General features: G+C 34.3%; 5 protein-coding genes across 5 annotated transcripts; 4 read left to right on the top strand and 1 right to left on the bottom strand.

Moving 5' to 3' along the window:
- Nucleotides 1–4028: 4028 nt before the first annotated feature.
- Nucleotides 4029–40725, top strand: LOC134270923 (zinc finger protein 330 homolog). Its single transcript, XM_062753175.1, has 10 exons — nt 4029–4186; nt 36728–36747; nt 37080–37150; nt 37447–37526; nt 37669–37795; nt 38162–38266; nt 38609–38655; nt 38804–38921; nt 39951–40082; nt 40567–40725. Exons 1-10 carry the CDS (start codon nt 4073–4075, stop codon nt 40692–40694), a joined length of 942 nt encoding a protein of 313 aa, XP_062609159.1. The 5' UTR covers nt 4029–4072; the 3' UTR covers nt 40695–40725.
- On the top strand, nt 6240–21799 carry LOC134270920 (uncharacterized). The gene is made up of 11 exons (XM_062753173.1): nt 6240–6797; nt 10090–10190; nt 10434–10674; nt 12023–12177; nt 12598–12686; nt 13216–13296; nt 13674–13754; nt 14415–15377; nt 15942–16163; nt 16778–16926; nt 17788–21799. The coding sequence occupies exons 2-11, from the start codon at nt 10163–10165 to the stop codon at nt 19154–19156; spliced, it is 3378 nt and encodes a 1125-aa protein (XP_062609157.1). The 5' UTR covers nt 6240–6797; nt 10090–10162; the 3' UTR covers nt 19157–21799.
- Nucleotides 40726–45702: 4977 nt separating the features above from the next.
- On the top strand, nt 45703–46788 carry LOC134270915 (nanos homolog 1-like). Its single transcript, XM_062753168.1, has one exon. It carries the CDS (start codon nt 46064–46066, stop codon nt 46502–46504), a length of 441 nt encoding a protein of 146 aa, XP_062609152.1. The 5' UTR covers nt 45703–46063; the 3' UTR covers nt 46505–46788.
- A 3112-nt stretch (nt 46789–49900) lies between these two features.
- On the bottom strand, nt 49901–59301 carry LOC134270921 (E3 ubiquitin-protein ligase RNF14-like). Its single transcript, XM_062753174.1, has 9 exons — nt 59147–59301; nt 57143–57328; nt 56742–56878; nt 56198–56647; nt 55590–55818; nt 55202–55374; nt 53977–54505; nt 52158–53767; nt 49901–50088 (listed from the first exon to the last, which is right to left on the bottom strand). The coding sequence occupies exons 2-7, from the start codon at nt 57312–57314 to the stop codon at nt 54320–54322; spliced, it is 1347 nt and encodes a 448-aa protein (XP_062609158.1). The 5' UTR covers nt 57315–57328; nt 59147–59301; the 3' UTR covers nt 49901–50088; nt 52158–53767; nt 53977–54319.
- A 221-nt stretch (nt 59302–59522) lies between these two features.
- On the top strand, nt 59523–63248 carry LOC134270919 (protein unc-50 homolog). The gene is made up of 8 exons (XM_062753172.1): nt 59523–59667; nt 59967–60181; nt 60669–60694; nt 61083–61148; nt 61471–61591; nt 61777–61916; nt 62087–62185; nt 62662–63248. Exons 2-8 carry the CDS (start codon nt 59973–59975, stop codon nt 62796–62798), a joined length of 798 nt encoding a protein of 265 aa, XP_062609156.1. The 5' UTR covers nt 59523–59667; nt 59967–59972; the 3' UTR covers nt 62799–63248.
- The last annotated feature ends 8841 nt before the right edge of the window (nt 63249–72089 follow it).

Below are 72089 nucleotides of genomic sequence, written 5' to 3'. Positions count from 1 at the left end.
TTCGTATTATAGAATATCAATAGATATTTTTAAATGTTTAACAAAAAGCACAATAATAATAAAATTAAAATCTTATAAATAATGGGGGTACAGTGTATAAGTGTTTCATCCAATCCTGATTGACATACTCCGACATGATTAAAGTGCGGCGAAGTTATATGTAGGCATAGTCTAAAACAAAGACAGCGTTGTGAATCAACAATTTTACTTTCTATTTTTAAACAGCCTAAACGGGATTTGTTGTATTTATTTTGAAATGACGTGTATATTTATACGTTTTCTATGGAAAATTTTCAAAAATTTGATGAAATATTTATTTCTTAAAAGCACAGAATCTTACAACATTTTGGTCTAGTCTCTAGGATAAAGCGCGTTTTACAATGTGCCATGCGTTTTCCCGCCACATGTCAACACCAAAAAAGAAGAAATATAGTGGTGGATCTAGAGGGAGATTTGGGGGGGGGGTGTTAATATCCTCTTAGAGAGAGCGAAGAGCCCGACATATTTCATATTTGTTAATTGCGTTTTTATTAAAATAAAACTAAAGCTTAGTTTAAATTTTAGTTCTGTACTTTTATGTGAAAACTACTTAAACATTAACTTCCACCAGAGCGGTTCGTTTACAATTTAAGTACCGACGCAGAGGTCTATGGACAGTTTGCTTATACATATATAATATTGTACATGCATTATGCATGGAAGAAATCAGCAATGTCGTATGCAAGTGTTTCATGTCACGAGGATATTTTAATAGAAAAATATAAGAAATTTTAAAAACAGGTCACGCAAATTTCATTTTCTAATTACCGGTACTAAATATCAAACGTATATGGAACAATTAATTGGTTTGTGGCCGATTTTTGACGCTTGCGTCAATATATGTTTCTTGTAATATTTTTGTTTCAAAATTCAAATCATGGCTCTACACTTTAAGGAGGCCTCCACGCGGCTATAGAGCTGGGAAAATAAGGAAACTATGAATATTTTCAGTTATTACTAATTTAAAAGGTCTTTATTTATTAATTTGTCATGAATTATCAAAATTCATATTTTCCTTATGTGTGTACGTGCTATCGTCCTTAAAATGAAATTCTGTAAAGCATAACTGTACAATTGAGAATAGTAAAGGTTCAATGTATATACACATGCCCTGCCAGAGGGGGGTTGGTCAGACTAGCTGGGAACCCAGGTGTTTAAACAAAAGGTGTTTATTATCAAGTTGACCAAGTGTCAACAGCTGTGTATATAGTGCATGTACACACACAGGGGTGCCTGTCTATCCCAGTACAAAACAACAGAGCTAGCTGGGGTGTGAATAATATTCTCACAATAATGTTACAATGCCAACTGTACAAGGATTCACATATGCAACATGCACATTTTTATTATTTTTTATCAGACTTTTTTATTTTATAGACCTGGATTCTAATAATTTCATTGTAATGGATACATGTTGCTTTCACATATCAATGAGTATATTTTTTTTCTATTACTTGCATAAAAAACAAAACAAAACAAAACAAAAAACAAAACCAAAAATAACCCCCCCTCCAAAAAAAAAAAAACAAAAAAAAACATTAAAACAAAAAATTAGTAACTGGAAAATAATCATGAATGAATTTAAAAATTAATTATTAAACATAGAAGAAAACATTTCAAAACAAACACCTTAATTAAAAATTGAATAAATTAACAAATTCATTCATTAGTTAATTTAATCTAATTACATGTTATAAATGATTGGAATTCAGAAAAATTACTTTATTCCTTGATTAATGGACTAGTTAAATTCATAAAAAAAAATTCAATTAAAAATTTCACTGTAATGTCTTTCATTATAATAATTACATTAACAGATTCATTCATTAATTAATTTAATTTAATTACATATTATAAATGATTGGAATTTATAAAAATGACTTTATTTCTTGATTAATGGACTAGTTAAATTCTTTTTAAAAAATTCAATTAAACATTGCACTGTAATGTCTTTCAACATGATAAATATTTCATACTTCTTTTATATTCTTAATGTTTCCTTACAAATAATTTTTTTTAAAAATAATATTCATACATAATATAATATTCATATTAATCAAGATTACAGTAATTATTTCCACGGATTACTCGAAACGACAGCGATCGCGAATTTAGATCGGGCGTGGTGTGCAGGAATTCTGGATGTTTCGGGACCGCGACGTTTCGGGACCCCGACGTTTCGGGACCTGACAACACGTTTCGGGACTTGGGTTAACACGTTTCGAGACTTGAGCTAACACGTTTCGGGACTTCTAAATATTTTGTTAAGGAAATGAAATAAAACTTGTTTACTTGTGTTTTTAAGTTTATACATGTATAATTTCTTAATTTGATACACAATTTATAATTTAAAAAGCACAGAATGGAGTTTTTATTAGTTTTAAAGTTTGCATACGGCATGGAGCAGGCCTGCCGATAAAATCAAACGCCCGCGGTGTTGTCTCTTTAATTTCTTATTTCATTATTTGATATATTACCTTTATAAAATAGATGGTTAACAATTGACCAAAATTTAATTCAAAAAATATTTTTTTAAATATAATGTATTTGATTTATTTATAGTGTTTGATACGAGAGTTTGTAGAATACAGTCGTAACTGCTGTGTAAAGACAACGGACGTGTTTTTCTTTTTAAGATTTCTTTCTCTCGTTATTTAATAATATTTTAGGTATTTAATTTCATATTTGTTTACAGAATTTACAAAGGCTCAAGCTAGCACACGAGCAGTAAAAACTTTACGTTTTACGGGTAGTTGTTTTAAATCAGAATCTGAAATGTTCCATATTCAACTTTTTAAACATCAATTTATAGAATTTATAATTATCATTTTAAAAAAATTAATCCCTCGAAAGTCCAAATTCAAATATATTATTCATAGAAATGGATTGAACAGCAGGCATAACTGCCTATGATCGTTGACAATGTTTTGGAAACACTTTTTGAAAAAAAAAATATTTGAAACCGTTCGGGAAAAAATAGACAAAATCAAGTTCAAAACATATTGAAAACTTTATCATTGTTTATATTTTGATGATGGGAAAATCATTGCTATTTTATAAATATTGTTTGATTCTAAATTATTTCATTTACCAATAAAGAAAACGATATTTTTTTCCATATTTTTAGAATTTTATTTTCAAATAATTTCAAAAGAAACCATACAATCTTTTAAGTTGCCAATTACCGGCGGTGTTTTTATACAAGTACGTAACACCAACACCTGACCTAAGTTGTTGTTTTAACAATTTGCTGACATATTTTTTAAAGATATAAAACGGTAGCTGGAAATCACTTGAATATTTTTGAAATATATATCATCAACCTGAGAAGCTTAAAGTATGCCCCACCCCCTTACCACACACTCAAGAAAAAATAACTAATAAAAAAATTTGATAGGATTTTTAGAAATAAAAATGAATTTTGTAAAGATTTATTCTTATTCGTCTGTTATGGAAAAAAACACATCAAAGTATATCTTTATGACACTTTTTATTATAAATATTAAAATTCGGATTAAGCTTGAAATAGTACGTATATGTGTACTTAGAATAATAATTTTTTTTATGCTTTTTACCATAATAAAATAATTTGTTGAGATCCCGAAAAAAATTAACACAAGTCCCGAATCGTCTTTACCCAAGTCCCGAACCGTCTTGTCGCTAGTCCCGAAACGTCGTATTTGTCAGGTCCCGAAACGTCGTGGTCCCGAAACATCTTGCACCCGTGTGCAGTATATCAAGAAAAGAAGAAACCCAAAGATTCTGAGGTAAAATTGGCTATAAAAATTTACGGATGTCAATATCATTCAATTAAACATCACCGTAGGACTTATAGTACCCTATTACATTCAATTTTATGGGGTTTCCACCACTTTATTGGGGTTTCACCTCTCCTGTATGGGTATTCTCCAAAAATCGGGGGGTTTCGGGTTTTTCCAGTTACCGATTCAAATAATTTCAAACGGAAGTTGCTAGCAAGAAGGGCAGTGAACTCTTGTAGAGAACTGTCACTCTCAGGAAAGTATTTGTCAAAATGCCGAAGAAAAAGACAGGACAGCGAAAGAAGGCAGAGAAACAAAAAGAGAGACAGAAAGAGATGAGGAACGCAGAAAAATCTTTAGCACAGATGCCCTGCAATTTCCTCATGGTAAGTCACATGTGAAGAAACTTGAATAAGCATGTGTTTATTTCGAATTTCCTCGGAAAATTTGACAGTTCCTTTCAATGTAACAAAGCAGCAGATAAAAATTAATCGATGATTATGAAACATTCCAAAATTATAGAGTATCATCATCAAGTGTTGTGGTTAGTCTACATCAGGTTATAGTGTTGAGACGTGTTTCTTACCAGAGTGCTTTCCAGCAGGTCTGCTATATTCTCATTGATTTGAATATATATATATAATAAGTTATTCTGAATAGCTTGATATAGCGTTTCTGAAACAGAGACAATTTTTTTGCCTCTGCTGGGGATTGAACCCAGGGCTCTGGCTTGCTAGTCCAGTGCTCTACCAGTTGAGATAAGGGGTCATATATGGCAAGAAATTGGTACTGCGTTTTTAGGTGATACTTTTGTACCCTAGGGTACACCTCTATTTATCCTTTACTAATAAGGTTACAATTAGGGTACAGTACAAAACCATTGGAAAATGAAAGTAGAAAATTTCTGAAGGACTGTCAATGTATCCGGGTTACAATGGGTACAGTGGTTACTTATTAACATGATTAACAGTAATACACCTTTTTTACTTTTATCCTAAAACTATTTGATTTTTGAATTTAAACAGGGTACAGAGGGAACTATGCCTACAAAATCACAACAATTGACATATTTTCATAACTTAAAATGTTTAATTCATATTAGCATGATCATGACCTATGGCTTCAAAGGTCTACATTACAAAAAACAACCACACTCATGTAAGTATTTAAGCGGGTAAAAGTCAGCTTCTTACCTTTATTTATGATTATAATAGTCCTGATTCTTGAAGTTAATTAGCTACACTGATAATTATATTCCAGACTTGAGCATTGCATGACACACCTGATACTGTATATACCTATCGCAAATGATTTACCTGTACCCCCCACTCTGTCTGACAAACACAAACTCTACTAACAGTACCTGATGGTGTGTACTACACACAAACTGATCAAATCATTGTGATCATGTAGGATTGGGTGATCATTTACTTCCATTTCAGGCCAGACTAATTTAAATTACCCTATACACTGTATTTATCTTATCCAATTCAATTTTGATTAGTAAATTAAAGTTTTATAGTAATTTCTAAACAAGTTGATCTAAACTTTATTGATATATTTGTAAATAGTACTAGTACTTTGAACAGATCATTTAGTAACCTTTTTTAACAAAAGTATATAGGTCCCTGCTATCATGGGCTGGTAGATTTGAGATTTTTACCAGCACAGAGATTTTTTTTTTTTAAGCCCCTCCCATCACCATGAATATAATATATGTCACTTGTTCTGATAAAAATCTGCATTGCAAAACTCAGATGCTTTAAAATTTGTATTAAGAATTTTTATCCAATTAATTATATTATTTCCAAAACTAACATAGTTCAATACTTTATAAATAAAAGACCATGAACAATGAAATTGAATCAAAAGCTTTAAATTTTCAAAATCGATTAAAACCAATAATCCTGGTATATTTTTAGCTTCTGTATATGCCATTTAATCATAAATAAATCTGGTGTTTTCACCAAGATATCTTCCTTTTAGGAATTCAGTTTGAGTGTTATTCTGTAATTTAGTAGAGTTATGGTTTCAAATTTTCAAAAATTGTCTTGGTTTATTCCCATTGGGTATACATGAATTAAATTATTCCTAGTCTTTGTGAAATAGGAATTTCTTTTTTTTTTTTTTGACGATATACAATTTATAGCTCGCATAATGTACGTAGACTTTAAGATCACTCCAGATAAATTAACAAAAATTCAGTTGTGAAACCATCACTTCCAGGAGATTTATCATTCTTCATATTTTTTACAACTTGTAAAACTTCATTTTCTTCAATATCTTTTTCTTAATCAAAGAGGTGATTTTATCTAATTTTGGAATTTCATTTGAGTTAAGAGGCCGTGTCAGTAACCATTGAGTATTGTATATAAAGTGAGTGGAATGTGAAAAAAAATATTTTGCTTTAATATTTGGACGCATGGAAGTATAGATGAATGTCTTTTCAAACATGAGTTATGTGGGTCACATCTTCCTTGTTACCATAGCAACAGCGATTTTAATGCTTGAAAAGTGTGAAATTTGATTATTGATAACCCTGTCAAAATTAATTACAGAATTAAACTATGTTTTTCTCAATTTCAATATATAAGGCAGATTTAATTTTTTCCATATTTATTTTAAAGCATTGGGCCCTACTTTGCTTTGTTTTTACCAAATGCTGTAAAATCACCATAATTTTCATAAATATTTTACGCAAAAACGCAACCAAACTCTATCACGATCATACATACAATAAAAACTACGGGTTTTGAAGTTATAAATCCAATCATAAAAAATGGTAGTTGGATAGTCTACAGCAAATAATTTGATTTACAATGTATCACAAATATGAACGCGCGTAAGCAGATTATCTCCCCTTTGTGGAACTCTCCTGCTGATGAAGAACAGAAAGTTGGAGTTGCAGCAGACGTCGGAGAGAAAAAAAAACACCATGTACTGATCATGTAGCTCTTGTGCGGTTACAGGGGGCATGACTGCATCAAGCGATTGAAGGTGACTGAAAATTATTATTTAATGTCCGAAATATCTGACGTTTTCATGGCTTTTTAACTATTTTTGTATTATTTGTGCAAGAAAACCGTCAAAATTGGCGCCTTTCCGAAAACTCGGTATTCCAACCAGAGGCGGCATTCTCGCCGATTTCGGGTTGTTTTTCGATATTTGCAAAGCGAATGAAATTTCAAACTCACAATTTATCAATAGTGCAATGCATCTAGTACTCACCAACATCTTTTTAATATAAAATAAAAAAATACGATGGACCGTCGAGATTTCATTTCGTGAATTTTAACACATTTAAAAAAAGTTCAAGTCCTGAATCAAAATGACGAGTGATGTTTTTTTTCATCGACATTACCGAGTACAACACGCATTGTGTCATTGAAAAAATAAGACAACAGCATTTATTGCAGTTTAACGCGGTTCGGATCCCAGGTATGGAAAATCAACTCTGACTGGAGACGGCGAAATTTCCAGTTCTCGTAATGGCGCAGGTCCTGACGTTTTCCTTGCTCAGAAAATATCTGAAAACCCGGAAGACGCTAGATATTTCAGACTAAATTATTGAGAACATATCCCAGGTCCAGTACAATCAGTACATTTTGCTACGTAGGTAGAATTACCTACGTAGCTTTATTTACCTACCTCAGGTAGCTTTATTTAGCTATTTCAATGTAACTTTTCTTTTATGGAAAAGAGGCAAAAAATCGCAGTTAAATGACTATTGATATTTATACTAGGTTGTCTTTAAAAAACAATCCAAAGCAGAGATAGTTTAAACATTGCTGCGTTTGGTCAATTTAGAGCAAAACATGTAATTCCATTGTTTGCGGTGAGGCATGACTGAGTATGATTACTTTACATTGTGCTGAATAATTACCAACCTATTATCATGTTAACCAGAACTGGACTTCTTTGTCATTTCATTCAAGAGTAACTGTCATACATAGTCTCAAAACTTTCAGAACTTTGATTGCAATTGCGCAGAAAAAGACATTTCTTCATATTTCATGAATTGTTCTTACATGAGTTCAGAGTTGAAAATGATCACGGCATCAACATGATAGTTTTTGCACATGCTGAGAAAAATGCTTTTTTATAGAAATAAATTCATTTGGTAGCTAAATCAAGCTATCTGAGGTAGGTAAATAAAGCTACCTAGGTAATTCTACCTACGTAGCTAAATGTACTGATTGTACTGGACCTGATATTCATCAATCACTAATAAGGTCAAATTGGTAGATTTTCACTCCTGTATGTCTGCTTATAACTGTTCATTTAACAAGTACGATGTAATATTTGAAACAATATTTCATATTATTATTATTTAGTCTATTTATATACCCACCTTTATAATCTATACAAGCACAAACAGTTCATAACACTACATGAAATCCAGTCAAAGCATCCCCTAATAAAACCGTCCTGGTCAAAGCGTCCCCAGATTTTGGTCAAAATAGGCCCTGAATTTGGTCAAAGCGCCTCTTATAGAATTTTACGGTAAAATGATGTTACAAAACAATGAAACATCCCCCCAAACTGCCCCCAAATATTGGTCAAAGCATTCCCTGATTTTAATCAACGTGCCCCGGCCCTAAGAAATTATATAAGGGGGCACTTTGACCAAAATTAGGGGACGCTTTGACCAAACCCAGGGGACCCTTTGACCATTTCTTGGGGACAGTAAAGATTGGTTTAATTAAAGATATATTTTCTAAAAAAAAAAATGTTAGGGGCACTTTGACCAAAATCAGGGGGCACTTTGATTAAAATCAGGGGACGCCTTGACCATTATTTAATGGGTGTTATTTTTCCTGTAAAAATATTTTAGGGGGCGCTTTGACTAAAATTAGAAGACGCTTTGACCAGGACGTTTTTATTAGGGAGCACTTTGACTGGCACCCACACTACATCATGTACATATTCCCTGGATTTGAGGCCGTATTCACCAGAGGGTCATTGCACATGCAGCGGCATTGTGACGTCACAATCAACATATCATACAATGTTGTAAACAATGCTTGCAACAGCCACAGCAAGCTAGATATCTGAGCAGAAAACATATTATACAAACCTATTGCAGGATTATTTTTAAACATTTGGACCTCTTACACAGAGAAACACCGGAAAAAACAAGGGGGTGACAAACTGTAAGCTTGACTTTTTTTTTCAACGATAGAAGTTCGCTAATGGAAATGCCAAATGGTGTCGTCATTCAGCCTTCAATGTCTTATTTATTCAAATTTGGACTATATAATAAAACAATTATGGACTCTTTTGGTGTTGAATATGGTTTGTTACGCAGGCCTTATGTGCTCAAAGCATGAAAATGACTTAAGTATGGTATGTTATTCACCAGAAATATACTCATATTGACTTGGCTTTGCCTCAGTCAATATGAATATTTTTCTGGTGAATAACAAAACATATTCAACACCAAAAAAGTCCATAATCGTATAATAATAAATATTCATAGTCATACCCGCTATTCCTCATTACCTGTACAGTATAGCATTCCTTTCCATGATAACAGCAGTCTGTTAGGCCATCCTTAAAAAATTGTTTTTTTGCGGTAACGCGACCGACTCACCAAAATCCACCCTACTGGAATTTTTTTATGGGTTCAAAAAAATTTTTCTTTTTTTTTTACATATCCATGTTCTAATTTTATCCTATTGACATTTTTATTAGTCCCCATTGCACCAGTAGATGCCATTAAAAAAAAAACAAACTGATTTCTTCTGATATTTGAACAATAAAAGATTTGATTCATTAAGAATGCCTTAATTTTCTTATTTGATTAGTGACTCAAAGTGAAATCTAAGACAAAGTTAATACCTCTATATAACCGAAATTTAATTCTGACTTTTTGTCTCAAAAAAAAAAAAAATAAGCCTACCTACCTACCCACACCTAAAATGATGAGGCGCGTTACCGCAAAAAAGAATATTTTTAAGGATGGCCTTATTCCATATCCAGTACACCAATATATGATTAAGATAAATAGCATTGTTCTCCCTCCAACCTCTACTCAGTTCTCAAAAGTTAATATACGTATTTTAATGATTTTTTTTTTTATAGTTTTTATATAAATTTCAAAAAAATATTATTTGTTTGAAAAAACAAAGAGAGATAACTCTAAATTTTGGTAAAACTGTTTTTCACTAGAGAAATCAACGAAAAATATTTTTAAAACATCTTCCCCCAATGGCATGTTCAAATCCATTAATACAACATAAACCTTGATATTTGATCTTTGCCTTGAAATTCTGAATTTTATGTTTAGGTAATTCTTCACTTCAACTAATGCTTCACCATGGGCTTTATCATCTTTAGTGGTTTTTTGTCACACATTCGTCATGGGTGATGAGAGGAAGACATCTACAGGTACATTTTTAGGTCAAAGGTCAAGCCTCAAATTACAATTTGACCTTGTCAAAAATCACATTTAACAAAAACTATTCTTTGTTCTATCAGAAATTTTTAAATCAAAACCCTTCATAACTTTAAATATCGGTGATTTTGTTCATTAAATTTACTTAAAATTTTTTTCAAAGGATTTTCAATTCAAATTTTATAAAATTGAAGTTGATCACTTGATCTTTAACATAGTTGTGTTTTTTCTTGTAGGTGCGATCCAGTTTGTATGCAGTTTTAGTCAATCAACCTCTGGATGTGGACTGATTGGTTACAAGAAAACTTGGCCCCAAACAATACTACCCCTGACCTGCTGTCAAAATTCTGTAGATTCACATCTGCAGAATTTTGCAATCAACCACAAAAGTATACAGAATGAATACGATTTAATAAAGACTCGGGCAGGCCATTTTGAAGACAAGGATGAAACACTTACCATCTGCCCCAAACACAGGTATTACACTATACATTTGTATACATTACATGAACTGTAAATCACTTTTTATTCGCGAGAACTTTATTTTCGCGTAATTACGCGAGACAGTGTGCTCGCGAAAATTTAATTCTCACGTTTAATAGTATTCCTTAAGATTATATAGAGCAATAACCACAATTCGTGAAAATTTTGTCTCCCTAATCAAGAGTCAATGACTATCTCGAGAAAATAAGGTATCGCCAAAATTAAGTGATCTACAGTATTATTTATGTAATTTCTAGTAAATATACAAGCTTATTGATTGTTTAATATATATTTCCATTTCTAATTTTTTTTTCTCTGAGATAACTCTTTGAAAGTTGACGGAGTTTATTTCTTGATAATTCTGCCGAAATGTAAATTAGGCAGGTCGATAGGTCAGGAGTTAAGGAGGCCTAATACGAATGCAAATCTTGTGCACATCTGTCTCTGTGTCTGACGCTAAGGAGGCCAAAAATGCATGTAAATCTTGTGCGGCTGCCTTTGTGCTGAATCTGACCTACTTTTTGTGGATGAGTGAAAATGTTAGTTTTTGATGCATGTTTCATTTCCAATTAACTATAGCCCTATGATGAGCAAACTTGGATGATACATCTTAGGATGCACACTAATGAACTCGTTTTGGATGCTGAATTCGACATACATTTTTCAGATATTAGACCCGGTAAAAGTTATGGTTGCAGGTCTATTTCCAAAGAACTATATGGCTTATATAACATTGTATAAACCAAACATGCACAAATGTTGCATCAAGAGATGAAAACCGTCAAATTTGCTTCAGATGCTGGATTTTGATTACAATTTCATGAAGAAGAACTAGATTAAATTTTTTATGTAGGTATATTTCAAAATATCAGATCAAAATTGCTTAAATATTTTAATTTTTGAAATGTACAATTTTTGTTGGTTAATTGTGTGACTTTGCCTTACTTAGAGACAATATTCGTTGAGGTGAGCACTGTAATCCCTGATTACCTATATGTTTTCACAATGAAATGGAAATATAAGGAATCACTGTCTAGTTTTGATAGTATGCCAGGGACATCAACAATAGTGGGAAACATGGGATAATTTTAGCATAACGGGGCTTTGCCCATTATGCAAATTATTCCATGTTTCCCACTTTTGTTGATGCCCTGGCATACTCTCAAAACTAGACAGTGATTCCTTAAATATTATATTCTCAAACACTTGTTTATTTTATTTTACTTTGATATGTTGCCCTACATCAACATTATAATGATTTTTGCCTTTATAAAATGTCATGTACACATGTGCATTCCAGATTGATTGTGTTATTTATTTTTAAACTGTTCTTGAATTATAGATACATTCTTGGGGTTGGATGGAGATCAAGCAAGATGTGTTCCTTAGGATGGAAATGTGCAAAAAAGAGCCGGAGCAATTCAAAAGGAACCATTACAAAAGAACAATCATTCTTTCTCAAGAAAAATTATGATGTCCTTATACAAATTGGTTCAGGTTTGTTGATTTTTTTTTCTTTTCAGTGTAACTACACTATAACACATTTTTATCATACCTGCTGTTAGCCAGCAGAAGCATGTATGAATCACTTTGTCTCGATGCTTTCAAGAACATGTGTTTAGCAGGGGCATTTGTATATTGAACACTTAGTTTGGTAATCTGTAAACCTTGTCTATCTGTTCCTTTGTCTGACAGTCAAGAACATGCACGTGCAAATATGTTGTATTGTGTATCTTGAAGCAAATTATCAGTTTGTATATGCCTGTTTGGGTAAAATATTATTTTCTATTATGTCTTTTGTTTCAAAATAACTGAATGTATTTATTTGACTGTGCTAATGCAGAAAAAAAGGGAGGCTGTGCTTCATAAATTTTTGTACCTGCATTCAAAATTTTTGCATTTTCATAATTGTTGCAGGAGTATGCACCAACTGCAGGAAAGAACTGCTACAGAAAATGGCAACAGATTCTGCAGAAATGGAACAAGAGGAAAGTACAAAATGTCATGTAAGTGGTGACGACAAAGAGTGTAATATTTACATGAAACCAGGATAATGCAATTTTATTTTTTCTCCAAAACAATTGCACTTGTGTTTTCTGCAAAGCATTGCAAACACTAAGTGATAATATTTAAAGGTGTCTGTCTGTCATACTTTAGATATCACAGCCTACAACTTATGAAAAAAGTGTAATAGGATACATATTGTTAGTGACAAGACCTTTCTGTAGTTAAAAAATGGAGTTATGTTCTTTTTTAAAAGATAACATTGGCCATATTAAACTTTTACATGGGAAGTGATACAGGGAGTTGAGATTTCATGTGTTGATTTCTTGTGATGATATCTCTTCCTGGTCAAGGAAAACATTAGATTCAATAGTAATGCAGGTGACACATGTACCTTGAACACTGTAATTATTTCATGTCAGCAAAGTTGAGAATACATGTAAGTTATATGGAGTATACCCTTTGTCCAGTTTAATGTCTTATATCTCAGCCACTATATATGCTATAGGGTAAAGTGTAAAATATTTTCAGGAGAATCCTGATGATGATGAGTTGCAGCTACCAAATGACCATGAATTACAACCAGCTCCAATGCATTTACAACAAATAGAGGTTTGTGTTGAAATTTTTACATGTATTGAATTATGCCCAAAAGCAGGGGAATGTTTTTGTTTGTCCTGTCTGTCTATCTGTTGTCAACTTTAACCTTTGTCATTACTTTGAACTGTGAGATAGAGTTTTAATATTTGGTATGCATATTCCACAAATGAAGCACTTTCAATGAAACCAAGGTCAGTGACATTTTGGCTTTGACCTTTATGCTAAAAAGCCTAAAACTAGTTTTTCTAAATGGGAACATACTGTTTCACAAACTTATCCTCCTTTAAACTACTTTTAAAATCACTGATTTATTATAAAGTTCATCCACTATATAATTATATGCTATAGGGTCAAGTAAGTTTGTAAACTTAGTTGTAAAATATTTTCAGGAGAATCATGATGATGATGAGTTGCAATTACGAAATGACCGTGAAGTACAACTAGCTCCAATACATATTGAACAATCAGAGGTTTGTACTGAATTTTGTTTTTACATGTTATGAGTTGTTTAAAATTACTTTGAGCATTAGCTTGTTAATAAGAGCCTCAAAGATGTGGGAGCCCTATAGTAATAACTTTGTTTATCCATTTCTTTGTCAAGAGATAACTCAAAGCTATTTGTCCTGGAAACCTCAAACTTGAAAAGATTTGGATGCGATCATCAAAAGTTATTTGACCTACGAACTTTTATTTTATGCACAGACAAGAGGCCTAAAATCGGCCTATATTGCTGACCTAAGCTGTAGTAAAAGGTTGTGAAATACCGAGATATCATGGGGTGCATTTATGTCATGTATGCAGCTTTCTTCTGAGCCAAGTGGGATAATACATATCAGACAAGAAAATTTTATTGAAGTCTGCTGTGACCTTGGCATCAAAGTCTGACCTTGGGTAAGGGTCAAGGCTCATGACCTTATTGATAGAAGCATTGTATGCCAAGTATGAAGCTGTTCTATGAGGCATATAGAAATGCAGACCTGAAAACTCCATCAAATTTTACCTTGACCTTGACATTGAAGTGGTGACTTTGGCTCAGGGCTGTGAAACACTGTCATAGCATGAGTAACAGTTGTGCCAGTTGTTTTAAATTAAGTTGTTTGTTGGATTTATTTTGTATCTTTATTTTGTAGGTGGAATCAACTATAGAAGACAACTTTTCCCAACCAACATCTTTTGGAAGTCAGTTATCATCTGAATGGCAGGATTCCCAAGAGCATGACGACAGTCCTCTCCGTAAAAGAAAGGCCTTGAATACTTTTCTTGATGCCATAGGTGTTAGTCCAATCAAAAAAACACTAACTGTCAATTTCGAATCTGCATCAAAAAGGACACAGAATGATTATCTTAAAAAATCAAAAGATATTCTTCACAACATCATTTCTATTATTGCCCCGAACCAAGAGGATCTGTTAGAAAAGGCTATTTATTCAAGCAATCCAGACAGTGAAGACACAAACATTATTGAATCTATTTCAGAAGCTTATTCTAGCATGACCAGCTGGGGAACTCAGAGACAACTTCTTTCTTTATTGGTGGAGGACCACAGTTACAATGAGATTAAGGAGCATATACCATCTCTGTCAAAATACAAGTATACTGCAGCTCGTAAGCATGCTGCCATCAACGGCATAGGCATGCCAGTAGAGAAAAGATTACAGACAAGAGAAAAAGCTACCAAGGAGCAGATAGAACATTTCCTAGAATTCATAATGTCGCCAGCAATAATGACTGATTCACCATTTGGCACTTGTTCATATAAAATCTCTTCAGGAATCACTTTGAATGTTCCCAAAATAATTCTGAACAGTGTACGGACTAGAACTGTATCATTATATTTGAAGTTCTGTGAGGAAGAAGAGTTTCGAAATGTTCTTTCTGAAAGGTCATATATGAGGATCTTGGAAGCAGTTGAACCAGGTATCAGGAAGTCAATGAAAGGACTTGATAATTTTGCTGCTGATGGGAGCCAGGCTTTTGATGACCTCAAAAACGTTGTCAAAGTATTGGGTCAGCTTGGAAAAGGACATGAATGGTCAGAGAAGATGACTGGCCTGCTTAATGAAGGAAAGCAGTACTTAAAAGCTCACTACAAGGTACTACTAATTTTTCAGATGAAATTGTTGATTTACTGTAGATTCTTTTAATTTTGGGACTACCAATATTCCAACATTCACCTAAACCTTCGGGGTAGGGCGGGTCCACAATGGACAATCAAAATTTTTACATAGGAAAATATTTGAAAAATCTTTAAAAATCTTCTTGAGAACAGCAAAACCATCATTGGTCATGTGGAAGTATCCTTAGATAGTGTAGATATAAGTTTGTTTAAATGGTGACCCAAAGGGGTAGGGTGGGGCCACAATGGACGATCAAAGTTTTACATGGGAATGTATAGAAAAAAATCTTGATTGGTTTTGTATATGTGGTAGCATCCTCAGATAGTTAAGATAAAGATTTGTTAAAATTATGACCCCCAAGATTGGGTGGGACAACAAAAATATATAATAACTTACTGGGAAAAAACCCCACAGCTAGTCAAAAAATATGTAAGCACCCTTTGTGTAGATTCAAGTTTGCATAGATTCAAATTTGAAGTTCAAATTATCACTCACATACTTAGAAGATGAAATTAAACAATTTCCTGTTGTTACTTTCAGTTGCATATCAGTGAAAACTCTGAAATACCTGACCACTGCTGTACTTATGCCCTGTCATCAGAAGACATTGCTTATTCAAAGGAATGTGACCATTCACATTGGAAACTTTGTGATGAATGCAATAGCATCACCAATCTGTTGGATGAGTTACAGGGAGCAATTAGTTGCCAAGACTTCACTGATTATGACCAGAAAGATGACATTGAATATACAGCTGCAGAGGTATTTAACCTAATGTATAAAATCAATATTTGACTTGTACCGATATTAGGTACCTAATTGTCAAGTGACCAAGTTAGGGATAAAATCTGGGTAGTAGCTTTTATTCTGTTCCTGGTCATGTTATGACGAAGTACTGATTTTACCCCACCAATGACCATTTTGACATTTACCATCTTTTAAAAATCTGTCATTGCTTCATTATTGTTGCCTGAAGTTTACCTGCTGTGATGTCAAAAAAAAACCAATGGGAATAAAGTGATGTCACAATATCCCCTCAATTCATTTGAAGATAACAGCATATAAAGTTGAAGGTGACCAGATATAAGATACACACTGCTTTCACGTGCCTATTATGAACCAATCACTGACCAAGTTGTCACTGCAAACTAGTCAGAGGTGGGGTAAAACTTGCGAGGTGTTTTTTACTGCTGAGTTTCATGAAAGGTATTAGATATTCCTGGAAAATTTTCACATCGATCCAGAATCAAACATCTAAAAACATCCATTTATTGCCTCTCTTAACTGAATTTCAGATAACCTAATTTATATAAGGGAGATGTATATTACATGTAACATTATCAAAAACTTAATGGGATACACTTATCTACTTGCAGAGTGTGAAGTTGATTAAAGAGTGGAAAATGCACATACTTCGCACTGTAAACCAAGACAGAGCAAGAACGAATATTTTGGAAAATATGAAGTCGGATGAAGCACTTCTAGAAAGAGATTGGGCTATGAAGTTCCTTCCCCTACAATACAGGTATTACTTTCTCTGTGTTTTTCAATACTTTTAGGCTGATTGCATAATCAGCATACCTTCACATAATCTTTCTATTGTAATTTGTAGGTCACTATCCCCTCACAGCAAGGTTGCAGGGTAGAGGGGGTAATGGGTGGGGGGGGGGGGTATTGTAATGCAAGCTTTCATGGGTACCAGTACTTGGATTTGTCTCTCAGTGTATAGGTTTGCATTAAAATACATTGTAAGCAAGATATAAGTTACAATTTTGATCCAATAGATTTCAGACTTCATATGAACACTGTCTTTGCCTCCGAAGCTGAGCTGAGCCCGTCATCACTATATCTCCCTAACACTTTTGAATATTTGAAACTTCTTTATGGTCCCAACAAAAGACTTCTACTTCCACATGATTAGATGAATCCTCAGAAATGAGTTTGTACATTAAAATGATATTTTTCCCTCATAGACCAGGTTTTGTGTGAAAAATCTTCTCTATTCACAACTAACACACTTCAAACATGTATCCATGTTTATTCAATTCGTTGTCAAATAAGTGAAGCTCAAAAATTATTTTTAATCTAGAACATGTAGAATTAAGGCAGTGCTTTGTTTTATCCCCCTCCCACACAAACAAGTTCTGGGGTGGGGGTGTTACATTAAAACTACCATGTCTATCTGTCTGACATCTGTTTCTCCAGACCGAATCTCTGTAGTTGTAAAATGAAATTGCATCATCACCTAAGGGTGGGGGTTCCCAAGGGCAACTTAATGGTCTCTTGTTACAATATTTTGAGAAATTTATGAAAATTTTGAGAAACTTACAGTGTCTTTGACTGTAATGTAAATACATTGTAACTTAGTATTGCTCATTTATTTCAGAGAATCCCAAGCAAAATGGTTTGCTAAAAGAGGGCTGTCATGGCATATCAGTGTTCTCTCATGGAAAGAGGAAACCTTAAGATCAGCTACCTTTGTTCATGTTTTTGATATTGCAAATCAGGATGCAATAACATCAGCTGCCATTCTGCAAGATACTCTGGGTCGAATAAAGAATCTTAATGCAGCAATACAGAATGTTTATGTACGGTCTGACAATGCTGGCTGTTACCATTCACTTTATGGCATTGGAGTTGTTCCTTGCATTAATCATATGAACAGAAATTATATTAACATAAAACGAATGGATTTCTGTGACCCACAAGGTGGTAAATCAATTTGTGATCGAAAAGCTGCTCATATAAAATGGTACATAAAAAGATTTGTGAATGAAGGAAATAATGTCTTGAATGCTAGTGACTTCAAGGATGCTATTGAAAACAAGATGAACAATGTACAGGTTATTGTGTCTTTGCCACCAATTTCCAAACCACCAAAAATGTTGCTGAAATTACAAAACATCAGTCAGCTTTTTGATTTCAGTTATGACAACAGAAATTTGACTGCTTGGAAGCAGTATGAGATCGGAAAAGGCAAAACAATAAATTATGACACTGCGGGAATTAATTTAAATTGGGCAATCCCTGAAATTACTCCCAAGTCTGTATCCGAGGTCATGCTGACACCTCCACCCATGGAAACACGGACAAACGTTGATTCTTCATCATGTCCAGAACAAGGTGCTACAGCATCTTCATGTACAGATGTCAGCAACCAAGAAATGGTGGAATCGCCCTGTGCAGATGACTGCAGCAATGTATTCACTTGTCCAGAGGATGGATGCATATCTACATTTTTAAGATATGGTCATTTGTGTAACCACTTAGATACAGGAAAGCACACTTTCTCTGTGGAGAGAATGGACTTAAAGGATCGCTCAAGATTTTCATATGCTACCCTAATTGAAAATAGACTTACAGGAGCAAATTTGAATGGATCAGAAGATGCTTCAGGAGTTAGCACTTTAGAGAGTGGATGGGCTATTAAAAAAAAGAGAGAAGTCAAAAGATTTACTGAAATGCAAAAATCCTTTATGACCAAGAAATTCATCCAAGGTGAATCAACAGGATTCAAATGTGAACCTGAAGAAGTAGCACGAGAGATGAGAAGTGTGAAAAATGACAATGGTGAACGAATTTTCCACTTTGGAGATTTCCTCTCAGCAGCTCAAATTGCAAGTTTTTTTAGTAGACTTTCGCTAAAGAAAAGGCAGATGTCTAACACTGACTATGAAGAAAATGATTTGACAGCTGAAGGGAACATTAACAATTTGAATCAGATTTCTGATATGGCTCTTAAAGCAATGAACTAAAATACGTTTTCTAACTAAAATAAAGATTTTTATGCAGCACAATGAATATGGCCGGGGCATATAGTGTTTGTCATGTCCGTCTTCCGTCCTTCTGTCACACTTTGCATTTAGCTCTGTTCAAAGCTAAGTTTCAGAGAAAGTACCTAAGGTATAATTTTCATCAAATTTCATTTGCTGATAGATATTGTTGAGAGCTATGCAACTGCATCAACATTTTTTGACTTTGACCTTTCCTTTGACCTCACATTTCTTAAATGAGTGTGTAGCTCAGTTTTAAACTTACCATTCAAAAAATAAGGTTATCAAACTTCACAAGTTGATACTAACTTTCACAGATGATGTACCTAGGGATAAACACTACCAGACTTGCTTCGGATCTTGCTGGATCTGACCTACATTTTCCAGATGAGTGACCAGGTTCAAGTTTTTGAAGCAGGTCCATTCCAAGGAACTATAAGCCCTACTTGAACAAACTTGCATGGATGATGCATCTAGGGATGGACACTACCAGGCTTGCTGAGAATGCTAGATCTGACCTACATTTTTATTACCTAGTAACTATTAGCCCTACCTGAACCAAACTTGCATGGATGATGCATCTAGAGATGGAAACTACCAGACTTGCTTGGATGCTGGATCTGACCTATTTCTTCATTCCCAAGTAACTATAAGCCTGCCTGAACCAAACTTGCATGGATGATGCATCTAGAGATAGCCCTACCAGACTTGTTTCAGATGCTGGATCTGACCTATATTTTCATTCCCAAGGAACAATAAGCTCTGCCTGAACCAAACTTGTATGGATGATGCATCTAGGGATGGACACTACAAGACTTGCTTCGGATTCTGGATCTGACCTTCATTTTTATTCTTTAGTGACCACAAGCCCTACCTGAACCAAACTAATCAAATTTTTATACATACACTTTTTCATGTTGCATTACTAACATTTCTTCGGCGGGGCATTCTTGTCCTGTACTTAATATTAGTTATAATATCAAACTGTGTTGGAAGAGGAATGTAGGAATCACCCTATTTGCTAGTCCATCTGTCTGTGGACAACGCTTGGATATGTTCAGCGAAGTGTTTAGGTCTGTTCCTGTTTAAGACATCGTAAAGTACAGCTTTCCACATTATTACTGGTATAAGTGGTATATAGACCAAACTTGCTTGCATGGTTTAATGTCTATGACTGCAGTGTATAATGCAATGGATTCTACATGTGACCTTCATTTTATGCTTGAATAACTCGTTAAATTCATTATATAGTACTGTTGATATAAGTGGTGTTGCCCCATAAGGGGGTTGGGTGTGGTATTTATCCTGTTTGTACTGCTCTAGCTCTAGATGGTTGCATAAACATGAAATGCTTATTCATATTCAATGAAACACTTGTTTTACGTACAAATATATGATACTTTTAGTGAGCATTAATATTTGACCAGTTGATTGATCTTTGATAGTAAATAAGGTGAACTTTAATAAAAAGTTGCTTAAAGCTAAATTTTCACAAGGAAGCCTTGCTGATGTTTAGGTTTATGTTCATGTGAATAAGTACATGTATAAGGTTGTCTTCTGTTTAAGCGACACTAATTCTTGTTGTTTTTAGGTTCATAAACTTAAATATCAAAAGTGATAGAGCAATGAAAATTAGCCTTTGAGTAGATAGAGCTTTGGGTTGGTGCTCCATTTTGACAAACATATGGTAAAATTTTCACATATTAGTTCACAATTTGACTACCCGGTATATTGTACGAGACATTGTACACAATGATACTTATTATTACTAACATGATAGGGTAAATATAAAAGGGTTGACAGTAGATTAGGATGCCATGACCCAAATATTCCACTTGAGAGGATTTTTTTTCCTAGATATATGTTTTATGTGTTGCTGATCCCAGGTTAGTCGGTTACTAAGGTATAAATTTCGTTGCTATGGAGAATTTTTTTACATTGTTTTGTAAAAAAAAAGTCATATATTGTATGGAGATTATTGTAAAGTACTATGTTTCTGTGAATTTGGTATCTAACTGTCAAATATCTGACGTAATGTAAAAAAAAAATCGCGAAAATGAGCAAAATTCCATTGAAAGTGTTTTGAAAAAATTGCCAATTTTGATTCCTGGAAAAAAAAATTGGGACACCTGACTACCAATTTTTATTTTATTTTTTCATAGTATTGGGATATATGTTTAACTTGATATGACATACAATATCTAGGGTTGTTGCGTTTTTAAGTATTCAACTTTTGAAAAAACTTAATATTCCACAGATATTCCCATCATTAAAAGCTTGTCATTTTTCGGTTACCATAGCAACCATATCAAATTTTTTTAAAATACTTACAGACATAAAGATATTTTCTTCTGATGGATCTTTCATTACTTCAGTATAAGAAAACACATTTAGACCTTCCAATTGTTCCCCACTCTGCATTTAAATATGTCTAAATTTGTATTATTTTACAATGTTTCGTCGAGAATTTACTATGCAAATCACATTTGTTGCCATGGAAACCAATGATGATGAATAAATTTGTAAAATTTGTCTCAAATCTGTTTTTTGTTGTTGTTCAAATATTTTAGGGTGGTTTTTGCCCAATTCAAAATTTTTGACTTTCCATGTAAATCTCAATGGTTACTGACACGGCCTCTTAATAATTTCTTCTAAATCAATATCAATCAGTTCATAATCTGTATTAGAATATAAATCTTGATAAAACTTTTTGACTTGGTTCAAAATTTCTGATTGATCATATATAAGGTGACATTTTTTTTTTTATTTCTTGGTTTACGGATCCGCCGACCTGATTTTTTTTAAGTCTCCTGAATTGATCGAGTACTTTGGATTAGAGGAAATTATTTTTCTTTTCTTTTTATTTTAAATTAAACTAAATTCTAGATCAGGTTTGGCATAGGACATTTATATGTTCTTTCAATGTAGCTCTAAAATATGGCAGTATAATACACGTACCCCGGTAATACATGTATATATAAATCTGTGAAAATTTTGATAATCTAATTTTAAGGCTCTGGCCTCAGAAGGTACGTAAACATTGGGTTTGGGAAATGTTTTGCAGTGGCATTAAGTTGCAAAATCAAGTATGCTAGGAAAAGTCAGTGAAATTTTTAGGTGGCAGCTAGTTTAAACATGTTAAATGCATGTAAACGGAGAAAGAAATAAAGAAAATAACAGACTTTTAAAAGTTTTTTTTTCAATGGAATATGGCACTGTAGCTCTAGGTTTTCCATCCCAATTTTTCTGATCAGAGCTGCAGTCTTGCAGCTATATGTAATGAGCAGGTGAACTTAGGTGTTAGTTTTTATATATATAGCATGCATTTTATTCTTCTGCCAATTTACATTGGTATCATAAAAAGAAGAGAATATAAGGCCAAAATAAAAAATACCTTTGTTTCCCCTAACGCGACCGACCCAACTAAAACGCGCCGACTGAAAAGATTTTTTTAAATAAGATGATTCAAAATTTTTTTTATTGTCAACCAAGTTTTATAAAATACAATTTCATCAAAATCAGTTTTTATCAGAACGACCGACATTGTTCTACTGTGATTTTCAAGCATTTGATGGAAACAAAATAGCGCCCAGATGTGATTACAGAGAAGTTTTCATAAAACAACGGCGATGTCTCAATCTTATGCCTTTTGCTAACTAGAACTCTTCACTCTTGAAACAATTTGATAATAAAATTTACAATGACTAATTAAGAGTTTCGGAGGTGTCTTGGTGTCTCCATATGAGTGAATAAATTTTCGAAAGGGACGGTAAACAACGAACAAACGAAACTGTATGTTGAATTTCAGGTACGTAATACATGGAAAGGCCAGCCTCATGAGCAGATGAGGGGCCCACCTAGTGAACACATCATTCAATTTCACTGCATTTTATTTAATTTGAGGTTTGATCTGATAAACAATTCATCTATGTTCTTATGTTAACTTTATGCCATTATGGAATCATAGGAGTTGGTAAATATGTCTGCATATTCATCCTGATAAATATAATTCAGTTGTAATTTTTCATGCCTTCATTTACGGGTTAAACTTCGTGACTATGACATTGTATATAGCATTTTTATCATTGGTAGATTCGGTTTGGTTCATTTAAATATTGTTTAAATACTCTTTTTCCAAATAGTTTTGAAATCATAATTCAACTTCCTGAGACGTCTAGTGTCATTTTCTTTAATTAGGCCCTTGAAGATTGGTTGTTTCTTTGCTTATAATCCCTTCGAGATTTGTTGGGACATTTGAACATTTCCCCATTGCTCCAAATTTAGATGTACTACGCACTTTTTTGCCATTAAGCAGTGGAATCTTTTTTGGGCCAGCATCTTCTGCGACACTGGACAAAAGTTTTTATGGCCCCTTTTGAAGGACCGTTTTCAACGTTCCTCATTGGTATTTAAACCTGCGACTTAAAATTAGCCGCTTATGTCTTAACTCTAGAGCAAAATGCTCTAGAACCGCTGCAAATCTCATGGCCCTCAAAAAAGTACAATGACCGTCTATAAGCACTGCAGGGTGATTGAAGGTTTGAAAAAATATACTCGATGTCCAGTCTTTGCGTATTTGAGAATCTTGTCTTTTTTAATTCGATTTATATAAATGTACTCTGGTGAGATATTTCACAAGTTCATCTAACTTACAGTTGTGAATTAATTAATCATGAATTTTGCTTTTAAACGGCATATATATGATACTTAGCATTTTGTTCACAAATCACTTTCTTTTGTACTTTTCTTATTTATAAATATGTAATTTTCCATTAAATTTTAGAATGTATTTTCAAAGATGCTGTCAGAAAATAAAATTGTTTACCTACCTACCGACCCAACTTGAGAATTTAGGGTCGGGTTAGGGGAAACAAAGATATTTTTAATTCCGGCCTAATCATTAAGTAGAAAATAGAAGGAAAGAAGAGAAATTAATTTTCACCCAAATTGCAAAAAAAAAAAACCAAAAATATTTCTTTCAAACATAGATGTTTAATACATTAAATTATAGTATGTACAAAATTCATGATCTGCATTTTAAAAATCTAGTAAGTAATATATTATATAAAATATATTAATTATAATTATGGAATAAAAGATATTGAAAACTTGATACATTTTAGAATGCATACAGTTACAGGTACATATATGCAGCAGCATGTGCAAAACTTTTGACATTGGTGTAAACAATTTTCAATTAATGCAATTTTTAAGGTTACAATTACAAGTATTTTGAATTTAAAAGCATATGCCTCTGGCCTCTGATTTGTAAATAATTTTTACAGAAATAAAGTGAATAAGTGTGCAAATTTAAGTTTAAAAACATTAATTAGAAAAATCTATCTCATTAGTAAAAAGTTTAACCCCCCCCCCCCCTTCCCAAGAAGAAATTGAAACACTATATTAATGTTTGTTTCATCTAAAAGATGACTAATACCTGGGTAAATTATTATACAAGTAGTCTTAGATCATGATTATATCATGCGATCATTATAAATACTGCATAATTTTTTGGTAATGAACACAAAGAAATTTTGACAATAAATATTACATTTAAAAAGAAAAAAATAAAGTTAACAAATAAGATTACTTTTATAAATAAAGTTCATCTACTTTTTGGGGATTACTTTAGGATATGAGCTAATTTTATATTTACAGCAAATAATGACATATAGAGGCAGTTGTGCAAAAAGGAAAATTAATGAAATATGTTGTGGAGGGTGGGGGTCAATTGAAATGCTATTGTATGTGTACTGTGTAAATCAGATCAATGGAATCTGAGGAAGATCAGGTGATCATCCACCTGGTATACACATACCTATGAAATCACCTGTTTATTGTTCTTCTGGCCAGGTGTCAAACTGTAAAACCTTCCAATTCGCATAGAATATACAAGAAATATACAGTTCTTTTGTCATGTTCAGGAAAGGTGTGAAAACTACAACTTTCAATTTGCAATGAGGTAAACTTGTTTGGAGGAGCTAGGTTTCACAATTATTTTGAACCAGATTTTGGTCTACATTGCATGTACATATTTTTCACCATTTCCCCCCTTGGAATAAAGGTTTTGAATAACAAATTAAAAAAAAATATTGATTCATTTGTTAAATTTATAAAGTATGTGCCCCCCTTCCTTACAACAGCATGTAACACTGGCACTTGATGTTTTAAACCTTAATTTCTTTTCATAAATAAAAAAATCCACTATGTATTATACAAATTAACTGGAATATTTTTATGAAAATTAAGAAAGTTTAAAACATCAAGCACCTATGGCATGTAAATAACATTTTATTACAATTAAGTTTTACAAAAACAATATATACAAATAAAATGGTGTGGCATTCTTACTTAAGCCAGAACATGTTAAAAAAAAACAAACAAGAGCGAGCGATGTTCCTGTGATACGTATATCAATATTGTACATATATGTCCACCAATAATGACAGTTTACAAACATAAGAATTAAATTTAAGTTATTAACACCAAAAAGAAAAAGTGAAAAAATTCCCCATTTTTTTTAAGACTATGAAAACTAAATTAAATTTTTGGGGGGATTTGATGGGTTTATATTGTTAGAACTTTATACAATATTACTAGATATTTATATCAGTGACTCCATGTCTCCTTCTCCACTTTTTTCTTTGCGACAGGAAACAAGGACTTTTAAATATAGCCAAACAAATCATAGAGAGAAAGAGAGGAAAATTATTTTTTTTTATTAAGATATTCAATCAACCTCAGATAAGATTATGTTTTAGAAAATGTTGGTTTGAACATATTTTATTGTATAAATACTATACAAATGGTTTGAACACAAGTTCTAACAACTTACTAGGTTCTCACCATACAACTGTCAATATATATACATAGGGAAAATAAGTGAAAAGGAATATTGATGTACAAACAAGTTTGTTAAATTGAAACATACATTTGTTACATAATTATGATAAATATATAATTATATAGATATATAGAGTGTAAGTGTTAGGCAGTAATAGTTAATTAAATCTACCAGAATCTCTTATAAATTTATGAACTGACTGAAAAATATATTTATTGATTTCTACATTTTGTGACTCATCTCCCCACAGAAGTAAATGACAATCAATAATGTTCAATTTGATATTTGGTTTCGTAAGACACAGTAAATCTCTGAATAGCTTTTCTCTAGCATATTGGTACTTATTGCAGACAAAGAAAAAATGATATGGGTCTTCTGGTGTACCACATGAACAGTTAGGACTCTCGATAATGTTTCTTCTATAAAGATCATAATTTAAAATGCAATTGTGTCGTAGTTTAGTATGTATGATATTAAGTCGTCTATTACCATGGGAGAAATAAGAAGGGGGGTCTGCTGGTTTTTTATGTATGTTATTTTTAAAGCTGCTAAAAGATATGCTGTTTCTAGTGGTGATACTCAGACTATTCCATTGGTTTATTGTATCAGGAACAAAAGATTTCTTGAATATTTCAAGTCTACATCTAGGAATAGTGTAGTCCTCTCTATTGCGTGTATCGTACTTTGATTCATTACGTCTTGTTGCGGGAAAAATACTTTTTAAATAATCGGGTACTAAGTTGTGATGTACCTTGTACATAGTATTAAGTTTTGCTACTTTTCGCCTATCTGCAAGAGGTTCCCATCCTGTTTCTAAATATAATGCATCTCTTGAAGCGATAATTGGTAACCCTGTAATAATTCTTGCAGCATAAAGCTGTACCATTTCTAATCGTTCAACATCTTGTAAAGAACACCCGTCCCAAACTATAGAACAATATTCAAGTAGCGGTCTAATGAATGTTATGTACATTTTAGATAAAGTTTTTCTACCGATATTGTATTTCAGCTTTTTTAAAAGACCTAGTCTTTGGTAAGCCTGTTTAACTATATTGTCTATATGATCAGACCAATTAAGATTTTGGCTCAAAAGTAAACCCAAATGCTTATGAGAGGTTATGTATTCTAGATTACATCGTTGAAATTGTAATTTTGGGAGATAATAATTGGATTTTAATGTAAAGAATAATGCTTTCGTTTTAGATGGGTTAAATTTCATAAGCCATTTGGAAGACCACTTGTCAAGAATATCTAAATCATGATTTAAAGTATATTCAATAGTTGCAACATTATAAGAGGAACTTTGCAACGAGTTGTCATCTGCAAACAATCTACACAATGAAATCATGTTTTCTGATACATCATTCACATAAATCAAAAAAAGTAAAGGACCAAGAACAGATCCTTGTGGTACACCAGCGTTAATGTTTCTGTTAGACGAAAAAATATCTTTGTACATAACTTTCTGTCTTCTATTACATAGATAACTCTCTATCCAGGTAAGAATATTTCCACATAATCCATAAGTTTTTAATTTAAAAAGTAAACCCTTATGCCATACTCTGTCGAAAGCCTTAGACAGATCACAAAATACCATGCAACAAAATTTTCCTTCGTCGATATTCTTAATTATAGTGTGATAAGTTTCAAGTAGTTGGTAAACGGTTGAGTGACCTGGCAAAAAGCCTGCTTGAAATTTGTAGAATAAATTATTCTGATGAAAGTAATTGTACACATGTTTAAAAACAATTCGTTCCATAATTTTGCTAACACAGCTCAACAATGATACCGGTCTATAATTAGTAGCTACTGAAGGATCTTCTTTTTTAAACAACGGTAGTACATGAGCGATTTTCCATTTATCTGGAAATATATTTTCTGCCAGCGACTTATTAAATAACCAGCATAGCGGTTTAGACACAGAATTAATAGTAGATTTTAACATCTTGTGGCTTATTGCATCAGGACCTATTGCTTTATTGACAGGGAGTATTGATATTATATCGACAATTTCTTGCTCAGTAATTACTATATCACTTAGTGTGTCATTGCATAGGTAATACTGTGGTGGTAATTGTTTGTTAGAGTCATCAACATTGGATATAGAAGAAAAATACTTATTTAACACATCGACTTTATCATCATCTGAGAAAGCTATATTTTCTTCTCCGCTATCAGAAATGTATTGTATGGGTGGAATATCTTTGTTTGGTTTTACATGAAAAGCATCTCTTAGCATTTTCCAGTATAATTTAGTATTATTCACGCTCGCTTCAGATAGCTGAAGGTCCATGTTGTCATAATAATTCGATAGCGCATATTTTTTCATGTTATTGACTTGATTTCTGATTTTTCGATATTCAGCCTTATCCGATTCTTTCTTCGTTTTTCTTGCTATTTTATGTAATCTGTTGCGTATTCTAATATTTTTCCTGAGTACTGAGTCAAACCAAGGTTTATCTTTCGGACGAATTGTGACCGACTTTTCTGGAACACATTTTCGTACAGACGATAGGAAATGAGCAGTAAAGTTTTCCGTAGCAGTGTCAACATCTTGGACGTTATTTATTAAGCTGTCCCAATCGCAATCTTGAATTAAGGAATTGAGTTTTTCAAAATCTGCTTCTTTATATAGCCATACATTTCGCTTATACGCATGATTAATTTTGTAGTTCATGGTGAGACACACATAAGTCGCCCTGTGGTCGCTAAGATTTGCGCTTACATTTAAAGTTCCTGACTCTGTAACGTCAATGCTTTGTGTTGTAAATATTGGGTCAATAAGTGTTCGAGAGGAATGCGTGATTCTCGTTGGCTCGCTGATTCTGTTGATCAGACTACAATTGGATATTATTTCATATATAATATGTGTGTGAGGAGTGCTTAAGAGATCAACATTTATATCACCAACAATTATTATTTTGTCGGAAAGTTCACTTATTTTATCTAAAGACCATGAAAAGTTTCTCCAAAAAGTGGAATCTGCGTGCGGAGGACGATATACGCAACATAAGAAGAGTTGAGAGGTAGGGTTATCAATTTCTAACACAACAGTTTCAATATTGACAGGTTCGAGATCCATTCGTCTGTGAGCTCGAATGTTGTTACTTGTGTAAGTAATGACTCCGCCTCCGAAGGAATTTCGATCTTTGCGAAAAATACAATTAAAACCTTCTAAAGAAATATCACTATTCAAAATTTTGTCATCGAGATGCGTTTCAGTAAAGCACACAATATCAAAATCATTTACTATGGCTTTAAGTGGATCAATTTTGTTTCTGAGACTTCTGATATTTAAGTGTAAAATGTCAAGGACACTTTCATAAGTAGGGCCTGGGTTTGTTTCTATATCACCAGATATTAATAACAAAATAAAAGCAAAAAATTGCATGAAAAGGGATATGTGTACTGACAGATTTTTACCAAAATACAAACTTTTCAACAGAATTTTCCGAGTCACATGTTGGAAAAAGATAAAAATATCACGCAGTGAAAGAAAAACAAACATTGACGAGCAAGTTACATACCTACACACAAAGTAAAAAGTTCCAATTGCGGCTCGATATTGCTCTATACTATTACCCATTGTCTATAATGTCGGATCTAAAGACATTTAATTCGCCGCAAAATGGAAAATTTTGTAAAAAATGTACACAGTACATGTATGTATAAAGACTAGGAGTTGAGTTTGAGTTTTTGTAACAGATATGTTGACAGTTGTAGATATATAAACATGAGGTTATATCCAAAGCAAAACATTGAAAACAAATAAAAAGAAATTTACATACGAACAGAAAAAATACTAACAAAAACATCAGAAGGTCTACTATACAGATCTGAATGGGAAGGGACTCATTTGCATGTGTGTTCCCAAACAATACATGACAATAAATCATGATATAAGACAACATAATGATATGCAACATAGAAAAATTATCTAAATATGTACAAAGGTCCGTAATAAGTGAATTATAAACTTAATAGTAAGTAAGCAAGTTAATAATCATAGTAATCATTTATTGAGGCTTGATCAATTGACATTGATTGTTAAATCTGTGAACTGACTGCATTTGTCTATAAGCGCATTTGTCTATAATGAATTGTTATATTTTATGAAACAACATGTTGAAACATGAAAGGGAGTGGCAATAACTAAGAAGTGGCTGCTTCGGCGGTGTTGTCCACGTGTTTGTCTGTGTTGTTTTTCACAACATCCGAGAACGAGTTGCGGTTGGTTCGATCATTGACAGTTTCTTCGTTTGTTTCGTCGTTATCTGTTTCGGGGTCACTGTTCGCTTGTTCATAAAAGTTAGGTGTGTCAAGATCATCATGTGACCTAATAATCACTCGTTTGTCATCATGTGTTTTGACGAAAATCTTGCCATCTGTTGTCCAGCATCCCTTTATTTTATGTTTTTTTAGCGCTTGTCTAACTTTTCCGTATAGGATTGCACGTTTCTGGGTCAGGGCTTCATTGATGTATATTCTGTACCCGTTTTCTTTATTCTCGTTGAACCCTTTGAGGTTAGATTTGTTTTGGTAGATTAAAGCCTTGTCATCGTACCGTACAAACCGTACAATGATATCCCGCGGTCTATCATGGCGTGGAGGGCCAAGTCGATGGGAGGTGCTGATAGCAAAATTGTCTAATTTATCGACACCCTCGGGAAGTATAAGTTTATTTGTAATGTTAAGAACAATCTCATTTGTGTTCTCATTTTGCCTCTCCGGAATTCCAGTAAATTTCAAACACGTTTTTCTCGAATATTGCTCTAAATCATCAAGACGAGATTCTAGATCTGATGTTTTAATCTTAAGCTCATTTACTTCAGTTGATAATTCCTCGAGAATACAGTTTTTTATTTCGGGTTTTTCCAGTATAATGCTTGTGGCCTGTTTAAGAAGCTCTTTGTTACCAGATATGTTGTCTAGCAGATTGCTGAGATCAACCAGATCTTGTGAGAGGTCAGAATCTGAGTTTGAGCTAGGTCTGAATCTTTTTGATGACTTGGGTTTATGTGATGACTGTTGAGTTGGTAAAGGGAGAGAATCAAAAGGACCAGGGTGAGTATTTCGAAAATTAGATGATTTGTCACCTCTGTTGCCTCTATTGCCCCTGTTTGAATTTCTATGTATGGGATAGCCTCTTCCACCCATCATTAATTTTCACAAGATTTCACAAGATTCACACAGATTTAATATAGAATCACACAATGCAGTCGCAAATAGATTGGGTTTGTTAGCATAACACAGGTGAATTCGTATTTCGTTTGTATACGTAGGCGATGTTGCCGATTATACCTGTTTATACATGTAATGAACTGTACTCATCGGTGACCGTTGACCATCTCGAAAAATGAATGCTTTAAAATACAAATTTTAACATCGGTTGTTTGACTGTTCTAACTAAATACAGTTACATGATACATTTGTTACCTCTGACACTGATTCATTATGTGATCCATGAATTTCCATTAGAAAAATTCACATATTTTACGGACCGACAAAAACAGGCACCTACTCCATGTTGTCACGTGACCCTCAGTCAAATGTTTTAGCTAGGTTTCAAAATACTGAGAAAGAAATGAATAAAAACTGCTAAAAAAGTAGAGGTACTGTGAGCAATGAGCTCACTAAATGATACCCCCCACCTCCCATATGAATAAAATGGCTGTGTCCATGTTTTGCTCTGGAAAATCCAAAATATATGTCAGATCAAAAAGTAAAATAAGAGGTGCACTGTAAATGGCAATATGTAATAAAGATTCCGTGAAAGTTTCATTAAATTTCCTTCAGTGGTATGAGAGGAGTTGCAGATAAGAGATGGGTACCCACGGACGGACAGACGGAAATAACGATTACTATATACCCTACCGCTTTTCAAGCGGAGGTATAATAAACATAATCCACATATTGGATTGATGCAAACCTAAATTTACAAGCCCCACTGTATTTCTACTATAATTGTTCAGGCACTGTGTGCATGCTTTTGAAATCATGATGAAAATGCCAGGGGCCCGTTTCACAAAGCCTACTTAGGACTAACATGACTAAGTTATATCTTAGGAAGGAACTTTTTCCTAAGTTCATTACTTATCAGCAGGCATGTTCACGAAGCTATCTTAGGACTACGGTGTGTCCTAAGAACGTCTTAGGAAATGTCCTAGTTTTAAGTCAGTTTCTCGAAGCTTTCCTCAATTTAGAAACTTTCCTAAGTTTTTCCTAACTTTAGGACAACATAATACCTGTCCTAAGATCATCCTAAGTTTGTTTTGATGCTTATGATTTTGAACATTGCAAGTATAAGCGACAATTTCTTGTTTCTCAGCAGTCCGTGTATGAAGGTAGATCACTTAGAGCTCGAGGTTATTATTTTTTAAACTACATAAATCTTAACTACAATTTGTTTGTTTCAATACGATTTACAAGCGGTATTAAATATTTTATAATAGCAAAAAAAGGCAAACATTGAAATAAACAGAAGTCACATGGACATGTAAATGTATTTCCTTTTTTAATGTTATGCAATTTCTTTCCCGTAAAATGTTTCCAAAATTATACATTTATCGATAAATGTTTAAGATACAAGTGTTCATGTAAGTTAGGATGTCCTAACTTAAGATCTTCCTAAGTCATCGTCGAAATACATCTTTTGATATGTCCTAAGTTGATCTTATGATGTTCCTAAGTTTCTTCCTAGCTGTCATATCTTAGGAATGGTCTTAGGACAAATCTTAGGAAAGTTTCATGAACATGCCTACTGTTTCACTAACCTCGTCTTATCTTAGGATATTCCTAAGTTATGTCGTAACTTTAGGAAAGGTAAATCGATGACTTAGGAAGAAACTAAGTACATGTATTGCGACTGCATATCCAAAATTTCTTATGGAGATCGAGAGAGAGAGAATGTGTTTCGGAAGAGAAAATTCAATGAACTACTAGTATGTGGATGATTGAGTTTTCTCCAGGTCAAACTGCTTTACTTTGCACGGAAATACTAGGATTTCAATAATTGGCAAACATGTGTCAAAATTAGTTCTCTGATGATCCATCTCAATTTTTTTAGAACATGCAGCTAGCGAGCTACAGATCTGCAGCTAGACAATTGTCATAAATTTAATTTTACAAATTAATTCATTTGAAATGTAACAGAATTGAATTTTATGAAGAGAATTATTTCTAATGCTTATTTTTAACATATGCTAAAATTATTTACCTATCAAGTTAAGTTAAGACAGTAAAAAGGAATTTGTCACTTAGTATTTATCTAAGGAATTAGTGTCAATCCTCAACCTCAAAGAGCGTTCGACTTGTATGATAATTGCGTATGTGTGATAAAACTGCTGTGGACTATCCCGGACGTGACCATTAGATGTACTGGACATTCCGTCATCCGAAGAAAATATAGTTTTACTCTGGACAATTCCGAGTTACCAAAACGTTTGTGTATATGTCCACGTGTGAGCATTTCAACCTGTCTTTGTTTTATGTGACTTAAATTGACTTGATTTATTTTTCAAAATAAGCTTAAGCCAAACAGTAAGACAGAAGTTGTTTTGTGGGAACATTCCAGAGCTTATCATAGTTATGCACATTCTGCATGTAAATTAAAGTAAATATATCAAGAAAATTCCATATAAATTACATTGAAAATATTGCAATACATATCGCAATACAGTAAAAAATATCGCAATATAACACAATATGAAATCCCGGGCCAATACCTAGCCCAAGTGACTAATATTAAAAGTACACCTTTTTTGTTAACTAAACCCAATGACATCTGAGTTGCTGGTGTAAAGACAAATAATGACTTTCAAAGAATAATGATCGGGAGTCAATTTTCGAGTGATTCAAAAATTCCAATCTCCTAAAACCTTGTATCCATTATTTTTAATTTTAACTTAGAAAATTTCAGCCTTCTAAACCTTTGTATCCTTTTCTTATAGTGTTGTAACCTGCTGTACCCAAGTGTACCCTTTGTACCCACTGTACCCTGAGCATCCGCTTCATTATTTTTAATTTTAACTTAGAAAATTTCAGCCTTCTAAACCCTTGTATCCATTTCTTATAGTGTTGTAACCTGCTGTACCCATGTGTACCCTTTGTACCCACTGTACCCTGAGCATCGGCTCCATTATTTTTAATTTTAACTTTGAAAATTTCAGCCTTCTAAATCCTTGTATTCATTTCTTATAGTGTTGTAACCTGCTGTACCCAAGTGTACCCTTTGTACCCACTGTACCCTGAGCATCCACTCCATTATTTTTAATTTTAACTTAGAAAATTTCAGCCTTCTAAACCTTTGTATCCTTTTCTTATAGTGTTGTAACCTGCTGTACCCAAGTGTACCCTTTGTACCCACTGTACCCTGAGCATCGGCTTCATTATTTTTAATTTTAACTTAGAAAATTTCAGCCTTCTAAACCCTTGTATCCATTTCTTATACTAGTAGTGTTGTAACCTGCTGTACCCATGTGTACCCTTGTACCCACTGTACCCTGAGCATCCACTCCATTATTTTTAATTTTAACTTAGAAAATTTCATCCTTAAATTCTAAACCCTAGCTTCCATTTCTTATAGTGTTGTAACCTGCTGTACCCATGTGTACCCTTTGTACCCACTGTACCCTGAGCATCCACTCCATTATTTTTTAATTTTAACTTAGAAAATTTCAGCATTCTAAACCCTTGTATCCATTTCTTATAGTGTTGTAACCTGCTGTACCCATGTGTACCCTTTGTACCCACTGTACCCTGAGCATCCACTCCATTATTTTTAATTTTAACTTAGAAAATTTCAGCCTTCTAAATCCTTGTATTCATTTCTTATAGTGTTGTAACCTGCTGTACCCAAGTGTACCCTTTGTACCCACTGTACCCTGAGCATCAACTCCATTATTTTTAATTTTAAACTAGAAAATTTCAGCCTTCTAAACCCTTGTATCCTTTTCTTATAGTGTTGTAACCAGCTGTACCCATGTGTACCCTTTGTACCCACTGTACCCTGAGCATCCACTCCATTATTTTTAATTTTAACTTAGAAAATTTCATCCTTAAATTCTAAACCCTAGCTTGTATCCATTTCTTATAGTGTTGTAACCTGCTGTACCCATGTGTACCCTTTGTACCCACTGTACCCTGAGCATCCACTCCATTATTTTTAATTTTAACTTAGAAAATTTCAGCATTCTAAACCCTTGTATCCATTTCTTATAGTGTTGTAACCTGCTGTACCCATGTGTACCCTTTGTACCCCCTGTACCCTGAGCATTGGCTACATTTTTTTTAATTTTACTTATATAGATGTTACAGTCTTCCTACCACTGGGAAGCATCTATTTTCGTTTTCAGTAGGAATAAATAGTGTACCCTTTTTGTAACCTTTTCTCCATACATTTAATAAGGGTGTACCCTAGGGTACAAAAGTATCACCTAAAAACGCAGTACCAATTTCTTGCCATATCTATAAGGGGTTAACCCATTAGCCATGTATCTTATGCTACCATATTCTCCCCCTCCAGAGAATGAGATGTCTTCATCTGCTCTACCAAATTGAGCTAAAGGGTTAACCTTTAAGCCAGAGGCCCTGGGTTCAATTCCCAGCAGAGGCACAAAATTGTCTCTGTTAGACTGTTGCATTTCATTTCACTTTTTATTAGATAGGTTATTTAATTTTTTCAGAATGTACAAAAAATTACACTGTGATGCAACTTTGAACTATTCTGAAAACATTGTATGCAAAAATCAGTCATCAAATTGTGTCTCCTTGAGAGATAACAGATTTTGTAATCAAAGTTCTTATTTAAGTTTTGGGGCTAAATTATTATAAGCATTATAAGTTATTTTTAGAATGAAATTGTCAAAGGGGACAGTTATTATTATTATTATGAAGAGTATTGATTGGTAAATAACCGTAATAATTCAACAATTATGAGAAACAATCATACTTCCATCCATGCCTCAATGCACACAATGTAATGTGCAGCAACTCAAACATTGCAAATTCATCTGTTTCCTAAAAGTATTCAAAATCTACAATGATAGAAGTATCTTTGATTTAAATTGCATATGTAATAGTTTTTTGTAGTAACTAGTTATATGAATATTAATCAAATACTTGCAATTTTTGTTTCTTTATAAAAAAAAATATTTTCGTGAAAAAGGATAATATGTTGATGGTGCGACCGTTAAGGCAAGCGCAGAACCTATCCAGTTTTCATTTAGATGGGATTCGTCAAATCACACGTGACGTATAAGATTCTGACATCACATGACGTCGTTTGCATGTTGCTTTACCAAACCGAAGCTTGAACAGAGCTGATTTCAATCAGTCTATGACTATTTTTCTGTAATAAACAGATAAATTCATTAAATCAAGGCAAGTTTATTTTTCTTTTAACTTTTATCGTTTTATGATGCATTGTGGGTCAAAATTACAGCAAAAAAAATTCTGTGGAATGAATGTGCAGTAGTCCAAAATTTCTCTTTGCCCAGGCGTTGTCGTTAGAGCTCACAGTTACGAGTGTCGCTTTGTGACGCTCGCTATAAAAAGCCTTATCAAGTTATTTTGAATAGCTTTATATACTATAGCCAAACGAAGAGATTGTTCTGGACCTGTCCAATGGATGAGAAGTTTTAGTCGCTTTATGTTATCATTAATAAACATTTCTGACAAACAGATTTATGAATGATTTTGTCTCTTTTCAGGAGTGTGATCAATGTAAACGGTAATGAATTTTCAATATAATTATTTACTTTTACATGTGAGTTCAGATATTAATCATGTTTTAGTTTAAATTACCACTCTTAGTTCTTGTTCAGGGTATCTCAGCTTAATTTTTTTTAATATTAAAAATAAGAAAAATGCAAATGGTTACTGGAAAATGCTGATGAAGTTTGTTAAGACCTAGTTAGATTTTCTTGTGATTTACCTAACTTGCAGTTCTAATGTGGAAGCTGTTTTTTTTCTTGTTAATTAATTTATTAAAACAAAGACACTGTATTTATTTACTTGTCCATCTTTTTGAAACCTGATCAAGATCTTTGATATTCCCCACAGATCCCAGAAGAATAGAGCATTCTGTTATTTTTGTTCAGCGTTACAAAGACTTCCTGTGTGTGGACATTGTGGTAAGCTGTATGTAGAAATGTAGTTCAAGTCATAGTTTATAATTAAAAATTTACTTAGATCCTTTGTGTTTTCATCCCCATGTACAGTTCAAAACATTGATTTCAAAATACATGTATATGCTATTGAACCAAGTAGAGAGAGAGATTTTTGAAGACAAAAGAAAGAATTTAAATACATGTTTTTACTTCATTACCTAGCTGTGTATTAAATATCATGATGTATTATACCAGTAAAATATTAGTTAAATGATTTTAGACTTGGTAATTTAATTTGATTATGTTATATTTTATTAAAGGTAAACAAAAATGTATGGCAAAATTCGGTGACTGTTGCATTAAACATTCCGGAACGAATACAACTGGGCTTGCAATGGTGGTAAGATAGAGTCAGTCAGCTGAAATTAAACAAAATATATTATTTATGTCATAGCCTTCAATTTCAATATTTGCTTCAACATGAAGAATCCTGTTCCTTGTAGTATAAATTTCTATCAGAATAGTCTTGATCTCTGTTACAGGGTGCGATCTGTGATTTCTGTGAGGCCTGGGTGTGTCACGGTACGCGGTGCCTCTCTGTCCACGCCTGTACCTGTCCTCTAACGGATGCTCAGTGCTGCGAGTGTAAAAGGGGGGTGTGGGAGCAGGGTAAGCTTCCTTAACAGAACAAGGAGAACTCTTATCAAAGTCATTCTAATCTGTTTATAAAATGTAATGGCATTTCCTTGTGTAATATGATGCCAAGCCAAACACCTTCATTAAGAAATACAATAACTTTATATTATATAACACTAACATTATCTAACATCTTCAGATACTGAGTATCCAAACTCTTATAAAGTTCTTCCTCTAATACAGTTATAAATATATATATTCATGTCTTGCTTTATTTTTGTGGTGGAATTTTCAAATGTTCCTATTGTACAAAGTTTCTCTTTGTTTTACTATATTTAGGTGGTAGAATTTTCAAGTGTTCCTATTGTACAATGTTTCTCTGTGTTTTACAATATATAGGTGGTAGAATTTTCAAGTGTTCCTATTGTAAGAAGTTTCTCTGTGAAGATGATCAGTTTGAGCACCAAGCTAGCTGCCAACAACTGGACTCGGAAAACTTCAAATGTAAGATCAATCACTGATTATTCTATCTTCAGACAACTAACACTGAGGGGTGTTATGCTAACATATTAGACTTTGAAATTTTTTGACCAGGAATTTATTACTTCAGTTTGACTGTCTCAAAGTTCTTTGACAGTTCTGCTATGTTTTCAAAATTTCATTGTTATTTTACACTAATACAGCATTTTTAGGACCTTACTAGTCTAATTCTTACAAATGCTTTTACTCTAAGCTGATGCCATGTAGGTAGCAACTTTATAAGGCATTGATTTCTTTCAAAGCTAGAATCTTTAATTAAGTGGTAGATATATTGTTTAAGATCTTGATCGTTTTTCTGTTTTTAAGGTTTGTCCTGCAATAAGCTTGGACAGTACTCATGCCTTAGGTGCAAGGTAAACCTTTATATTTTAAATTCAGTGTTTGTACATGTTTTTATTAATTTTAAATATTTCTGTCAAACCATAGTTTCAATTGATAAATTTTCTTTGGCTTTTTTAGCTAGATTTTATAAATTATGTTTTTTGCTGGCTGTGATTTCAGACATGCTTTTGTGATGACCATGTCCGAAGGAAGGGGGTTAAATACAGTAAAGGACAAGCGATCCCGTGCCCCAAGTGTGGACTGGAAACCAAGGAGACAAAGGAAATGAGCATCAATAGTAAGATTATAGAAATACTCTGAGAACTGAGATCAGTACCAACAAATCAAGACTGATAAAGTACTTACAAATCAAGAGTGAGATTATATAAGTATTCTGTAGGACTGATACACTATACAGTACTTTCAAATCAATAGTGAACATATAAGTACACTGTCGGAATGATAGACATACATTCATAAAATCTGGTGTATATCTATATATGAAACAATAACTAACTTCCAGCAGTGCTGGCACATAGACCAAATTCCAATACAACTGATAATTTTAGTGTGCAGATGTATATATCCCAGGTAGTAATACTCGAGTAACTTTTCATTTTCAGTGCCATTTATTCTACAGTACTATTCATTTTCTCCTGTATGTAGTACAATAAGACATGCTTATAACATAGTGCTCTTGAGAAACAATCCTACGTCATGATTATAAGCATAATACACTATATCTGTCAAGTTTACAATGTATTATAAAAGTTACAGGAATGAAATTCACTTCAGTGTGTCAATTTGTTACACTGTATAGGTGTGTTTTACTGTATGTACATAATACTGTAAATCACTAATTATTCGTGAGAACTTTATTTTCGCGTAATTACGCGAGACAGTGTGCTCGCGAAAATTTAATTCTCGTGTATAATAGTATTCTTTAAGATTAAATAGAGCAATAACCACAATTCGTGAAAATTTTGTCTCGCTAATCAAGAGTCGATGACTGTCTCACGAAAATAAGGTGTCGCGAAAATTTAGTGATCTACAGTACATGTACAGTATATCATCATTATTATGGAGGCCTGACAGTCTGGATTATGACATCTCTCTCATTAAGCTTGTATATTCAGGATTTTATACAACTGACAAATTTAGTTACCTTTCCTAAGTCTTAGGAGATACATGTATTAGACCAATTAAGCTTTTGCTACTGAGCATCAGGAACAGCAAAGAATGACATAATTAGGTGATTTAGAACAAAGCTTAGCATGACAAAAGCAATGTACAATGTTTTGACATCTAGTTGTTTCTGATTTTTCAGCTCGTGCCTATGACTTTGGGAGACAGAGGGGGAATTACGAGGATGATGTAAATGATGAGTACAGCTACCAGAATTACGACTTCCAGGGAGCATCAGGTTTCTCCTTCGGAGGCGTGAAAGCAGACGAAGACGGTAAGGGTGACGGAAAAAATTATGTTGTTATCTACAATCAGGTGCTAGTTATATTGCTGGCCTTCCATTTTAAATAGGACTGAGTGTTGCCCAAATATTTGAAAAATTTCTCACTCTTACTGATGAATTTTAAATGGTAACTTTTTACTTGATATAGCAATATCTCAAAGATAAATTTCTATTAAGATTTCTGATGAATTAACTCCACATCTGTAAGAGCCCCAAAACGAAAGTAAAATAAATGGTAATATATTGATAAAAATATTCATTACAAAGCTATTTGCTTTTGAAAGTTCATTTATTTCAATTTCATATGTAATTCATAGATATATTATGCTTTACACAAGCAAGCTAGCAGATTTCAGTAAGTTAACATAATCTAAAAGGACAGTGATATAATAGCTAACGAATGGATGAAAACGCAGGATGACATTTGTGATTTTAAATAGTCATAATTCATGATTAATTTTTATATCTGTTTCAGATGATTATGACGACAGTGATGAGGATTATGATGAGGACGATGATATTGATGATGAAGATATAGATGAAGATGAATTATTAGAGGAAGTTCGTCAACTAAAACTTGACAACGAAAGAGCTGGATCTTGATGAAGCTTCAATAAATAGCTTTACAAAAGAACTGGAATATGTTGTATTTTCTGATAGCATGTTATTCCTATTCCCCTGTGTACTGCATAATGTGCAGTACGATTTTGAAAATTGATTTTTTATAAGTCTATATGCCAAGTTGTTTAAGGATGTATTCTGCTCTGACCAGAAAAAAAGTACATTAACTTTTCAAAAGCTTATATTTTTCTGAATAATTTAAAGACTTGATAAGTGTATGTTTTGTCCATCAAAGAGAAATTTGACCCCTTGAACATAGCCTAGAAAATTTCATGAAAAAAGCAATTTGGCCAAAAATACATCATAAACATTTCTTTTTAATTTGCTTTATATTATTTGAGTGTTTGAGTATTGCAGAGTTGTTTTTTAAGCAAAATATGACCAAACAAGATGTGTTTGTGAAACACTAATGCCCCCCTTATGGCAGCTTATGGCAAGGGTTGAATAAAATGCATGTCAAACTCCAAAGGTCAAGGTCGAAAGTGTTGGTACCCAAAGAAATAATACACCTGTGAAACACTGCACTCGATATCGATGTCAGCACAGGATAGGCAGAAATATGAAAGCCCTAGTTCTAACTTTTCAAAAGTTAGGACCAAGATTAAAGTTTTCAGAAAGTGGGTCAAACTCTTAGGTCAAGGTCAAAAAGTCAAGAATATTTATACCAGCTGCAAGGTCACAATGAATACATATGTAAAGTATGAAAGCCCTAGCCTCAACTGTTCAAAAGTTATGGCCAAGGTTAAAGTTTGGTGTTTTTTTTTGGGGGGGGGGGGGGGGTATTAGTAAGTCAAATTCCAAGATCAAGGTCAAATTTGGTGGCGCCCAAAGAAAGGTCTTGTCATATGGAGTACATCTGTGAAATATGAAAGCCATAGCCCCATCCACCCAATAGTTTTGGGCTAGGTTAAAGTTGACAAAAGACAGATAGAAAAGCAAAGAGACTGGACAAAAACAATATACCTCCTTCACCTCAAAATCGATAGGCGTCTTCTTTAAGCCATAGGCAGTTGTCGAGAAAAATTTAATTGCAAAAGCTAAAAGGCTTCTGGAGATATAAAATGAAAATGAAAGTGTACAAACAGACAGTTAGATGGGTGGACAGAGATTCACTTTCAACGGGAGAGAAAAAAGTGGAAATTTCAGTGCATCTGAAGAAGAGCATGCAAGGATCGAGGAGGGGGACTCGAGGGGGGTGCTTCAAGTAGCAGGCACGTAGCATTGTTTTTGAAAGTGGGAAGGCCAGCCAGAGAATTTTTTTTACTTACTTGTAAAAGTTGACAAGCAAGAAAAACAAGAGGCCCATGGGTCACATCTCTTACCTGAGAAGCTTTGACCATTCCGTTCTTTAACAGATTCCCCCTTTGTAATACATATTGTGACCCCACCCTACCCAACTGATCATAATTTAAACAATTTGAAATCTACACTACCATAGGATGCTTTGATTCAACATTTTAAAACTTTCATTCCCTATTGTGGCCCCGCCCTACCCACGGGGGTCATGATTTGAACAATTTAGAATCTACACTACCCCAGGATGCTTCCACATAAGTTTCAGCTTTTCTGGCCCACTGGTTCTTGAGTAGAAGATTTTCAAAGATTTTTCCCATATATTTCTATAAAACTTTGATTCCCCATTATGGCCCCACCCTATCCCCGGGGGTCATGATTTGAACAATTTAGAATCTACACTACCCCAGGATGCTTCCACATAAGTTTCAGCTTTTCTGGCCCACTGGTTCTTGAGTAGAAGATTTTCAAAGATTTTTCCCATATATTTCTATGTAAAACTTTGATTCCCCATTGTGGCCCCACCCTATCCCCGGGGGTCATGATTTGAACAGTTTAGAATCTACACTACCCAAAGATGCTTCCACCTAAGTTTCAGCTTTTCTGGTTCAGTGGTTCTTGAGTATAAGATTTTTAAAGATTTTTCCCATATATTTCTATGTAAAACTTTGATTCCCCATTGTGGCCCCGTACGTCCTATCCCCGGGGGTCATGGTTTTAACAATTTAGAATCTACACTACCCCAGGGTGCTTCCACATAAGTTTCAGCTTTTCTGGACCAGTGGTTCTTGAGAAGAAGATTTTAAAAGATTTTTCCTATATATTTCTATGTAAAACTTTGATTCCCCATTGTGGCCCGCCCTATCCCCGGGGGTCATGAATTTAACAATTTAGAATCTACACTACCCAAAGATGCTTCCACATAAGTTTCAGCTTTTCTGGCCCACTTGTTCTTGAGAGGAAGATTTTTTAATGACCCCACCCTATTTTTGTCTTTTCTTGATTATCTCCCCTTGTGAGGGGACTTGGCCCTTCATTTTAAGAATCTAAATTCCCCTTCACTCAAGGATGCTTTGTACCAAGTTTGGTCAAAATTGGCTCAGTGGTTCTTGAGAAGAAGTCGAAAATGTGAAAAGTTTACAGACAGACGGACAGACAGACAGACGGACGGACGGACAACGAACAACATGTCATCAGAAAAGCTCACTTGAGCCTTCGGCTCAGGTGAGCTAAAAAGGAAATTGCCTATGCTCGAAAATCCTATTTCGGGGGGGGGGGGGGTATTGTGGCCAACTTTTTACCAAGGGGGGCAACTTCTTTTTACTTCTATTTTTTTTTGCATACAATACTACTTTTCCTCGATATGACTTTACTGTGGTAGGAAGTGGGGGGCCAACCAACTTTTCAATGAACATTTACAATAGTAAAAAGGTAATGTTGGGGAAAAAAAGTGCCCCCCCCCCTGTTGCAACGTGCCTGAGTAGGACGATGGGGCCATATGGAGTTATGGTATAAAATTGAATTGCAAAAACCACAGAACGCTTGTTCCATACAGTACACTAGTTTTTTTATACCCCCCGCTTGAAAAGTGGGAGGGTATACTGTAATCGGTATGTCCGTCCGTCCGTCCATCTGTCTGTTACGCTTTGGGGTACCCATCTCTTATCCGCAACTCCTATTATACCAGTAAGTGAAATTTAATGAAACTTTCACAGAATCTTTAGTACATATTGCCATTGTGCACCTCCTATTTTACTTTTTGATCCGACACATATTTTTTTTTTAATTTAATCAATATTTTATTATGTTAGGGAGGCACAGGCACCTATAGTATGGATTATAACCATACCCCCCCCCCCTTTTTTTTTGTTAATGAAAAAAATGTAAGAGTGTATAATATCTCAAAAATATATGATTTCGTCAAACACATCTACATGTATATGTCGTTATATGCAAGCAGATTGTACTTTTACTCACGTTTAAAGAATGACCCTATTCGGTGTAATAAAGATACATACTAGTAATACCGAATAGGGTCATTCTTTAAACGTGAGAAAAAGTACAATCTGCTTGCATATAACGACATATAGATGTGTTTGACGGGGAAATTTTATATTTTTGAGATATTATACACTCTTACATTTTTTTTTCATGAACAAAAAGGGGGGGGGGGGTATTATCAATACTTCAGGTGCCTGTGATCGGAGGCGGGGGGTATCATTTTAGTGGGCTCATTGCTCACAGTACCTCTAGTTTCTACAATATAACTTGTTGTAGAAAACTAGTTATTATATAGTAGAAAACTAGCGCACTGTATGAAACAGCGCCTGTGGCAAAAACTCAAAAACTTCTTGTCTGAGATATCTCGCCCGGAAATGAAAGTGTTACATATATGCCCAGAATGTATGAATTTACGGCCTTAGCCATGACCTTCGGCCTCAAAATAAATATGGGTTTTTCGTACACCAGAAGGATCTCTGGTTTAAAATGTCATGGCAAAACCTCAAAGGCTTCTAGAGATATCGCGCGGAACTTTTTCAATTTTATGACCTTTGACCTTTTGGCCTTAAAATCAATTTGGGCGCTCCATAGGCCATAGGAGTTGTGTAAAATGTCACTGCAATGTTTCAATTCTTAAGATATCGCGTGGAAACGAAAGTAATACAGACAGAACAATAGACAGACGGATGCACGGACAGACAGACCGAAATTAATATCCCATACTTTCAACTGGGGACGAAAAAGAGGGGTCCATACCCTAAGTACCTGTGTACTTGATAATTAAAATTTTGGGAGCAATATTGCATCTCAAGTTAAAATTTTGCTAGTTTGTTTATAATTTTTGCTGAGCTATCAGTCATGATTTGATGGGGTTTTTTTGACACCATGCACAGGCTCCACCCCCTGCCTCCCGAAAGTACAAGCCCAAGATGTTTATAGCTTCATGTACATATGTACACCTGCTCGTGAGCATTGTCCTCTTCTTGGAACCACAACACACTGCTGCTGAAGTCGACATCTAAATTTGGAATCGGTGACAATAGGTCATAGCGAGTCATCACTGTTAGCTCACCTGATCCGAATTTTAAAGCTGAACATGACTTGTAAATAGGCAAACGCCATATCGATATTACTCTCTACGATATCAGTACCAGGGTACATTCCTCGCATTCTTTCGTTACATCTGACTGCTTTATTCTCACGGTATCGGCGTGGAATGGCGACCCGCGTGTTCGTGCTGGTTATTTTGCACTACCTTTTGCTTTCCCGTTGGTTACATTTTATTCCAGTTACGTGTATTCGTGTTTGTTTGTATACTTCACTGAACTGTGCAACTATTGTAAGTTTCTTTGGTATCTCGTGAAATAAGTACTAGATTTATACCGACATCTTTGATGTTCTTGAGAGGAGGATGTACCGGGTATTCCTATGTAAAACTTTGATCACCTATTGTGGTCTTGCCCTAACTTCGGTGGTCATAAAGGTGTGGCATTGGATTCCTCCATTCCCCAATCGAGTTACTATATTTTTAATTGAATTATTTAAATACTGAACAAATTTGAATCTACATACATCATGTTATGATGCATTCACATACCGGTATCATCTTTTCTTATCCAGCAGTTCCTGAGAAGAGAAAGCGGCCCTTCATGTGATCAAACTTAATCCCTTTAGACAAGGATACTTTGTGGTAAGTTTGGATGCAAATGGCCGTACTAGGTTCTTGAAAAGAAGATTAAAATGTGAAAAGTTTACGACAACGACGACAGACAACGAACAATTTTGATCAGAAAAGCGCATTTGAGCCTTTGGCTCAGGTAAGCTAAAATACAGAAACATATTTGTCCCCTTCTTGAACCGTTATGTAATGATTCGCTCTGCATCTGAAGTCAACATCTAAATATGGAATCAGGGGCAAAAGGTCAAAGCGGCCTTGCAAGCTAACATCAAAGAACAATGTTTTGGTTCCCACGATCAAGCTGGAATGAAAAAGAAGAAATCGGTTTGTGGAAGGGGGATTAGCTCAACATACAAGATAGACGAAACCGAATGGCAACATGGATAATCTAGTCAGTACTGAAAACGTCAATCGCTTGATAGAACTTATGAATGCTTCAAGTTTTTGTGTAGGAACACGTCGGATGCCAACAGAGCAGACTGAACCCAAGGAAGTCGCTGAAAGCAGCACTTGGAACTATCTCCCAAGACTGCGAGAGACCCGTGTGTATTTCAAAGGCTGTAATTTTTGTAAGAAGAACGGAGAACCTCGCCAAGTGTACTATGGTCATCAACTACGGGATGAGTTCGGCCGTGTGACATGTCCGGTACTATTCCGTTACGTGTGTCCGTGGTGCGGCGCCACAGGGGAATACGCCCACACCGTGAGTTACTGCCCCTCCAATCCTTACCGACGGTCCACCGTGCTGACGTCACGTACTCCACGGAAAAGTTGTGGTTGTTTAAGAAACTGTCAGCATCATTACAACCGGAAACACTAAACGAAAGGAATAAGAAAAGAGAAAAGTGAATGCATTTCAGTAAGCGTTGTCGATAGTACATGTTTTGTATCATTGAAGACAAACGATAAACAAGGTCTTTGTTAATTTTTTTACAGTAGTTGATTTTTTTAGTGCTATGTAGTTGATTTTTTTCTTTAGTTGTTGAAATTTGACTTTTTAATAATCATATATACATGTACTTAAACTGAATCAAATGTTATTAAGTCTTCAAGATTGAATTCTGTAAAACACTTGATTGTGTGTAAATTATATTTTATATAACTGCAGTTCTTTTTAACTTTATCAATAAAGCAAATGATTTGATATTGAAATACTTATAAAATTTTAGTATGATATATAGAATGTACAAATGAAGTATTAAAGAGCTAAAATTTTGTGTTATGATACAACAGATTTTGTATTAAATGAAAAAAAAGGAAGTTTAATTAAAAGTGTTTTGCTACGTTTGTCTCTCTCGTTTTGTGATGCCAGAAAAAATTATGAAGCAAAATTGAGCAATTAAAATGTATTTTTTTTTATATCGAGGATGCTCGTTGAAGAGTGTTCGGATCATCCATGTATTATTAGAAGTGGAACATTAATCCTGTGCACAATCTCAGCATTAATTAGTTGATACAATGTAGTAAGGCGAGAGAAATTTAATTTTTAGTTTTACGGATTTTTTTTCAAAAAAATTGGGTAGGAGGAGGGAAAAAAATAAAAAAAAAAAAAAGAGAGAGAGAGAAAGAGACTGCAAGTTTTTTATCATTCAATTAAGATGTGATCAAACCTTTATGTCTTTAGCCATTCGTTGCAAATTTGTGTTGCTGGATGACACATGGAACTCATCATATTAGCATTAAAGATTGACTTATAAAAATATCACATACAAGTGTCAATTTCTTGGACATGCCAATTTACAATTTTTCAGACACTCAAAATATAATGTAACTTTAGAGCTCTATTAACATTTTCCAACACAGCATAGGTACATTTCTCAAAGATCATAAGTCATTATACTTATTATCATCCGAGTAATAAACTAGCTATCAAGCTGGTGACAGAAATTACTGTTGAAGACACAAAATGAAGGATATCAGCTAAGCCTTTCAAAATCCGCAAATACCTGGTACTTTTTATCAAGCTGAAATAACAATTGTACCGACCAAATTATTTGCTGGGGACAAATTTGATAAAATATTTAGATTGAATCACTTTCAGTAAGTACCTCCATTTTTTAGTAAAAGTATTGCCTGTATCTAATCTCCTTGAAAGCCCTAGGGTATGAACAGAATAAATCAGAAATTGAACCAGTGTATGCAAGAAACTAGCTATTTTTGAAAACGGAAAGGATCATTAAAAAAAAAGAATATGATTTTTAAAACAGCAGTAACCATACAACGATAAATAAAAATGTCATCCATGTTTAAGGACTAAAATTAACAATATGTTTTATTTCAAATACATGTAAAAACGGCAGGGTGATCAAGTAAGGCTTACTATTATTCACAAGTCCTAGATTTAATGTTTATGCAGTAAACAAGCCTAACAACTTAAATAATCTGGACTTCAAATCAAAAGTCCACCAAAGAATACAGAGATTAATTGAAGACTGTGCATAAGTGGGACTCGTTATGGAAGAAGCCTTACTACATACCTTTCTAAAATAACATTATAGACGAAACTTTCTTTACTTTTAATGAGGCCTAGTTGAAATGCAATGCCAACTGGCCAAAAACCTCATTGAGAGTGTAGGGCTCATATATATTAGGACATTTCTGAATGCTGAAGATGCTTTTAATTAACAAATATCTTCAGAATAACACTGATAAACAAACCAAGCATGGCTAGTGTCTCCATGTTGGTTAATATTCTGTGTGAGTAAGACGCTTAAAATTACATATTCAGTGCTGCCATTGTCAAACGTTTTGAAGATTTTATTTGATAAATATAATTTTAAAAATCGGAAAAAATCGGGTCGGCGGATCCGTAAAACGAAAATTATAATTTCTCTCGCCTAAAGTTTATAAAAGTTGAGCTCAGGATATTTTCACATAGTACTGGTGCTTATAATTTGGAGTATATGGTCTCTGAAACGGAGGGGGAGGAACACAGGGGGGGGGAGGGGAGCTCCCCCCCCCCTCCTTCAACAACTTTGCCTATATACAGGAAATCATAGAAAACTAATCTACTTCATTGAACATGGAATTTAGCTCGCCTGTCTGAGCTGAAAGCTCAAGTGAGCTTTTCTGATCACCCATTGTCCGTCGTCCATCTGTCTATCCGTTTCACGAACCACTGACCAATTTTTAACCACACTTGGCATACAGCATCCTTGCCAAGTTGGGTAAAGGAAAGATTAAAGCTCTCTTACAAGGGAGATAATCAATAAAAGACGAACATAGATTTGGATCATCAAAAAACCTTAAAAATAAAGAAAAGTAGGTTGGAGGCAGCCCCCCCCCCCTATACGTGCTTGTACAACGAAGTGAACTAGTTGAGGATTGATTTGCATTTCGATGAATATTTTCAAAAATTAAAGGTTATCTTTGGAAAATTCAAACCTCTACCCCGAAACCACGTGCCCGTGAAGTATTAAATATTTTAATTATTGATATTTCACTTCATAAAATTAATGAAAAATTCGGATTTTTAAACTTGTTTAAAGATCTTATCTCAAAGTTGTTGATGCCGAAGAATTGATACATAATATATATAACAATCTGTTATGCAATAAAGCCGTAGATTCAAGACTAAAGGTCGGGGGGGGGGGGGGGCTCCACTTTTCTTGAGTATTGCTATAGTGCATTTTCCTTTCGTCTTGTCCCATCATCCATCGTCATTAGGATGATGTGCAAGGGATCATGGGACAGGACTCATATAAATAGAGGGCCCCAGACATGTAACGGGCCCCCCCCCCCCCCCCCACGGCCGCAATTTTTTTCCTAACACAATTTATTACTATGGAAAATGTTCATTGAATGTTTGAATGTCTGGTTCACACCCATCCCCTTTCTTTTTGCAGTAAATTCAACCAAGGGTAATGTCTAACAAGTATGCAATAAGATTTGGATTTTTTTATACTCCACAGGCTTTTGTTGACTTTTCTTCAAACAAGGAGTTTGGGTAGTATTTCCACAGCTACATGTACTTCATCAGCTGTTCATAGCAGTTTAGTACATGTGTAAGCATTTAGCAAGTAATTGTTATTGTCTGAGTAAGACCCTCATTTTCAGTAGCATTTTTAGAAGCAATTTTTCTGATATACAAGAAATTCCTCGTTTATGTCAAGCTAAGGGAGCGCTCTAAAAAAAAGAGCACACTCCCGTAGCTAGGGAAGTGTACCCTCTTTTAGAGTGCTCAGGTAGTGTGATATAAAAATAACAAAATAGTGACTTTCTCTTGATCACATAAGAATTTATTGGAACAAATGCGTAAATAACACATGTAGAAATACCCAATATAAGTCATGGCTTCCATAAAATCACAAAATTGATTGCTTGATTAGCAGTTATTTAAGGCTCTATACTGCAGTATTTCAGCCAATTATTGGCAAGAAATCACAACAATTACACACCAGAAGTCTCTGTTGAGACTGTAGCTCTACTGGTTTATACTTAAAACAAAGGAATAGAAATGTAGCAGTTGGGACTTGAAAATTTAAAACTGCAATAAAAAGAAAAATGATCCTTGCCGCTCATCAAAATAAAAACCGATGCACAGTATTATGTATCTTAGTATAGTCTACTTGTGTGCCAAGTTATATTGAAATCGGACCAAAACTGTAAGAGGAGTAGCATTTTAAAAGCATTTCATGAAATTTCTATTTTTAGTAACCACGGCAACACCATTCGTCGAAATCAAAAACCGATAAACAAAATTATGTATCTTAATGTAGTCTACTTGTGTGCCAAGTTATACTGAAATCGGACGAAAACTGTAGGAGGAGTAGCATTTTGAAACAATTTCACAGAAATTTCTATTTTGAGTAACCACAGCAACATCGTTTGTCGAAATCAAAAACTGATGCACAGGATTATGTATCTTAGTATAGTCTACTTGTGTGCCAAGTTATATTGAAATCAGACCAAAACTGTAGGAGGAGTAGCATTTTGAAAGAATTTCACAGAAATTTCTATTTTTAGTAACCATGGCAACACCGTTCATCGAAATCAAAAACTGATGCACAGAATTATGTATCTTAGTGTAGTCTACTTGTGTGCCAAGTTATATTGAAATCGGATCACAACTGTAGGAGGAGTAGCATTTTGAAACAAGAGGCCCAGGGGCCACAGCGCTCACCTGAGCACATTGGCTTGGAAAAAGCACATATCAGATCAGAAATGAAAGTTTACGGGGGGGGGGGGGGGGGGGCTATTTTTAGTAACCCCAGGGGTTCATGATTTGAACTAACTAGAATCTACACTACCTGAAGATGATTCCATATTAATATCACTAATCATAGCTTTGAAGTACTTGAAAAGATGATTTTAAAAGGTTTCCCTATAAATCCCTATGTAAAACTTTGGTCGGCCATTTTGGCCCCACCCTAGCCCCGGGGGTCATGATTTGAACAAATTTGAATCTACACTACCTGAGGATGATTCCACATGAGTTTCATCTTTCCTGGCCCAGTGGTTCTTGAGAAGATTTTTAAAGATTTTACCTATATATTCCTATGTAAAACTTGGGTTGGCCATTTTGGCCCCACCCTAGCCCCGGGGGTCATGATTTGAACAAACTTGAATCTACACTACCTGAGGATGATTCCAGATGAGTTTCATCTTTCCTGGCCCAGTGGTTATTGAGAAGAAGATTTTTAAAGATTTGTTCTATATATTTCTATGTAAAACTTGGGTCGGCTATTTTGGCCCCGCCCTACCCCTGGGGGTCATGATTTGAACAAACTTAAATCTACACTACCTGAGGATGATTCCATATAAGTTTCATCTTTCCTGGCCCAGTGGTTCTTGAGAAGAAGATTTTTAAAGATTTTTCCTACTTATTTCTATGTAAAACTTGGGTCGGCCATTTTGGCCCCACCCTAGCCCCGGGGGTCATGATTTGAACAATCTTGAATCTACACTACCTGAGGATGATTCCACATGAGTTTCATCTTTCCTGGCCCAGTGGTTCTTGAGAAGAAGATTTTTAAAGATTTTTCCTACATATTTCTATGTAAAACTTGGGTCGGCCATTTTGGCCCCACTCTAGCCCCGGGGGTCATGATTTGAACAAAATTGAATCTACACTACCTGAGGATGATTCCACATGAGTTTCATCTTTCCTGGCCCAGTGGTTCTTGAGAAAAAGATTTTTTAAAAATGCCATTAATTTTTCTCTAATTCATAATTATCTCCCCTTGGAAAAGGGCGTGGCCCTTCATTTGAACAAACTTGAATCCCCTTTACCAAAGGATGCTTTGTGGCAAGTTTGGTTGAAATTGGCCCAGCGGTTCTTGAGAAGAAGTCGAAAATGTGAAAAGTTTACGGACAGACAGACAGACGGACAGACGGACAAAATGTGATCAGAAAAGCTCACTTGAGCCTTCGGCTCAGGTGAGCTAAAAATTGTTTACAGACAGACAGACGGCCGGACGCATTACTATCGCATAAGCTCTTCTGGTCTCTGACCAGTAGAGCTAACAAAAAACTAAGCATGTACAAGATCGAGGTAACAAGAATTCCTGTTTTGTATTTTCAAACATGGAGCAGATGATAAAAATCTGCAATTAAAAAATTGAAAAGTGATAAATACATAAATTCATTCCTTGATTAATATTAACATACAATATTTTAATCACAGCCACATGTTGATCTCTAATAGATTATTGCAATTAATTTTTTTCCTATCTAAAAACAAGAGGCCCATGGGCCATATCGCTCACCTGAGAAGCTTTGACCATTCTGTTCTTTACCGGATTTCCCCCTTGTTATACATAATGCATCCCCACCCTACCCCACTGATCATAATTTAGACATTTTGAAATCTATACTACCCCATGATCCTTCCATGGGCACATATGTTTCAGCTCTTTTTGCCCAGTGGTTCCTGAGAAGAAGATTTTCAAAGATTTTTCCTATATATTTCTATGTAAAACTTTGATTCCCCATTGTGGCCCCGCCCTTCCCCCGGGGGTCATGATTCCTACAATTTAGAATTTACACTACCCCAGAATGCTTCCACATAAGCTTCACTTTTTCTGGCCCAGTGGTTCTTGAGAAGAAGATTCTCAAAGATTTTTCCTATATATTTCTATATAAAACTTTGATTCCCCATTGTGGCCCTGCCCTTCCCCAGGGGGTCATTATTTGAACAATTTAGAATCTACATTATACCAGGATGCTTCCACATAAGTTTCAGCTTTTCTGGCCCAGCGGTTCTTGAGAAGATTTTCAAAGATTTTTCCTATATATTTCTATATGAAACTCTGATACCCAATTGTGGCCCCGCCCTTCCCCCGGGGGTCATGATGTGAACAATTTAGAATCTACACTATACCAGGATGCTTCCACATAAGTTTCAGCTTTTCTGGCCCAGCGGTTCTTGAGAAGAAGATTTTCAAAGATTTTTCCTATATATTTCTATATAAAACTTTGATTCCCCATTGTGGCCCCGCCCTTCCCCTGGGGGTCATGATGTGAACAATTTAGAATCTACACTATACCAGGATGCTTCCACATAAGTTTCAGCTTTACTGGCCCAGTGGTTCTTGAGAAGAAGATTTTTTAATGACCCCACCCTATTTTTGTCTTTCCTTGATTATCTCCCCTTATGAGGGGTCTTGGCCCTTCATTTTAACAATTTAAACTCCCCTTTACCCAAGGATGCTTTGTACCAAGTTTGGTCAAAATTGGCCCAGTGGTTCTTGAGAAGAAGTTGAAAATGTGAAAAGTTTACAGACGGACAGACAGCTAGACAGACGGACGGACAGCTGGACGGACGACGGACAAAATATGATCAGAAAAGCTCACTTGAGCCTTCGGCTCAGGTGAGCTAATAATGTGTACTTGCATACATATACAGTACAAGTACCGTTACTTGCTCTGGATTTTCAAGAATAGGGACATTTGGCAGTAAACCACTTTCAGGAACGGAATTAGAAATTCATCATAAGGGCAATGGTAGGCCAGAAAACCAAGAGAAAAGAAAGGCAGATTTTGTGCTGAAAAAAGCACAGCCCGAGAAAGAATCATAAACTTTTTAAAGTAAATTCTCCTAAATCACAGTGTTCCCTCACAGGTTCTCATTCAAAAATACCATCTACTGTAGATCACTAAATTTTCGCGACACCTTATTTTTGCAAGACAGTCATTGACTCTTGATTAGCGAGACAAAATTTTCGCGAATTATGGCTGTTGCTCTATATAATCTTCATGAATACTATTATACGCGAGAATTAAATTTTCGCAAGCACACTGTCTCATGTAAATACGCGAAAATAAAGTTCTCGCGAATAAAAAGTGATTTACAGTATTAAACATAACATTAATCTAATGTTAGAAACAGGTTCAAGACTTGTCTGTGCCTTTGATCTTGACATTCAATTTGCCATGTGGAATCTCTGTACCAAGTACAAACTGACAGTTTTACAGCAAATGACAATGCAACATAAGTTGGGTAACTATTCTTTGTTCTGCTGTGATGGCATTTTAAGAGGACTAAAAAATAAATTCAGCTTTACATTGACAGAGCAGCTAAAATGGTCAAATGTCAAAACCTAAGGAAGCCTAACTTCTTGTTAATTATGGATACTGTCAATCTGATTAATATTCCTTTAGTTTTCTCACAGTTCTGTAACATTGACAATTATTACTACATCCACATAAAGTCATCATCTTCACCAAATTCATCCATTCCCTCAAACAATTTATTTCTACAAGGGCTATCTGCTGTATTGTAATGTCTGTATGGATTGGTTTTAGGCAGAGCTTGTTCACACAACCAGCAGAAATAGGCTCGGCACTTCATGCATGTCATCTTGTTACAACCATCAATTTTCTACAAAACAAAAAACATTTAATCTTTTGCTGACCAGCCACTTGTAAAACAAGATCTTGATATATGTACATATTACAAGAGTGTAATGGTGGTACCTGTAATATCAACAGATACCTACCAGAAGTATTTCCCACACAAAATGAGGAAAAAAGTACTAATTTGAGTACCTTGTCCCTTATGCAGAAAAGAATGTAGCAAACTGTGGACCTATTTAAAATGTTTCCTACCAAATTTAATAATCAGGACTTGATGATATACCTACTTTTCTAGCTTTTGAGATAAAATTCTTTATATATTATCCTTTCTAACATTTAGTTTTTTTTCAATTTTTGGACTCTTGGAGGAGGCTTAATTCAAATAAAAATTTGCTCTCATAACGGAAGAATTTTCATTTGATAGAATATAGCTTAAATATTCTTAGACAAAGACTTATTAAAAGGATATTTTTATCTACTATGTAAAGCAAAAGACCCCATTTCTTGCTCATGGTATCCCAAAATTCTCCCTTCAGCTTTGATCCCCGTTTACTGAGGACTACTTTTTGCATAAAATGAACACTGTCAACTGTGGAGAACCATAAAGACAGTTGAGAAATCTAAAAACAAGACAAAAGAAAACTGATATGCTTTACTAAGTCCAGTAAGGGTTTACCTGACTGCTGTTTACGAAGGTCTCAAACCATAAACCAGAGCTCACCTGAATATTTGCTCCGCAGCTTGGACAATTCTTGGAGAACTCATCCAACCATTCCTTTGTCAAACTTTCTGCTATGGCTGCCTCGATCGTCTTTTTCCCATATCGCTTCTCCAATAACTTTTTGGTTTCTTCATCAGCATTTGTGTACTCATCTCTCAGTTTTCGCAATCCATCTGTAAAAACAAAACAAATTAATTTTTTTAAAAGTACTTTCAAACTGAAGAATTGTCTCTTATTAGACAGTCAGTAGATATGATTATGATTTTAGAAATCATGCAAGAATTCCTTACTTCTATGGAATTTTTAAAATATACGAATTTCATACTCTGACAACATATTTTGTACATGTTGTATAAGCTTTATGGGGGAATGATATTTCTATCAATACCTGATTTGACTTTACAGGGAGACAGTCCATGATAAACCAGCTGACAGAGGACACAGAAGACATATCCACAGGAGGGACAGTTCCCAAAGTTACTCTCCTTGTCCACGGATACCGGGTACTGACAAGAGGGGCGGGGGCAATACATCACATCCACCATCTGGTCCAGGCTGGTCATCAGCAGTAACTCGTCGTACTTAGCAAACACCTGCTTACTGACCAGCTCCTGTACCTGAAAAACAAGATAAACATCTACAGCAATGGTTACCTGTTCATAGTTAAAACTGTGATTTACAAAACCCAAATGAGAAAACAGTGAAACCTGTCTAATCCGACATACACTGGGAGTCGGAGATGAATTTTTTGTCAGAATAGACAAGGTGTCGGATTAGAAATTGTACAATGCTAGGGAAAATAGTAAAATGGGAATGAAATTTAACGTCGAAATTTACAGTGTGATGGATTACACAGATATTGGATTAGACAGTTTTCACTGTATATACATAAAAATTTTGTTAAACTTGATTATTTATTTGATTTGTAATGAAAGAATTTGAATTTTCACTTTCCATTCAAGTTTTATATCACCATGATTCAGATTTTTTCCTTACCTGAGTAGGATGGGCTTGAGACTCACATTTGTCATATGGACAATTCAAGCCCTTGACATTGCCATCACTGATCTGCACGGTGAAGTACTCCCTCATACACGTTTTACAGAAAACATGCCCACAGTCCATAAATTTTATACACTGAGAACCTAGTTTCTCTCCAAAGCAAACTTGGCAAGAAAAGAAGGATTTATCAAACTCCAGCTGTAACGCTTGTTTATTGTATTCCAATATCACAGGAAGAAGGCGATCGTAGGAAGCAATATCCTGAATAGCTCGGGCGTCTAAACGAGAGTCTCTTCGACTCGTGTCACTGGAAATAATCAGTGGATTTTCTAGTCCTAAAAAACTGAAGGAATCATCTAATAGGAAGCTTGTCCAAGTGAACAGGACAACTGATCCCTTATTTTCCTGCCATAGCTCATCAAGCTTTGAACACAATGAGGACAACTACAAAGCAAAATAGGCATTCTTTAGTTAGTTAACATGTCTTGATAGCTTAAGAGTTTGCAGAGAAGTAATGAAAGTTACATTAGAAGCTGACCTGTTTCCTGTTGAGCCACTTGCAGGAGAGGGAGAACTGAGGTGGGCCATCACTGGGGTAGTCCGGGGACAACTGGAAGTCTAATATCAGGGGAGGTAGATGCTGTACTCTGTGGAATTCCTCATCCTTAATTTCATCTGAAATTTTAAAATGAAACCTTTGAAATGAGATCGAGAATATTTGGGGAAAATATTGTTACATACACAGTAAATACACCTTGACTTTGGACCAAGTGACATGAAACACTAAAGCTGTTTCCTTATGATCCTCCCCTACCCATTAAATAAATATAACGCCTGCAAACTGAAATAAATTAAAGTTTTGAAGTTATTTACGATGAAGTGATTACAATAGGGTACTATCATGAGACTTGGCTTTATTGTGTACCCAAACAAACACACCATTTGCTTTATCAATAATCACAGCCAACTGGAAATTTTCTGGAAGGCGTAAACTTGCAGAAAACTGGCCCCCACATTCAGAGTCATCTTGTACAAGTGAAATTACAGTCTCATCAAATATGCTGGTTAGAGCAAGGAGTTCATCTTCTTGTTGTTCTTTATTGTCAGTCATTACACATCAACACTCTAGAAAGTAATTGTAGAATACATAAGATTAAAAAGAAATGTTTAAAAAAATTATACGCCCATGTGGCAATATATGCAAAGGGTCATCGTTAAATTCAAAATGTCAGTAATAAAATGGGTACTTCTCAGTCAGTAGTATAACCATAATTTGGAACTGCATGATCTTTATCAGACCTTGATACTATTAAGAGTGATTTACTTGTTAGAGAGTACATATCACTATACCAAGTTTGATGCTTGTCAAACAATTAAGGGTTCTAAAAATTCTTTGATTTCAGTATCATCTATGATTTTTACTATGCTTGTGACCTGAAAATCAATTCGGTCATCTAATCCTTACATTGAACCAGTGTAAAAAGTTTGATGTACGTCTGTCTAGCAAAGGTTTCTTAAGATTTTGTTCAGACAATTTCTTCTAAATGTCTGGTTTTACCCTTATTTTTTGCTCTTATGACCTATTATCAATCAGGCTTATCTATTCCCTAAAGAGAATGAATGTACTAAGTTTGATGCCAATTAATCAAAAGGTAATCAAGATAGTGAATGGAAAATATCTCCCTTTGTCCTTAGTAGTTTGATGCTTGAACTTTAACCTTGTAACTTCAAATCAAATACAGGTAATCTACTTATAAGGGGAAATCACTGTACCAAGTTTGATACAGTTAAACACACCTATAACAAAGTTCCAAGGATGGAATTCCGCTTCGATATAATTGTAATTCATCATATCCTTAAGAATACTAGTAAATTTTAAGTTTCATGGGAATGAAAATCACTCAGCTGTAAGTGTCAATTTACCATTTCATTGACATTATAAGTGTCAATTTACCATTTCATTATAAGTGTTTGCAAAAAGTGTGTTTTACTGTATTTGTCAAGCAAAGATTCTTAAGATTTTGAGAAGTCAGTATTGTTTTACGTCTAGTTTGACCCTTGACATTGACTTAGTGACTCAAAATCATTTAAATCAATGAGTCACCTACTCTATAAGAGGAATCAATGTACCAAATTTTCATATCAATCAAGAAAAGGGATCTGAAGATATTAACATATAAATGACAGGATTACATATAATATCTTCTTATTTCAGTCCAGTTTGATCTTGACTTTTGACCTTGTTACCTAAAAATAAGTAGGAGGCCATTTGTTCCTTTGGCTGAACAATAGTATTCCTTAGTTTGCTGTCTGTCAATCAAAGGGTCCTCAAGATATTGAATAATCAATAAAATTTAAATGTCTGGGTCATGACCTTGACCTCAAAATCTATTGGGGTCGTCTATTCCTTATGAGGACACCAGGCAGTGTAGTGAGTGTACCAAGTTTGACGTCAGACAAGTAAAATGATCTGAAGATATTTAGTGGACAATAACTTATAATTATGTTTTGAATAGTTTGACCCTTGATGTTTGTCCTGATGACATAAAAAGAGGCTTTGGGGTCACAATGCTCACCTAAGTTGCTAAAATCATGCTTTCACATTTACTTGATCTTTCAGCTCAGATAAACTCAAAACTGATTGTAATGTAAAAATTCAACTTTCCACTCTAACAGTCTTACAGAGTAATGTACATGGACCAGACACAAATTTTACATTTTTTTCTGCCATTTACATTGTACTTATTTTGAAATCCCAACCATCTTTTCTTCTCAAAATCTCAAAGCATCATATTGTGTTTTAAAAGTATTAACTTTGAATGTCACCACAATAAACTTTAAATGACATATAAACTCTAAATGACATATAACTTTAATTTATTTTTCTGATACAAATGGGTTTCCATACTACAAATTTCATAACATTATGGTACAAACACATACCTGACGGCTGATAAGAGTAGATCTTCCAAATTTGGTCTCTTTGTTTTTTCTATATTTTTCCTGGTATATTTACAAGGGAATCTCCTACCAATAAGAAATCAAAAATCCTGTCTCTCAAAGTAAAAGTTTCAGAGATGTTCTGCAATAGTGTAAACGCTGAAGTAATCCAGACTATTACAACATGCGAATATTGTGGAAGTTATAATTCCGGAATGAAAATTGGTTAATTTTGTATGTGTATGTAATTATCAAATGATAAAATATATAATAAATGTAATTCAAAGAAAGAAATTTAAATGAACAGTCCTTCATTTCCCCCAAATAACAATTAAAATTCATTCAAAAAAATACAATTCAAACACTTAATTAACGTAGATCATATTGACACATGCGCAAATTTGACGCTTCCGACTCAGTTAGTCAATGTAGAAAAATGAGAAAAGCTGACGAATTTTGCACAGTTACACTAGAATAATCTTTGGCATTTTACGTATAACAAAGATTTGAAAACAAATTTGCAGGTTTGTCTTCATATAACATTTGAAAACGACGTATATAGTTAAAAAATCATACCTCTTCCTCAAGCATCTGTACCTTGATACTGTATACAAGGCTTATTCATTAGACTGCTCATGTAAAGTTACAGTCTTTACTATTACATCATTTGAATAACTGCATGTAGTTCAGTTTTTCATCCAAAGATCAAACTGATATTTAACTGCCATGGTCTTAACATGCTTAAAGAAAGGTGAAAGCAGTTATTAATTGACATTCACTGTAGTTGTAAAACACGAGTATATTTTATTATTATACAAAACAGGCAAAAATGAGTAACTACACAAGAATGTCTCCTCCAAGCTCCCCAACATCATCCACATTTAGAAATGGAGACCCAGCACAGAGCAAACAGGAAGCCAGACTGACAGCTACAGCCAAACGACACAAGTATCTCAGACGAATATTGAAGTTTAAACAGATGGATTTTGAATATGCTGTTTGGCAAATGATTTATCTGTTCATATCACCACAGAAAGTGTAAGAAATTTGACTTTAATTGCGCCAAAGTTAAAGGCAATATGAGTCCAAATTTTTCAAAAGTTTTTAATTGGACATGATATTTATTCACAATTCAGCTCTGCTGACAGAGTACATTGCGATATGATATGTACAGTGAAGTCACCAATTTCATAAATTCGTAAATTAAGTTAATATCATAAGAAAATACAGTTTAAAATATTGCAATATGAAATGATTGTCAATACCCAGCCCTGTAAAATGCAGACGAGTGACCTGGAATTGGAGACTCCCTCATTTGGCAACTCAACTGTATATTGATGGCTCCCAGAACAGAAAGGGGTGGGGTGACACATAAACTTTGGATATATTTACAAATATATAAACTTAAATTTTACTTTTTGCATATTCGTTTCCAAATGAAGCTAAGTTCTCCTATGGCTAGTAATTACTAGGAAATACATTTCTATATTTGCATATTAAAGTTGATGAAAATTCTGAATTTTAGATACAGAAATTTCCAGTACAGAAAATGTAAGTCAGTTATGTTTTCAGTAGAAAGGAAATAATCATATTATTGTGACATTAAAAATAAAATTCTCTTAACCCATAGATATCACTGGATTCAACTTTGAAATATGAGACATCTATTGTTTCACAATATAAAAAAATAAAAATGAGCTTGAATATACATGTTGTAGTGTTGTAGTTAACACAGGGATAAATGCCATGACTATAATCATGATAATTACAGGATGTATTCGCATTAAGATGACTTTTTTTCTCATTGATCATATAATACTTATATGAGAGTTGAAAGAAGGGGGAACTGGGTGGAAATTAATTTTTGATTACAAATTAAAACCATATAGTGAATTGTTTAAAGTATGTCTAATCTATATGTGTTTTGAATATTTGATAGATACAAAAGATCAGTGGGCCAGAGATGATCCAGCATTTTTAGTTCTACTTAGTTTTTGGCTAGTGGGTATGTTACTTTTATATAGGCATGGATGATTGTTCCTTTATTGAAGTCAATAAATGTTTATTTTACTGCAAAATAGTTGGTTATGCAAATATTTAAAGGAATAAGTTGTAAAGTTGCAATCTTATATCAGTAAAAACTGATCCATTGCAATAGATTGTTTCAGTAAGTTAGCATGTACTGTATTGTGCATCAAAGTATAGCACTTTTTTTTCCAAGATAGCAATTTTATATATAAAGTGGAATTGTTTTAAATATAAAATTTTATAAAGTACAAATTATACAGCTGTATTATTGACCCAGATTGTGTTTTGTTCTTTTCTAGTATCATCCATTGGATTTTCTTTCACACTTGGTATCCATTTCTCTGGATTTCTGAAACTGATTTTATGGGTGGTTTTTGTGGATTGCATAGGAGTTGGGTTACTAATAGCAACTATTTTCTGGTATTTATAAATTTTTAAAAAAAACTATAAAAATATTACCCAATAACTAATTTCTTTGTGGATAAATTTCTGTTGTTTCAGTATTGAGACACACAAACTCATATCCCAATACATGTTTAAAAGTGATATTTTTATTTCTTAAGTTATGTTTTAAATCTTAAAATTTTTCCGTTTTGCTATTTCAGGTTATTGACCAATAAGTACATGATACAGGCTCCTCCGCGAGGACAGGACGTGGAGTGGGGATATGCCTTTGATGTTCACCTCAATGCTTTCTTTCCTTTGCTTATGATTCTACATTTGTTTCAGTTGGTTTTTCTTGGTTGTAAGTATGACAACATTAAATAAACATTGTGTTCTGCTTCTTCATTAAATTTAGGATCTCATTTATATTTTTCTTTACCTAAAAATGTGGGGTTGTTTTTGTAATTTTAAGTACAAAATTTTTCAGAAAATGAAACACATTTTATTCCATTTTGCTCTAATTTATTTCAGTAATTAATGGAGACAGTTATCTTGGGTTGTTGTTTGGGAACACTTTGTGGCTGGTGGCCCTGACCTATTACATTTACATAACCTTTCTGGGATACAGCGGTGAGATGTGTAAAAACATGTTTGAATCCTAAAAATCATGAAATTTTTTTTTTTTTATCCAGAAAAAACCAGTAAATCTTCCTTATAAAATTTCACATTATTAGGAAATAGATAGTTTCGATTGACCAAGAGTTACTTCCCGTTGGCCGCCATACTGGAGGTCCAAATGCTCATATTCCTTCATTGTTCAACCAATTTAAAATTTTTATATTTGCTATTTTGAATGAGAAATCATTATTTTTCTGAAGTATATAAATTTTTGAAAGCCTCCTTTATTTGAAAAAAATTATTTGATAAAGATTTTCCACCAAATATTTCTGCTATATTTTCTTAAACTTGGTAAGACAAAGAGGGAAAATCACTGAGTCGACCTCCAATATGGCGGCCAACGGGAGGTAACTTTCGCTAAATTCAGGTCTATCGAAAACTATCTATATCTGATCCACATTAATAATTCTTGTGTTTGTATATTTCAGCACTGCCATATCTAAAGAACACCAGGAACTTGTTATTTCCATGTATTGGTGTCATATTAGTGTATATTCTCTCTCTTATATTCAGCTGGAACTTCAGTAGAGGACTGTGTAACTTTTATAAATTTAGAGTTATGTAGTGCATCCCCATAAACCAGAGCATTAACCTGATCTGTGACATTCGGAATTATTTTTTCCACAAGGAGAAACCAAGTTGTGTGTGTGTTGCGAGGAGAGAAAAATGATACACTGCAGAGAATATCAAAGTGGAAATCTAATAAGGTCCAAGCACCTGTTTTATATTTTTAACTTGTGATTTGTACATAATGTGCTTGTTATGTAGCAGCAGTTTGTTATGATTATTTATTGACTGTGGTTCATTTTATGACATCATCTTTACTATTTTCTGTACTCTGTATGATGAGCTGTGTAGCCAACCCTTTGATAATTTGTCCACTAACTCAAGCAGCCTGTAACGTGTACAAATGTCAATTGGGTCCAAAAACTTGACAACAAAAATACAGTTGCTTGTTTGTTTAAACATGATGTAGAAATTGTCTTGATTATAAATAAATGACAATCTTATACATTGTTGGATGTTTTTAGGTCACCTGAGTAAACTCAGATACCTATTGCTATCCGTTTTCATCTGTCGTCGTGCGTAGTGTGTTAACATTTGAACATTTTCAGCTTCTTCTCTGAAACCACTAAACCAATTTCAACCAATTTTCGCATACAGCATCTATGGGTGAAGGGGAACAAAAATAATTTTGAATTTCATGGTCCCTGTCCCCCTGGGGCCTTGGGGGTGGGGCCAAAACCACTAAAATTAGTGCAATCTTTAAAAATCTTCTTCTTTACTCCTGAACATCAAGCAGACAAACTGTTGGTATGATTATAATCAGCATTGAGTTCTCTACCAAAATTGTGAAATTCATGGCCCCAGGGTCAGGGGTTCTAGTGCTAGGGCGGGACTCTATTGATTATATAGTGAAAATGCATTAATTCTTTGAAAATCTTCTTCTCTGCTCCTGGGTATCAAAGTAACAATCTAAGTACATAGTTATGATGAGCAAGAGTGCCTCTTTCGGATTTGTGAATTTTATGGCCCCAGGGTCAGGGGCTCTGGTGTTAGGGCGGGGCTCTATTGATTATATAGTGAAAATGCATTAATTCTTTGAAAATCTTCTTCTCTGCTCCTGGGTATTGAATAAACTAAGTAAGTACATTGTTATGGTGAGCAAGAGTGCCTCTTCCAAAATTGTGAATTTTATGGCCCCAAGGTCAGTGGTTCTGGTGCTAGGGCGGGGCTCTATTGATTATATAGTGAAAATGCATTAATTCTTTGAAAATATTTTTCTCTGCTCCTGGGTATTAAATAAACTAACTAAGTACATTGTTATGATGAGCAAGAGAGTCTCTTTCAAATTTGTGAATATTAAGGCCCCAGGGTCAGGGGTTCTGGTGTTAGGGCAGGGCTCTATTGATTATAAATTGAAAATGCATTAATTCTTTGAAAATCTTCTTCTCTGTTTCTGGGTATTAAATAAACTAAGTAAGTAAATTGTTATGATGAGCAAGAGTGCTTCTTTCAAAATTGTGAATTTTACGGCCCCAGGGTCAGGGGTTCTGGTGTTAGGGCTGGGCTCTATTGGTTATATTGTGAAAATGCATTTATTCTTCAAAAATCTTCTCTGCTTCAGGGTGTTGAATAAACAACATAAAGTACATAGTTATGATGAGCAAATATTTCCATTTCTAATTTTTTTTCTCTGTGATAACTCTTTGAAAGTTAGGGGAGTTTATTTCTTGATAATTCTGCTGGAATGTAAATTAGGCAGATCGGTAGGTCAGGAGCTAAGGAGGCCTAATACGCATGCAAATCTCGTGCGCATCTGTCTCTGGTTCTGACGCTAAGAAGGCCAGCCTATGCATGTAAATCTCATGCGGCTGCATTTGTGTTTGACGTCAGTGGGCTATAGGACTATAGAAGTTGGCATGGAAGTCCTCGTGTGATTAAAATCTAAAAGTCTAAAGTCTAAATCTACAATTTTATTGTCCTCCGCTTGAAAAGTGGGGGATATTAATTTGGGTTTGTCCGTCTGTCCGTTCGTCCGTCTTTCTGTCTGTAACGCTTTCGTTTCCACACGATATCTCGAGAACCCTTTGAGCTTTCGCAATGAAATTTGGCATAGCAACTCCCTATGGACTAAAGAAGACCCCTATAGATTTTGAGGTCAAAAGGTCAAAGATCACGGTCATAAATTCGCAAATTCTGACTGTTATAACACTTTCGTTTCCGCGCGATATCTCGAGAATCCGTTGAGCTTTCGAAATTAAATTTTACATAACAACTCTCTGTGGCCCAAGGAAGACCCCTATTTATTTTTAGGTCAAAAGGTCAAAGTTCAAGGGCATTAATGTATACATTCTGTTTGTGTGTAACACTATCGTTTTCGGACGATATTTCAAGAAGATTTCGAGCTTTTGCATATTTTTATACAAAAAATTCCCAGTGCCTGTCTCTCCCCTCTCAAACTGAAAGTGTCCAGCCCCGTTTTTTAGCTCTACTGGTCAGAGACCAGAAGAGCTTATGCGATAGTAATGCGTCCGTCGTCCGTCCGTCTATCTGTCTGTAAACAATTTTTCAAAATGCTACTCTTCCTACATTAAGAAACAAAATTATGTTTACTGGTTTTTGATTTTGATGAACAGTGTTGCCTTGGTTACTAAAAATAGACATTTCTGTGAAATTCTTTCAAAATGCTACTCCTCCTACAGTTTTAGTCTGATTTCAATATAACTTGGCACACAAGTAGACTACACTAAGATACACAATTCTGTATATCGGTTTTTGATTTCGAGGAACGGTGTTGCCGTGGTTACTAAAAATAGAAATTTCTGTGAAATTCTTTCAAAATGCTACTCCTTCTACAGTTTTAGTCTGATTTCAATATAACTTGGCACACAAGTAGACTACAATAAGATACATAATGCTGTGTATCAGTTTTTGATTTCGATGAACGGTGTTGCCGTGGTTTCTGAAAATAGAAATTTCTGTGAAATTCTTTCAAAATGCTACTCCTTCTACAGTTTTAGTCTGATTTCAATATAACTTGGCACACAAGTAGACTACACTAAGATACACAATTCTGTATATCGGTTTTTGATTTCGAGGAACGGTGTTGCCGTGGTTACTAAAAATAGAAATTTCTGTGAAATTCTTTCAAAATGCTAATCCTTCTACAGTTTTAGTCTGATTTCTATATAACTTGGCACACAAGTAGACTACAATGAGACACATGATTCTGTATATCAGTTTTTGATTTCGATGAACGGTGTTGCCGTGGTTACTAAAAATAGACATTTCTGTGAAATTCTTTCAAAATGCTACTCCTTCTACAGTTTTAGTCTGATTTCAATATAACTTGGCACACAAGTAAACTACAATAAGATTCATAATTCTGTGTATCAGTTTTTGATTTCGATGAACGGTGTTGCCGTGGTTACTAAAAAATTTACATTTCTGTGAAATTCTTTCAAAATGCTACTCCAAATACAATTTTAGTCTGATTATAATATAAATGTGGCATGCAAGTAGACTGCACTAAGAACATAAAGAGACTTAATCAAGGATCATTATTCTATTTATTGCTGTTGAAAAGTTTCAATTTCCAACCGCTTAAGTACTTTTCTCTTCCTTTGCTATAAGTACAAACCAGTAGAGCTTCAGTCTCGACAGAGACTTCTGGTTTAATTAGGATTTATAAGTGTCGCGTGGGACTATTTTTGTCCCCCGCTTGAAAAGTGGGGGATATTGATTTTGGTTTGTCCGTCCGTCTGTCCGCCCGTCCGTCCGTTCTCACGAAATAATGGTTAAGTGACAGTTTTTGTGCCTATTTAAGATTTATGTGACTCTTTTGTTTTTATGTGACTGTCACATACAAATTTGATTTTTTTTAGCAGAAATGAGTGTTATGTGACTTAAAAAATCATTCTAGAGAAGTGTCACATAAAAAAATACGGACAATATTGTCCGTATATGGACGTCCGTCAAAAGGTTTTGAGATTTACCTCCCTTATCCCATGTATCATGTTTTGCGCCACATAATTTTTTTGGAAAAAGTCACATAAATTTGTCAGTCACATAACCTGCATTTCGTGGTGATCCGTCTTTCTGTCTGTCTGTAACGCTTTCGTTTCCACACGATATCTAAAACCCTTTGAGCTTTTGCAATAAAATTTAACATAGCAACTCCCTATGGACTAAAGAAGACCCCTATTGATTTTGAGGTCAAAAGGTCAAAGGTCAAGGTCATAAATAAGCAAATTCTGTCTGTTAAAACACTTTCGTTTCCACACGATATCTCTAGAACCATTTGAGCTATTGCAATTAAATTTTACATAACAACTCCCTGTGGCCTAATGAAGACCCCTATTGATTTTGAGGTCAAAAGGTCAAAGTTCAAGGTCGTAAATAAGCAAATTCTGTCTGTTAAAACACTTTCGTTTCCACACGATATCTCTAGAACCATTTGAGCTATTGCAATGAAATTTTACAAAACAACTCCCTGTGGCCTAATGAAGACCCCTATTGATTTTGAGGTCAAAAGGTCAAAGTTCAAGGTCGTAAATTTATACATTCTGTCTGTGTGTAACACTATCATTTCCGGGCGATATTTCAAGAAGATTTTGAGCTGATGCAATGTAATTTTATACCAAACTCCCTAGGACGTCTCTCGCCCCTCTCAAAGTGCCCCAACCCCGTTTTTTTTATTAGTATTTATAGTATTACATGTCGCTATTTTTAGCGCAGGGGCATGAGGAGAGTTATTGCGTATAAAACAGGTTCTCGGCGGACTTTATGTTCTTATTACATCTATTAGAACTGTTTAATAAAGGCGCTAAATAAATCAAACACCATGGATTGTGTAAAATTTTGAGAATACCGAACATGAAAACATGAATATATACATGTATGTGACTTCACTTCTGCATATACTTTGCACCGCGTATAGCGATTCCGTGTTCTAGTGGTTATGTCTCTCGCTTCAAATGTGAGAGAATACCAGGAACTTGAACCTTATTTCCTTTTTTTTTTTTTTTATAAATACTTTTTTTTCTCTCTCTGATAGTATTCAGCATGTGAAATGAAAAATTTATGAGGTTATAAAATCATCATTACAGTGTGATAAATATTCCATATAAAAAAATCTTCTATACACATAATAAAGAATAAGCAATCAAATCTTTAATGCATATTGACATACATGTATTTTATTTGCTTCAGTATACATGTATACATTTAATAATTCTACAAATTCAGTCAAGGGTAGAAACTTTTTCCCTAAGCGGTGTGTGTGTTAGCTTGTTGCATATAAAACAGGTTCTCGGCGGACTTTATGTTCTTATTACATCTATTAGAACTGTTTAATAAAGGCTAAATAAATCAAGCACCATGGATTGTGTAAAATTTTGAGAAACATGAATATATACATGTATGTGACTTCAGTTCTGCATATACTTCATACCATGATAAGCGATTCCGTGGTCTAATGGTTATGTCTCTCGCTTCAAATGGGATAGGTCCCCGGATCAAATCTCGGTCAATTCTTTTTTTTTTTCTTTTTTTTTTAAATACTTTTTTTTTAACTAAATGATAGTATTCAGCATGTGAAATGAAAAATTTATGAGGTTATAAAATCATCATTACAGTGTGATAAAAATTCCATATAAAAAAATCTTCTATACACATAATAAAGAATAAGCAATCAAATCTTTATATGCATATTGACATACATGTATTTTATTTGCTTCAGTATACATGTATACATTTAATAATTCTACAAATTCAGTCAGGGGTAGCCGACTTTTTCCCTAAGCGGGGGACACGAATTCTCTGAATTAGCTTGTTTCACAATGAAATGAAAATATAAGGAATCACTGTTAGTTAGTATAGTATGCCAGGGACATCAACGATAGTGGGAAACATGGGATAATTTATGCATAACGGGCTTCGCCCGTTATGCAAATTATCCAATGTTTCCCACTATCGTTGATGCCCTGGCATACTACACTAATTAGACAGTGATTCCCTAAGAATGGCGCCTCAACCAAATTTGTGAATTTTTATGTCAACTGTGTCAGGGGTTTTGCCATTTGCTTTGGGGGGGGGGGGGGCCTTTGATTATATGGTGAAAATGCATTAATTCTTTTGAAAATCTTTTCCTTTGCTCCAGGGTATTGAATTATGCCAATGATCTAAGTATATATATATTTTTTTGATGAAAAAAGGTGCATCTAGCAAAACAGTTAATTTCATGCCCCCTGGGTCAGGGGTATGGGGGGGTTACATAGTCTGAAAATAAATTAATGCTTTGAAATCTGCTTTTTGGTATTAATCAACCATTTATGATGAAATAAAATTTATGATAAAATTTCCAAAATTTTGAAATAAATGGCCCCAGGGTTAGTGGTTCCTTTGGGGTGAGGTGCATAACTGGTTATAAAGTGGAAGTGCATTTTCTCTTTGTTACTCTGATCTACGTCTGGGTATTAAGTAACTAGAGTTAGCATGGTAAGTTTATAATTATGATAAGCAATAGTGCCTCTTTCAAAATTATGAATTTCATGGCCTCTGGTTTAAAACACGAAAATAAATTCAATTGTCAAAAGTTGTTACATGATCCTCAGGTGACCTATAAGGCCCGTGGGCCTCTTGTTATAAATATAAATAATGTTCTTTTGAAATGAGAAGTTTACTGAGGTGAACATTGAAAACATTTCTTTATATTTTACACATTTTATTTTGAACAAATATGTATTTTAAACTATAAATGTAATTTATTGTTACTGAGGTTCAAGCAAAGATTTATCCAGGGTTGTATTCAAATTAATGCATCTTTCGACCAAAGCCTGTAGCTGTACAAAACTTTACACCCCACTTTTATTCAATCAAAATCAGCTAGATCATATTTGAAACAGAAGTACACCACAAATTCAGAAAGAACATGTATACAGCAAAACTCGTTTAGTACGCACACGGATATTACGAATTTACGGATATAGCGAAGTTATCTTGAATCCCCAGCTATATGAATTTAACGAATTCTTAATACGAATATAAAGAAGTACAGATATAGCTTTAGTGAAGTAATTTCACAGGTCCCAGTGGCTTCGTTATAACCGAGTTTTACTGTATTTATATTTATCATTTTTATTGCCTGTATAAATACAGCAGCTAGTGTATTGTAACATTTGGCAAACCTCGGCTGATTCAGTCGCTAAGGGTAAACTCAGGTGACCTATTGCTATCCGTTTCCGTCCGTCATCGTGCGTTAACTTTTAAACATTTTCAGCTTCTTCTCTGCAACCACTCAACCAATTTCAACCAAAATTCATTGGCATAAACATCTGTGGGTGAAGGAGAACAAAAATTGTGAATTTCATGATCCCTGCCCCCCTGGGGCCTGAGGGGTGGGACCAAAACCAGTAAACTTAATGCAATCTTTAAAAATATTCTTCTTTACTTTTGGACATCAAGCAGTCAAACTGTTTGCATGATTGTAACCAGCAATGAGTCCTCTACCAAAATTGTGAAATTCATGGCCTCAGGGTCAGGGGTTCTAGTGCTAGAGCGGGGCTAAATAGATTATATAGTAAAAATGCATCTTCTCTACTCATGGATATTAAATAAACTAAGTACATAGTTATGATGAGCAAGAATGCCTCTTCCAAAATTGTGAATTTTATGGCCCCAGGGTCAGGGGTTCTAGTGTAAGGGCGGGGCTCTATTGATTATATAGTAAAAATACATTAAATCTTTGAAAACCTTCTTCTCTGCTCCTGGGTATTAAACAGATGAACTGTCTATATAATAATGATGAGCAAGGACTCTTTTTCCAGAACTGTGAATTTCAAGGCCCCAGGGTCAGGGGTACCATAGAGGGGGGGGGCTTAACTTATATACTGAAAATGAATTAATTGTTTGAAATCTGCTTCTTGGTATTAATCAAATATTTTTGAAAAGCAAGGGTGTCTTTTCAAAAATTGTGCAATGTGTAGACTTAGGGTCAGGGGTTCATGTGTGGTAGGGACACTACTGATTATTGCTGAATATTACTAATTTGTTGGAATGCATTTTTTGTTCCCCTACCCTGCCTATGGGTATTAAGTAATCAAACTAAGCAATTGTTAAGTGTATAGTTATGATAAATGGTGCCTCTTTCAAAATTGTGAATTCCATAGCATTTGGCTTAAAACATGAACCAAATTCAATCACTGGAAAGTTGTTGCATGATGCTCAGGTGACCTATAAGGCCCATTGGCCTCTTGTTTGGTATTTTCTTCATAGCAAGCTTTTATCAAATTACTTCCAGCCTGGGTTTTTAGGAGGGACATTAAAATTCTTTATAATCTGTATGGACTTGTGAATGAAAAGGAGGCAGAATGAAACATATCAAATATATCCCATTATGGAGAACTTCCAAAAAATTATTTGATTATTTAAAAAATTTGCTTCAGTTTTTTTTTCTGATAGATAAGGAGCAAACTTAGATAACAGTTAAAAACAAGTAACAGTGGCACAGATCAGCTAGAAGATTTAGAACAGTTCATTTGTATACAGTTTATACATTTTTTTTTTATAAAAAGGAAGGTGGTTCTTAATGCAGAATATTTTAAATTTCTTAATTAAAATTAAAAAAAAATTGTCCATTCTTTGATCAGTTATACATAATTTACAATCACAATAACAGTACACTCAAGCATTTGTCTTTGGAGTAATAAAACATTATCCTTGGTATACACAATATAAAGAAGATCTATCTCTAGGACATTATAGTTATGTAAAATAGTAAATTAGTGAAAGACATTTAGGCAGTTGAAATCATATATAGTACAAGTCTACCAATTTAATACACAGTTCTGTAATGAAATTCAGACATATTTTTGACCAAAACAAATTATTGAAAGGAATATGTCACTTGTTTTAATTTATACAGAAGTCTGACAAGATTGTTGCTCTACTGGTTTATTCTTATAAAGAAGGAAGATAAAAGAAGCATTTGAAATTGAAAGTTTGCAACAGGAAAAAAATTCAAAATTGATAATAGGTGTAGTCATTTTCATAACAATTTATTGCAATAAGACCAAAGCTGTAGGGGGAGTAGCATTTTAAAAATATTTCAAAAAGGAAATTTCTTTTTTAAGTAACAATGGCAACATCGTTCATTGAAATCAAAAACAAATACAGAGACTAAAATTATTTTAGTGTAGCCTACTTGTGTGCCAAGTTATATTGAAATCGGACCAAAACTGTAGGAGGAGTAGCAAGTTGAAAATATTTCAAAGAAATTTCTATTTTTTGTAGCTATAGCAACACCGTTCATCGAAATCAAAAACCAATTCACAGAATTATGAATCTCAGTGTA

Source organism: Saccostrea cucullata, unplaced genomic scaffold, assembly GCF_032062105.1.
Source record: "Saccostrea cucullata isolate Sc308-1 unplaced genomic scaffold, CSIRO_AGI_Scuc_v1 ctg681, whole genome shotgun sequence".
Lineage (NCBI taxonomy): Eukaryota > Metazoa > Mollusca > Bivalvia > Ostreida > Ostreidae > Saccostrea > Saccostrea cuccullata.
The sequence above is the reverse complement of the archived record's forward strand: the minus strand, read 5'-3'. Positions and strand labels throughout refer to the sequence as shown.

Excerpts from the sequence above, each read along its gene's own strand:
- LOC134270923 (XM_062753175.1), top strand. The coding sequence starts at position 4,073 with ATGCCGAAGAAAAAGACAGGACAGCGAAAGAAGGCAGAGAAACAAAAA. Across the intron at positions 4,187-36,727 it reads TGCCCTGCAATTTCCTCATG|GAGTGTGATCAATGTAAACG; the intron begins GTAAGTCACATG and ends GTCTCTTTTCAG. Across the intron at positions 38,267-38,608 it reads GGACTCGGAAAACTTCAAAT|GTTTGTCCTGCAATAAGCTT; the intron begins GTAAGATCAATC and ends TCTGTTTTTAAG.
- LOC134270920 (XM_062753173.1), top strand. The coding sequence starts at position 10,163 with ATGGGTGATGAGAGGAAGACATCTACAG. Across the intron at positions 10,675-12,022 it reads ACCATCTGCCCCAAACACAG|ATACATTCTTGGGGTTGGAT; the intron begins GTATTACACTAT and ends CTTGAATTATAG. Across the intron at positions 12,178-12,597 it reads CCTTATACAAATTGGTTCAG|GAGTATGCACCAACTGCAGG; the intron begins GTTTGTTGATTT and ends TAATTGTTGCAG.
- LOC134270915 (XM_062753168.1), top strand. The coding sequence starts at position 46,064 with ATGGATAATCTAGTCAGTACTGAAAACGTCAATCGCTTGATAGAACTT.
- LOC134270921 (XM_062753174.1), bottom strand. The coding sequence starts at position 57,314 with ATGACTGACAATAAAGAACAACAAGAAGATGAACTCCTTGCTCTAACC. Across the intron at positions 55,375-55,589 it reads TCCCTGTAAAGTCAAATCAG|ATGGATTGCGAAAACTGAGA; the intron begins GTATTGATAGAA and ends TTGTTTTTACAG. Across the intron at positions 54,506-55,201 it reads GCTGCGGAGCAAATATTCAG|AAAATTGATGGTTGTAACAA; the intron begins GTGAGCTCTGGT and ends TTTGTTTTGTAG.
- LOC134270919 (XM_062753172.1), top strand. The coding sequence starts at position 59,973 with ATGAGTAACTACACAAGAATGTCTCCTCCAAGCTCCCCAACATCATCC. Across the intron at positions 60,695-61,082 it reads AAATTTCCAGTACAGAAAAT|ATACAAAAGATCAGTGGGCC; the intron begins GTAAGTCAGTTA and ends AATATTTGATAG. Across the intron at positions 61,917-62,086 it reads TCAGTTGGTTTTTCTTGGTT|TAATTAATGGAGACAGTTAT; the intron begins GTAAGTATGACA and ends AATTTATTTCAG.